This window comes from Microcaecilia unicolor, chromosome 11 (assembly GCF_901765095.1).
Source record: "Microcaecilia unicolor chromosome 11, aMicUni1.1, whole genome shotgun sequence".
NCBI lineage: Eukaryota > Metazoa > Chordata > Amphibia > Gymnophiona > Siphonopidae > Microcaecilia > Microcaecilia unicolor.
The window spans coordinates 174,969,235-175,030,182 of record NC_044041.1 but is presented as its reverse complement, the minus strand read 5'-3'; the positions used below and the strand labels follow the sequence as shown (position 1 = coordinate 175,030,182).

The 60,948-nt window shown below is 46.7% G+C and overlaps 1 protein-coding gene and 1 long non-coding RNA gene across 2 annotated transcripts; one reads left to right on the top strand and one right to left on the bottom strand.

Annotated features, from left to right (window-relative positions):
• Positions 1–7,339: 7,339 nt before the first annotated feature.
• On the bottom strand, positions 7,340–57,235 carry LOC115480450. Its single transcript, XM_030219132.1, has 4 exons — positions 57,155–57,235; positions 16,250–17,138; positions 12,117–12,257; positions 7,340–8,448 (listed from the first exon to the last, which is right to left on the bottom strand). The coding sequence occupies exons 2-4, from the start codon at positions 16,663–16,665 to the stop codon at positions 8,379–8,381; spliced, it is 627 nt and encodes a 208-aa protein (XP_030074992.1). The 5' UTR covers positions 16,666–17,138; positions 57,155–57,235; the 3' UTR covers positions 7,340–8,378.
• On the top strand, positions 25,728–44,206 carry LOC115480451. The gene is made up of 3 exons (XR_003943825.1): positions 25,728–25,837; positions 37,478–37,480; positions 44,194–44,206. It is a non-coding gene; the product is annotated as an uncharacterized LOC115480451 (long non-coding RNA).
• Positions 57,236–60,948: the final 3,713 nt, after the last annotated feature.

Below are 60,948 nucleotides of genomic sequence, written 5' to 3'. Positions count from 1 at the left end.
CTAGTGATTTTTGGCAATTGCTAGCTGCCACCTCTCCAGGCTGCCCCCGAACGTCTACGGAACTGCTGAACACTGAACCAAAGGCAAGTTGGTGTAAAAAAAACAAACAAACATAAGGGCAAAACTGCAAATAAATTATTAATGCTACTGGAAGGAGCATAGCTGCGGGTACCGGTCATGAGCTGCAGCCTACAAGGGGGTGGCGGTGCTGTTGAGGCCAGCTAGAAGCAGTACATAGTACAGAACTGAGGGTGGAGGGTGGAGGGTGGGACCTGGCAGCCTGAACATGCTTCCTAAAAAACTGAAGTGCCTCCAACAATACCCCACCCTAGACTTCAGAAAACCCCAGTGTTTCTAATAAGAGCCTGGATGATTAGACAATATGGTATATTTGTGCTGCTCTGGTAGTATTCTGTAGAGCGGGTTGTCCAACCTCAGTCCTCGAAGGCTGCAATCTGGTGGATTTTCAGGATTTCCACAGCGAATATGCATGAGATCTATTTGCATGCAAACGGATCTCATGCATATTTATTGGGGAAATCCTGAAAACCCAACCTGGTGAGGGCCGTGGTTGGACACCTTTACTGTAGAGGAATGTTAGCGCCTACATCCCTTTATAGAACAGGACTTCAAATAGGTGCCTCTTTGAGTTGCCCTGTTGGATGCATCATTTGGCCACCCCATACAAATTGTCATGCCAATAAAGTTTCTGAATCTGGACCCACTGCTGGAGTCACTAAAGGATTGCATTTATTTATTGGGTGTTTGTATATTTGAACTGATATGCTGCCAAAAAATAGGGCTGTACCGAATGTTTGTATTTGAGTCGGCCCCGAATAAGTTATTTAAATTCGAGTATGAATAATCTGAGGCTCTACAGTGCTAAATCCTACTGCAATAAATACTTGATCTCTGATTTCACATTTTCTTTTATTATAATATTTTTCATTATTCGTATTTAGCTGTTATAGTAAAATATGTTATTTGGTACAGCTCTATTAAAAAAAGGTACCTCTAAGAATAAATAAGAAAATAAAAGCTTGGTACAATATGGCAAAATAAAAGATATGAAAACAAAATAATAACAACATAGCATCGACATAATGAGTTCACAACTCAATGCCCCTAAAATCAATAGTTAAACCATTACCTTCTTCCTACAATCTTAACAGTAACCAGAGAAAGTCAGATCCTGCTTGTGGAGTTTCATCAAATTCAACTCTAGTTTAAGGTCCAGCAGAAACTTATTCCAAAGGGTAGGGCAGTGGTTCCCAAACCTGGTCCTGGAGGCACCCCAGCCAGTCAGGTTTTCAAGATATCCACAATAAATGCAGTGGAGGAGTGGCCTAGTGGTTAGGGTGGTGGACTTTGGTCCTGAGGAACTGAGTTTGATTCCCACTTCAGGCACAGGCAGCTCCTTGTGTCTCTGGGCAAGTCACTTAACCCTCCATTGCCTGCTGCATTGAGTCTGCCATGAGTGGGAAAGCGCGGGGTACAAATGTAACAAAAATAAAATAAAAAATATTCATGAGATAAATTTGCATACACTGGTGGTAATGCATGCAAATCTTTCTCATGAATATTCATTGTGGGTATCCTGAAAAACTCTGGCCGGGGTTTGGAATCCACTGGGGCAGGCAACACACAACTGAAAGCAGTTCTAGGCAAGTTAAATGCACATGCACTATCTCCATTCTTTCATTCATATTCATTGCGGGTATTCTGAAAATCCGACTGGCTAAATGTGTCCCAGGTCGAGAAACCCTGTGGTAAACATATGTCTTCCGGACCCAGCTGCTGACAGCTATAATAGATATCCTATGAAGAGTGTAATCTGCACCCAGGAACATAATTCCACCTCTGAAAAGTGGAGGATTAGCCTAATGCAGTGGTTCCCAAACCTGCTCCTGGAGGCACCCCAGCCAGTCAGATTTTCAGGATACCCACAATGAATATGCATGAGGTGGAGGCAGTGCATGCAAATCTCGCTCATTAGTACATAAGTATTGCTTACTGGGAAAGACCAAAGGTCCATCAAGCCCAGCATCCTGTTTCCAACAGTGGCCAATCCAGGTCACAAATACCCGGCAAGATCCCAAAAAAGTACAAAACATTTTATACTGCTTATCCCAGAAATAGTGGATTTTCCCCAAGTCCATTTAATAACGGTCTATGGTCTTTTCCTTTAGGAAGCCGTCCAAGCCTTTTTTAAACTCCACTAAGCTAATCTTCATTATGGATAGCCTGAAACCCTGACTGACTGGGGTGCCTCCTGGAGCAGGTATAGACCCACTGGCCTAATGTTTAGTATAGTGTGTGGAGAACCTAGGAACCTGGGTTCAGTTCCCACTGTGGCTCCTTGTGCTCCTGGGCAAATCACCTAATTCTCCATTGCCCCAGGTACAAAACTTAGATTGTGAGCCCACTAGGGGACACAGAAAGCACCTGAATAAAATATGTGAAATGTTCCTGATTGTACTACAGAAAGGCAGTATACAAAGAATCAAAGAAGTGAAACATTCTCTCACCCATCTTGTTTAAAATAGCACTGCTATGCCTAGTCTTTTCACATGTAACTCTTCAGGTCAGTGGTTCCCAAACCTGGTCCTGGAGGCACCCCAGCCAGTCAGGTTTTCAGGATATCCACAATGAATATTCACGAGAGAGATTGCATGCACTGCCTCCACTCCATGCAAATCTCTCTCATGAATATTCATTGTTGTACATCTCCTTGAGTGAATTTTCTTTCAAAAAGGCGGTAAATAAATCCTAATAAATAAATTGTGGATATCCTGAAAACCTGACTGGCTGGGGTGCCTCCAGGACCAGGTTTGGGAACCATTGCTCCAGGTGTTTGATCAGCATCAATCCATTTTGCTGTTTTTCAATGCTAAAATGGGATACAGAAATGAATCCATTTCACTATGCTTGATCTGTATGTTTTATCACTTCCCTTCCTCCCCTGGGTTTTGTATTGTGTACATGATCCAGTATATTGCAGCAGCTCCTCATCTTTTCAGTTAATTGTGGTGCTTGTAATTTTCTGCCTCTGTAGGTAGGTGAGCTGAGCTGAGCTGAGCTCTCTGTGGCAGCCTTTCTTAGCTCATTAGCTGCTCCTGGGTCATGGAAGAGGTGGAGGGTGAGGGAGAGGAGTGGGTGCTGCCTTTCTCTCATTAACTGGCTGACTGAAAACTTGCCCAGTCGACTGCATTGGGATGGAGGCTTAGATTTAGGGCTGGGTCTACCCTTCTTGATGTACACCATTAGATATATATATGTACATCGAGAAGGGTAGACCCAGCCCTAAATCTAAGCATATAATATGATACTTTTTATAGACAATCACATGTGGGGTGTACATAGACCATACTTAATGTGCATGCATACCTCAGGCACACTCCACATACACTTCCTAAATACAACTGCATAGTCACTGTAAATATATCCATACCTCACCCACAAATACACAAGCTCTGTGTTCGTTTCCACTCCTACACTACAGCCACATACACTTCAGGTGTGTAACACAGCAAAAAGGGGGCCACAGCTGTGCCCACTACACGATGTGGGTCCGGCCGAGTCACCCATGCTTAAACACTGGTTGTCAAGTCTCCACCATGCCAACCACACCTAGGCAGCCAAACAGGATGGAGTCTGAGAGTATTTAACTTACCAGTCAAGATGTCTTCCTCTCCCTTACTCACAACACGTGACAGTAAAGTGATCTAAAGTTGCCAAGCTTCATCTGTCTTTTGCCATTGGCGGGACACAGTACAAACCAGCCTACACCCTGTATCTGCAGCCATACACCTGAGCCTGCAACATAACATAAGGTAAGCTATACTGGATCAGACCGAGGTCCACTGAGTCCAGCATCCTGTCTCTGACAGTGGCCAGTCCAGGTCCCAAGTACCCAAATGATCCCAAAAAGTAGATCCGTTTCTCATGAGCAATGGCCTGGTAAATATTTGTTATGGACTTTTCCTCCAGGACCTTGTACAAGCCTCTTTTAAATCCTATTATGCTAGTTGCTTTGACCACATCCTCTGGCAAAAGAATCTACAAATTAATTAACATACTGCAAAGAAAATACTTTATACAATTTATTTTCAATCTGTTGCTCATTGGCTTAATGGAGTGGGTGAGTGTTTTTGTGTAATTTGAAAGGTTTAACAGCTGTTCTTATTTAACTGTCCCATCTGTAAATGTTTATAGCAGTGGTTCTCAAACCTGTCCGGAGGTAGAGGGTGACTGAAACCAAATCTGTGACTGAAATATGCCACTTGGTTTTGGTTGAAGCTGAAGTTGAAACTGGCAGCTAGGTGCCGGCATGGCCTACCCTGCTACTCCCTCCCCTTTCCTGGATACACATGTAGGCCCCCAGCTATCATTCATCCCCTGGTTGTCTAGTGGGTAGTTGAGACAGGGGTGATTCCTGGTCACTCCTCCCATGGCCTCTCTGCTCTCAAAATGGCTGCTGCCATGTCTAGCAGCAGTCTCCCAAGGGGATGGACAATAGGCTGAAGGTGGGGGGGGGGAGAGGTTGCCAGGTGGAAAATTTTTTTCCCACCCAAACGAGCCCAAATCCAGCCCAAAACCCGCCCAAACTCAAACCCCACCCCTGACACCCCCACCGTCATCGGCCCCGCCTCCTCCGTCATTGGCCCCGCCCAGAACGTCACTAACCCCGCCCAAAACGTCACTAACCCCGCCCCCCGCGGGCCGAAAAAAACACTTGAAAAACCGCCCAAAAGACACAAAACAAGCCCAAAAAAACCGCAACCCGCCGTGGGCAAAAATTTCCCGTGGCGGGTCGCGGAAAACCGCCCACCTGGCAACACTGGAGAGCACTAAGGGAGACTGGGCATCCAAGCAGCAGATGACATTTAATAGAGGCAAGTGCAAAGTGATACATGTGAGAAAGAGGATCCTGAACTATAGTTACATGAGGCAGGGTTCCACATTAGGAATCGCTGACCAGGAAAGGGATCTAGGTGGCATCACTGATGATATTGAAACCCTCTGCTCAGTGTGTGGCGGCGGTGGCTAAGAAAGTGAGCAGAATATTAGGTATTAGCACAGGAATAGAAAACAAAAATAAGGATGTTATAATGCCTTTGTATCGCTTCCCCGCCTCTCAAAAAAGATAAAGTGGAATTGGAAAAGGTACAGAGAAGGCGACGAAAATGATAAAGGGGATAGGACGACTTCCCTATGAGGAAAGGCTAAAGCGGCTAGGGCTCTTCAGCTTGGAGAAAAGGCGGCTGAGGGGAGATATGCTAGAGGTCTATAAAATAATGAGTGGACTGGAACTTGTAGATGTGAATCGCTTGTTTACTCTTTCCAAAAATACTAGGACTAGGGGGCATGCAATGAAACTACAAAGTAGTAAATTTAAGACAAATCAGAGAAAATATTTCTTCACTCAACATGTAATTAAACTCTGGAATTTGTTGCCAGAGAATATGGTAAAAGCAGTTAGCTTAGTGGAGTTTACAAAAGGTTTGGATAACTTCCTAAAAGAAAAGTCCATAAGCCATTATTAAAGTGGACTTGAGGAAAAGCCACTGCTTATTTCTAAGATAAGCAGCATAAAATGTATTGTACTGTTTGGGATCTTGTGTCCTGGATTGGCCACTGTTGGAAACATGATTCTGGGCTTGATGGACCTTCGGTCTGTGCCAGTATGGCAACACTTATGGTTTAAGCTGAAAATGCACCTGCATTTTTAGCCAAATTGAAACAAGGCCAAACATGAATTTTGAGCTGGTTTAGGTGCCAAAGCTGAAACTGAAATGGTCAGCCTCTGTTCTGAGGAACCACCATCTGATGCCATCTTTGATCCTGGCATCTCTGCCTTCTAGCAATGCTGGAAGCAGAGGTGCCATCTTGGCTAGCAGCACAGGAAGACTGCTGTGGCCCGGGACCATTGGGGATACCCTGATCCACATCAGAAGTATGTGGGTTGGGGGTGGCATGCTTTTTGTGGGGAAGGGGCTGGGTTTGGTATTCAGGAATCAGGATTCCATTGGAGAGCATGAGAAGGATCAGAACCAAGGAGGGGGGGCAGGTAGAATCAGACCTCAGGAGGGGACTGGAACATTGGGGGGAATGAGAGGGGGCTAAGAATATGCTGGAGGGTGGAATGGGACTGCCAGCCAGAAGGGGGGAACATGAGTTTTTGAGGTCCCTGGGTGCACCACATTACTATGGATGGCAATGGGGGCTGAGAATGCATTGTGTAGCACTTGCAGGGCAGATGCTTGGCATACTCCTGGCATATACTACATAGGTTTTGCACTTATTCTGTGTTCTGTTTGCACTTGCCCTGTGTTATCTGTAAAACAGATCTTGACCCTTCCAACAAGGGTCTCCTGGACATTCCAGATGGCAGGTGTAATTCCAGATGTCCATCTTTCTAGACATGGATGTTCCTTCCCTTCTGCAATGGGGGATAAATGCCCATGTTTTAAGCTCACCCATGTCCCGCCTCAAACATGCCCAGACAAGGCCCCCTTACCATATGGACGTACAATCATTTTCAGACATCCATATCCTGGCTTCTAAAATTGGCATTTGGATGTCCATGAAATATGGACGTTATAAATGCTGATTTTTCAGATGTCCAAGACATGAATACAGCTGCCACAGTAAGGACCACTATCAACCAGCTCACCATTCTCCACCTTGTTTGTTTACACCTTCAAAAACATTTTGTGGCCCTTTTACTAAGCTGCACTAAAAAGTAGCCAGCGCTGTTCCCAACATGGGTCTTTTTCCTGCGCTGAGGTCATTAGCGCAGCAGTAAAATGGCTGATTTTCCATAACTCTCATTAGTGGCCATGGGCTAATTTTCATGTGGCCATCATTGTGTGATCACTTACCAACATCTCTTTTCTAGGTGGTAAGGGCAAATGTGTTAACCACGCACTAATCAGTTAGTGCACAGTGATGTAGCTGCGCTAACCAATTAATGCAGTGCACACCTACTCTCTGCCTCCAGACATGTCCCCAGCACTAAAGAATAAAGTCTATTTTTTAGCATGTCTTGCACCAATCCCGAAATTACTGCAGGACACCCAAGCGCACCCTGCGGTAGTGGTTTTAACCTGCGGTAAGCATGCGTTAGTGCTTACCGCAGCTTGGTAAAAGGGCCATTTAATAAATCGGTGAGGCAAGACTTGTCTTTGCTCCATCCATACTGACTCATTCTCATTAAGCCTTGTCAATTTTGTTACGTTCTGGAATTTTTTTTTTTTTTTTTTTTTTTTGGTTATAACAACTTTTTGCTAGGCTGTGGGCACATTTGAAAATTTATTACAAGATCAGTTCTTTCCACATAACAGCAGGATCTTCTGCACATTGTGCCAGGCATAGAGAAAGTTTGGTGAAAGACAGTGAGCAGAGTATCAAGAACGAACACAGCCTGAACTTCCCCAGCCATTCACGCTCAGAAGTAGCTGAGATGGAATGCAACAACGTGGTTTCCACGGGATGTTCACGCTGTAGGGTACTCTACTGTTTCACGGGTTTAGTCTCTGATGGGATTTGTTTCATAAGCAGAAGGACCTTCTGAATCTGGTCTATATCATTAAACAAACATGCCCTAGAACTAATGGAAGTGGTTTGACATTTTTTTCTATTAAATAAAGAAGACTTCCATGTGTTGAGCATGCTTTGAGTGCTGATGTCAGTGATCTGGACCTGCAGGGAAATCTTTGGGCCCATGGGACTGCCACGTCTTCAAATCCAAATACCCCATCTGAGAGAGAGAATAGTCATCCTCTGGAAAAATCGAGCTGCCTCACACACTTTCATTTTCTTTTTGAACAAAGGGCAAGTATACCTTGTCCTGATTAAAGAGCACAATGCTGCCTATTGAAAAGTTGACCCTTCCCAAGAAGCAGAGTGAGCTGTGCCAAATCTTATTTTGAAAGCGCAAAGGAAGCAAAAAAACCCATAATGTCCCATTCAATCTGCCAAGCGAGGTATTTAGATTTCCCACCGCCACTTCTTGCAGGCTGCCCTCATGCTTTCTGTTTAGGGTTCTACCTGCTGCTCGATGCAGGTACAAACCCCCCCTCCATTGACCTTTTGGAAACCCATTACGATCATTTCACTACAAATTTGGGCTACACCACTGTTCTGTACAGGTTACCCCTGCGCATTGTTTCCATCCTCTTGTCATTAAGGGATCCTCCCGTCTAATCAGTTGAAGAAAGGTAAAAGGACAGCATTCAGCCTTCCAGCACTGTTATGATACGGGCGGCAGTGGTGAGAGAAGGTGCAGCTCTCAGGAGCCTAGGTGGAGAGGTAAGTGATGAGGACTGCAATGGCTCCAACATAAGTACAGATGCCCAGGATGATGGAGAGTACGGCTAGGAAGAAGGTGTGACGGGAGGCTGAACCGGCTCCCTGGTAATCTCCTTTGGCCAATGCCTTGTTTGTCTGGAAAAAAACCCCAAAACAAAATTAAAGGAATTATAAATCTATTTCAATAATTTATAGACTGCCTAGAACAAGTCCCCCAAAATGAAAGTATGCCACAACGTTTGTCTCCTCAGGGTGTCTCTACAATTCTAGGCAGTTAATAAAAAAAATGTACAATACTGACAAGACGGCACTGATAAACTTAAATGAGAGGAATGAAGAGATCTAGAAGGGCGGTATGGTCTTTGCAATGACGCACTTGGCAGAGGAGCATCATCAATTAAAGCCTGATGTATAAGGGTCAAGATTTTGGATTGTCTGCACCAGTATATTGGGAGTGGGTGTAAATTAAACAGTATCAGCAAAATTAAAGTAATGGAACTCAGCTAAAAATAAAAAATGATCAGGCCAAGGAGGAGGAGAAGGGGCAAACAGAGGTTCCGATTAGGAAGGAGTAAAGTTAAGGCAAGTAGCCTCTGAAACACTCTCTCTCTCTCACTGCAGTGAAATCAATCAGTTCAACCACCCTGTTAACAACAGTGACATGCACAGGCCTCTTACAAACCCAGGGTACTTAAAAATCATGCAAATACATGGAGTGGAGGAACAGCCTAAAGGTTAGTGCAGTGAGCTGGGGAACTGGATTAAATTCCCACTGCAGCTCCCCTGTGTGCTTGGGCAACTCACTTAACCTTCCATTGCCCCAGGTACAAAGCCTGTGACTAGGGACAGAGAAAATGTCGGAATATACAATGTGAAACCACTTTGGTTGTACCACAGAAATCCAGTATATCAAACTCATTGCCCTCTCTACCTTCAATGTTCCACTTTTGTCTTAGCATACAGTGGGGGGTAATACATGCAAATTTATCTCATGCATATTCATTATGGGTAGCCTGAAAATCTGACTGGCTAGGTGTGTCCCAAGGACTGGGTGTGAGACTACTGCATTACAGGTATCCTGAACCCCAACCTGTCTGTAGTCCTTGAAGTTTACCAGTGAATCCACTAGACTGGGAAAGCCTGGAATACAGCAAGGCTCATCTTGGGACACTGTGTAGGCTGGCCCTATCATTGAGCATCTCTGCTTTTCATACATGGCCTTGCTTTTCAGTCTGTACTGCAGCCATTGCCAACCCAGTTCTTGGGGCACACCTAGTCCCATTGGGTTTTTCAGGATATCCACAGTGAATATTCATGAGTTACATTTGCACGCAATTGCGCAGTGCCTGCAATCTCTCTCATGCATATTCAGTGTGGATATCCTGAAAACCTGAAGGGACTGGGTGGGAATGGCTGTCCTACTAACTTATGTAACTGAGGCCCTGCACTCAGGCTGTGCACATTACCTTGCGTCCATTTGCATTCCCCTGTTCTCCCATGTGGGTACCACTTATGCACCTGTCCCTGGAGGGCTCACAGTCTAAGTTTGTAGCTGAGGCAATGGAGGGTTAAGTTACTTGCCCGAATAGTGTTGGAATTTGAACCAGGTACCTCCAGGGCCGTCGAGAGACTGGGCCGGGCCCCGCCCCCACCACTGCCCCCCCCCAAAGGTTGTCGTCATTGTCGCCGCCCCCCCTCCGTCCACCACCGGGCCGGGGCCCCCTGAATTCAAATCATAGCGCCTCACCTCGACCTCGCTCCGTGTGAAAGAAGCGCAGCAGCGGCAGTCTGCAGATCGTCTCCCTTCGGGCCTTCCCTCCCTGTGTCCCGCCCTTGCACAAGTTATGTCAGACGAGGGCGGGACACAGGGAGGGAAGGCCCGAAGGGAGGCGATCTGCAGACTGCCACTGCTGCGCTTCTTTCACACGGAGCGAGGTCAAGGTGAGGCGCTATGATTTGAATTCAGGGGGGCCCGGCCCGGTGATGGACGGAGGGGGGTGGGTGGAGGGGACTGCAGCGCCGGGCCCCCCCTTGGAGGCCCAGGCCTGGGGAATTTTGTCCTCCCTGCCCCCCACCCCTCTTGGCGGCCCTGGGTACCTCTGGATATCAAGACCAGGGCTCTAACCACTAGGCCAATCCTCTACTCATGTATGAAGATACATTGTAGGTAAATCAATTTACCCACATTCAATCTGAAAACCTGACTGACATAGTGTGCCTCCAAGAGAGGGTTGAGGGGCACTGACATACAGCATCTCACCACAGCACCCTGCCACAGTAAAGTCAGGGGCAGACTGAATCGATGCCATTTACCCCTATTGCATGGTCTATGCTGCAGACGCACCTGCCAGGGTACAGTCTGCTGCCATCTAGTCCAGAAAGGCCAGAAAAGGACCCCAACAAACTCTGCCCACTAGGATCGCCAAGTGGCTTCAAATTTGCCCGATAGGGTTAATCCAGTACTGGATTTACCCCATTGCATGTAGGGACTCGTAGTTCTGATTTCACTATGCATTCCCTAAGAAAAGCAAGACTACGAGACTCTGCATGCAATGGGATAAACCCAAGACTCAATGTACCCTGTTGGGCAAATCTAGAGTCAGTTGGCAACTTTGCTTCCCACCCACATAGCACAATGTGAGCCCAGTGATTAGGGAAGAGTTAGCTCAGCGCTGCCATCCTTCTCCTGTTGTTTTTTCACTATTTTCAGAATACAGCCAGAGTGGGCTGAGCAGCCATAGTAAACAATGGAGGTGGGGAACAGTGGAGGCAGAGAGCAGTGACATTTAGATAGGTTTTTGTGCATCCAGAGAAGAAACACAAAGGTCCCTTCCCTTCGGGAGAGCACAGAGCATCTTCTTTCATGGGGGCAAGGGGGGGGGGGGACTTTCTCACTACTGGAAATCATCTCGCCAAGGTCAATGCACAGAGGCTGCTCAGTGTTGGTTTTATTCTCATTGTATGCGTGGAGCTGTAGTTCTCAGCAAACGCAATGCCATAGGCTGATGCCAAGTAACACATGCAAGACTCCTTCTCGCACACTCAGCTGATGCATGTTCTTTACACATACCTCAGCTCTCATGGCACACTGCTTTGTAAAACCACAATCTTTTGGAGGTGCCAGGATCTCACCTCTGCACAGCTGGCTGGAGCTCTGAAAATTCAGTTCTACACATCAAGTTACTGCCTGAGGAATCTGATGACTGACAGTCCCCCTCACCACTGTTTCTACAGTTATGAGAGCAGGAAGAACACAGCTGCATACAGTTCTACCCTGCAGTGCTAACTGTAGAAAAAGGAAGTTGCATCAGTGGTGTTCCTACCCTTGATGACACCCGGGGCGGATCGCCGATGTGCCCCCCTCCTGGGTGCAGCGCCCCCCCATGCAAAATGACACCCCCCGGGTGCACGCTGCTGGGGGGGGGGGGGGGTGCCGTGGTGTGCGCCTGTGGGCTCCGAGTTCGCTATGCTAACTTCGCTGGTTCACTGCAGCTCCCTCTGCCCCGGAACAGGAAGTAAACCTGTTCCGGGGCAGAGGGAGGGAGCTGCAGCAAACCAGTGAAGTTAGCGTAGCGAACTCGGGGCCCACAGGCGTGCGCCGCCCCCACCGCCCCCCCCCCTCGGTACGCCACTGAGTTGCATTTACACTGCTTGAGGCAGAAGGCAAGAGGATTCTCAGTCTAGATTCACAGAAGCAGAAAGAGGGAGAAGGGGATGTTACATTTGTGTGGCAGCTCCATGAATGGTCTGTGTTGCAGTATTCAGTACAAACCACTACTCCCTCCCAGCCTCCTCTCCCTTACCTTCTGAGACATGTAAAAGGCAGCAATGCCCACAGGCCAAAAGCAGCAGAGCATGGCGAAGACAGATAGTCCAAGGTAATCCTGGGGGAGGACCAGGGAAAATGCACCCTCCTCACTGTCACTGTCACTGGAGGAATCCTTCTGAAAGGCAGGAAAACCTGGGTAACTAAAGGGACAAACCAAAAACCAATCCTGGCTCTACCCTGTTGCATGCAGGGAAATGTAGTTCTGATTTTGGCGCATTCGCACTGGTGCGTGGAGTTAACATGGGAGCATGTAGTGCCTCCTAAATAGAAGGTGATAAATACTCGCACATTCATATTTTTGTCAGTCTGGTGCATTAATGGAAATATTAGGGATCTGCAAAAAACAAATTGGAAAAATCCTTATTATGCTGCCATAGTAAATCTGGGCTTAGCACCAGGGGCGTATCTGCGTGGGGCCACAGGGGCCAGGGCCCCCGCAGATTTTGCCCTGGACCCCCCCTACCGCCGTTAACCCTCCCCCGCCTACCGCCAACCCTTTCCCGCCTACCGCCGACCTACCCCGAGGTCCGCTCCTGCCGTTTTTTAAAATATTACTTCAGCTGGCGGGGGACCCATACCCCGCCAGCCCAGCCGAGGTCTTTAACTTCTTCATCCTCGTGCTGTTAAAGCTGAAATGCATCCTTCCAGTTGGACGGAGTTTGACGTCGCAGCACGTTGTACGTGCAGGACATCAACGTGCTGCGACGTCAAACTCCGTCCAACTGGAAGGATGCATTTCAGCTTTAACAGCACGAGGATGAAGAAGTTAAAGACCTCGGCTGGGCTGGCGGGGGTTGGGGTCCCCCGCCAGCTGAAGTAATATTTTTAAAAACCGGCAGGAGCGGACCTCGGGGGTAGGTGACCGCTGTAGGCGGGGAAAGGGTTGGCGGTAGGCGGGGGAGGGTTAACAGCGGTGGGGGTGGGGACGGCAGTAGGGGGGACGGCGGTCGGGGGGTTATAATGTGCCCCCTCACTCTAGCCCCTGCCCCCCTACCGCCGAACCTCAGATACGCCCCTGCTTAGCACATGGGAAAGTCCTGCTTTAGCACACACTAAGCAGTATTGCCAGACAGCAAAACTTTTTCCAGCCAAATTTGGGGACAAAAGTTGGCCAAACAATAGCCAAATATTAATATTAATAAGGTCGCTATGAATATTAATAAGGTCGATATGAATATTGATAATGACAATATGAATATTAATATGGTAATTGTAATCAGAATCAGCAGCATAATCATAATTAGTACAAATTCATAATCCACCCATCCACAAATGAAAGAGCAAGTTCACCCACAGACCATCTCTCTCTTTTGGTCTAGTCACAGGAAAAAAAGATTTTACATGTTCCCAGTTTCAGCCTAAATCATGTTTAATGTGGGATATAAATGTTATAAATAAGTAAATAAATAATAGAAAATCTGAATGATGAGCATTGCTCTTATCTCCTGGGGTGCTGGGAGCAGCCGCGCAGCTGTCGGCTCCTGCGTCCTCTGCTGTTGCTTCCTGACAGCTGTGCGGTGCTCCCAGCACCCAGGAGGTAAGAACAATGTACCCCGGGGGGGGGGGGGGGGGGGAGGGTTGGAGGTGATACGCCGGGGAGGGCGGAAGACACTGCACCGGGGGGGTGCGGGGAACCACACTGCACCCGGGGGTCTTGTGCTGCACCCGAGAGGGGGAACGACGCTGCACCTGGGGGGGGGGGGGGTGCACAGCGGCGATCCACCCCTGGTGGCAGCCAACAAGGAACACCACTGATCTCACCCCTGAATCTGGATAACTTGGCAGCTCTGGGGCATAGTGTTACACTCTGAGCGGCATTCCCTGATTCTGAAGATAGATCTGTGAGGACAGATGGTTGCAACTTCAGTGCATTTAGCAAATTCACTAGGGCAGTGGTTTTCAACCCAGTCTCTCCTCATGGCGTCCAAAGCTAGGTGTCGGGGTGATCTGCACTAAGCTGGTATGCTTTAAAGGGCACTCTGCTTGGAACATTGTTTACATAATACTAGCTTAGCATGCTTTCACGCCTAACCCTGGATGCAAGTATTTACGCCTGCCAAAGGCCTGCTCAGCGTCTCTCACATGTTGAAAGGAAGAAAGCGATGTGACCGACACAGGTGGAGATATGTATTGGTGCCTTGAAACAGCTGGCATGCGAAACATGGTCCAGAACATTTTTTTACAGCTAAGTTAATTGAGCTCGGAGAAAAAGATGGCTGAGGGGAGATATGATAGAGGTCTATAAAATAATGAGTGGAGTGGAACAGGTAGATGTGAATCGCTTGTTTACGCTTTCCAAAGTACTAGAACTAGGATGCATGCAATAAAGCTACAAAGTAGTACATTTAAAATGAATTGGAGAAACTTTTTCTTCACTCAACATGTAATTAAACTCTGGAATTTGTTGCCAGAGAATGTAGTAAAAGCAGTTAGCTTAGCGGGGTTTAAAAAAGGTTTGGATGGTTTCCTAAAGGAAACATCCATGAACGCCTTTACGGTACTATGCAAGCCACATTGAGCCTGCAAATAGGTGGGAAAATGTGGGGTACAAATGTAACAATAAATAAATACATTATTAAAATGGGACTTGGGGAAAACCCACTGTTTTTTTCTAGGATAAGCAGCATAAAATGTATTGTACTTTTTTGGGATCTTGCCAGGTACATGTGACCTGGATTGGCCACTGTTAGAAACAGGATGCTGGGCTTGATGGACCTTCAGTTTGTCCTAGTATGGCAATACTTATGTACTTATGCAAGTTTGAAACTTTATATACCATTTGAAAAATTTGGACACTAGCATTAAAAATGAAAAAAGTGTGCAATAATTAGACAACTGAGGGCTGAAAAAAAAAGAAAAGACCCTTTGTAGGGCGGTGTTAGTCTCTCAAGCTTTTAGAAATATAATTAAATATAATATTTAGAAACGTAATTAAGACACAACGTGAAGTCCGTTTATCCTGGAGGAGTTTTGATGTTTTGATGTGACTGTTTCCTCTAGGGGAGGAAGTGTTATTGTCCTCTCATATAATTTTGCGGCACCTAACTGATGGCGGTTACATAGTAACATAGTAAGTAACGGCAGGATAAAGACCTGAACGGTCCATCCAGTTTGTCCAACAGTCACAGTCATTATCAATTCATGAATAAATCAACAATGAATGTGATATTATATACTTTATCACGAGTCTTTCATTGGTGTTTCTGGGATATAGACTATGTAAGTCCAGGCAAAGAAATCACAGTATTCTATCACATCGGCCTAAATTCTAGGAACGCCTCCTGCCCCGCCCCTGCCCCTCCCATGGCCATGCCCCCTTTGACGTTGCACACTATGAAGTATGTGCGCTTGTTATAGAATAGGATGTAGGACAAATCCGCACATAACTCCTAATTACTGCCAATTAAGTGCTTGTTAACTCCAATTATTGTTAGTAACTAATTGACTAATAGTTTATGCACGGAATCCACGGTTAATGTGGGCGGGACTCTTGATGAAGCCACCCATATGTCTGAATTTGGACTCTATTTTCATAAGGGGCTTGGTTTGGAAATGAAAATGATCAGGCAATCCCGATATTTTACAGAAACTAAACTCTTCTGCTCAATTCATACTTCTGTATATAATATGTAAACAGTGGCGTTCCTTGGTCAGGTGCCACCTGGGGCGGATCACCGCTGCGCACCCCCTCCCTCAGGTGCAGTGTTGTCTGTCTCCCCCGGGTGCAGCATGCCCCCCTCCGGATGCAGTCTCCCCCCCAGCACATCACCTCCAAGCCCCTCCCCCCTGGATGCATTCTTCTTACCTGCTGGGGTGCTGGGAGCAGCCGCTCGGCTGTCGGCTCCGCTGGTTCCCTGCTCCCTCTGTCCCGGAACAGGAAGTAACAGCGGAGGGAGCAGGGAACCGGTGGCACCGACAGCTTGCGCTGCTGCTCCCTGCACCCCTCTGCAGCGTGCACCCAGGGCGGATCGCCCTGCCCTCAGTATGCCACTGTATGTATGTACCACAGAAAAGCAGTATATCAAATACATGACCCCTACCCAGAACTCAAGTGTCCTTTGACTATTGTAACCTGCATCCCTTAAATGCTGACAGAAGAATTCCTACCTCGAGTTCTGGCATGCCACTTCTCCCACATCATAAGACACGGTGTGGATATCTTTCTCTGCCATCAGCTTCTTGCCAGCGTCCCCCCTATCGCTACCTTCCATCAGTTCACTGTCTGCATCCATGAAAGCTGTCTCGGTGCAGTCCCTCCTCTTCCAGGTTGGGGCTCCCCAGATCTCCACAGCGCTAGGGTCTTGGTACAAGGCCGGCTCCAGGGTGCAGTAGGGTTGCACAGTCCTCTGCAGGGTGCCCACGTTCAGTAATTGCTGAGTCAGCTCAGGCTGGGGAAAGGGGCTCTGGGAAAAAGACTTCCAGGAGAAGAAGCCGGCTTTCTCCTGTCCCCCATCCCAGACCCCCGGAGCATCTCCCCATTCCTTCCGCAGCAGTGGTTGTCGGAGTTCCTGCAAGCTCTCCATCGTGACTAAAACAGAACAGATGGGGAATGGAAACCCCTCAAGAAGGTATGTCCAGTGAAGCCTCGTTAAAACATCCCCAGCTTATGAAGTCCCATGGATGAACAGTCACATTATCCAGTGTCACCTTGCTATTAAGTCACTGTAAGTATAAAATATTTCTTAGCGCCCTGCTTTGACCCATGACTACTAATAACTGTAGTTACAATATCAAGGTTTCCCATCTCACTTGATACTGCGGGCTATTTTCCATATTCTTAGTCTTTAATTTTGCATTTGATGAGGTTTATCCATGTTTAACACTGAAGGTGTCTAGGGCTGAGGGGCCCAGCTGTATAGCCACATTCATAAGCAAGTCTGGAGCAGTGGGAGGAGGGGTGACCCAGATGTGGCCACCTGTGGAGAGCCTGAGTTCCCTTCTCTTCTGTGCCATTCTGTCCTCTCCATCCAGCCCAGGTTAGTCTTTTCTTCCTTATCTTCAGAAATTGAAAAGAATAAAAACATATTAGTCATCTCCTTTGTGACGCCTGTATCTATGCCATCCCCCAAAACACAATGGAAGGCGAGGTATTGGTTAGGAAATACATCTTTTGTACAGCCCTGTCTCAGCCCATTTTACATGTAAATAACGTAATCACATTTGTATTACAAGAAAAATGGACATACTTACTGTTCCAGCGTGATTGCTAAAGGGGAGTCAAAGCATAAAGGAGAAATGACAGCCACGTCCACACTCGGGCACTATACTATCATATGTCTGGCATGATGGATCACCTAGCCAAGTTCTTTGGCTCACGGATCTGACAGCAAACCCCTAGCTACATGGAGGCACATTCACTTAATCTGCCATTCTTCAATCAATCTAAATAACAAATCGGAGCTCTTGGAATATCACAAAATATCAGTCTAGGATAAACTAAAAGATATCCAAACAATAGTGATGTGCTATACTTTATGTTAAAAGGAGGAAAAGCCTCAAATGCCAAGGGAATACTCCGTTGTTGATTTATCTTTCTTTCAACCTTAGGGAGACCCCTTCATTCATCATGGGCATAAAAACCTCCTTGATGTTAAATGTTTATTCCTAGAACCCAACTATTATTCTTAAAGGTTCTAAGATTCACTTACCTCTCCAGCTTGGAGTCGCGTTTCACCATCCACGGCCCGACTTCGGCCGTCGGACCCTGAGAAATACAACAGTCGTCGGACACCACGGACCTGAGGCAGATATCGGGCCGAAGTCGGGCCGTGGATGGTGAAACGCGACTCCAAGCTGGAGAGGTAAGTGAATCTTAGAACCTTTAAGAATAATAGTTGGGTTCTAGGAATAAACATTTAACATCAAGGAGGTTTTATGCCCATGATGAGTGAAGGGGTCTCCCTAAAGTTGAAAGAAAGGAAATCAACAACGGAGTATTCCCTTGGCATTTGAGGCTTTTCCTCCTTTTAACATAAAGTATAGCACATCACTATTGTTTGGATCTTTTAGTTTATTCTTCAATCAATGCCAACCCCAGGAGAAGAAAATCCCGGAGAAGTGGAATTAAACTAACTAAATAAATAAGAAGAGGCTGAAGGTGATATACAGAGCTGACCACAGAGGGGTGCAGGGTGCCAGGACACTGCTGAGTGGAAGAGTAGCTTAATGGTTAGTGCAGTGGGCTGAGTTCAGCTCCTTGTAACCCTGGGCAAGTCACTTAACCGTCCTTTGCCCTGGGTACAAAACGTAGATCATGAGCCTACTAGGGACAGAGGAAGTACCTGCATATAATATATGTATAAAACACTTTGTTGTACCACAGAAAAGCAGAATATCAGATCTATGACTATTTACTATTGAATGTGGTTCTGAAACTGACAAGAACTTATAATGTTGAGAAAAACATTCCGCAATCTGGTACAATCCACTGTACTCACCCACGCTGACTACTGCAACAGCATCTTCATTGGATGTAAAGCCCAAATCCTGAAAAAGCTCCAAACCGCCCAAAACACAGCAGCCAGACTCATTTTGTTAAATCACGATTTGAAAGCGCAACACCACTCTGTGAAAAACTCCACTGGCTCCCCATCAAAGAACGAATAAACTTCAAAGTTCACACACTGATCCACAAGATCGTCCACGGAGAATCTCCAAGCTACATGACCAATCTGATCAACCTTCCAGCCAGGAACGGGTCCAAATCTTCTCGATCATATCTCAACCTTCATCTTCCCACGTGCAAAGGTCTCAAATACAAAACCTACTACACATCCAACTTCTCCGTTATAGGTAGCCAACTCTGGAATGCCATACCAAGATTCATCCGAACAACCAACGAACATCTACCCTTCCGAAAGCTGCTGAAAACATGCCTCTTCAAACAAGCCTATCCAAACGACCCGACTTAATTTACAAACCTAATCCACACCACTAACAGCACCTATACCTCTATCCCCCCTCCATATCTCTTCCTCTTGTCCTACACTATAAAACCACACCATAACCCTTCTATCCTTCAAATGTCTTATTTCTGTGATATTCTGTAACCCATAATTTGTAAGCCGCACTGAACTGGCTATCGAACGGGAAAGAGCGGGGTATAAATGCAAAATAAATAATAATAATAAAATAACATAGGGCCGAAATGGTCACCTCTATTTGCCCTTCTTCTCTCACCAAGGATGTCCCTGGAGGTATAATTGGGAGTACTGGGGAGGATTTTTATTATATTGAACAGTTACATCATTAGTCACCTTTGAGATGCTACTGTACCACTGGCCAAAATTAACTCCTGAAAGCAGGAAACCTCCAACCAGTGTCACTGAACATCCCGATACATATGGGGTACAGAAAATTAGGAACAGAGAGGGGGACATGCCATTGCATGCATTACTGTATTACTGTGTTCGATGTATGCATGTATTTTTATTTAAAATAATTTACATATTCTTCATCTGTAAATTCTAAGTGGATTACAGCCCCAAAACAAACAAAATGCAAAATAGGGAAAGGAGATGGGATTTGATATACTGCCTTTCTGTGGTTACAATCAAAGCAGTTTACATACTATATACAGGCACTTATTTTGTACCTGGGGCAATTGAGGGTTAAGTGACTTGGACTCCAGAGTCACAAGGAGCTGCAGTGGAAATTGAACCCAGTTCCCCAGGATCAAAGTCCACTGCACTAACCACTAGGCTACAATAGCAACATCCTATATAGAATCTCAAATAATAGCAACATTCCACATGGAGGGGCATAAATGAACGGGGGACGACCATCTCTAAGGGCGCCCATCTCTAAGGACGTCCCGGCGAAGGGGAGAGGAAACCCATATTATCGAAACAAGATGGGCGTCCATCTTTCGTTTCGATAATACGGTCGGGGACACCCAAATCTCAACATTTAGGTCGACCTTAGAGATAGTCGACCTAAATGTTGAGATGGTTGACCTTACAGATGGTCGTCCCCGGTTTTCGGCCATAATGGAAACCAAGGATGCCCATCTCAAAACGACCAAATCCAAGGCATTTGCTCATGGGAGGAACTAGCATTCATAGTGCACTGGTCCCCTCACCAGTGGCGTAGCCAGTATGGGGCCACGGGGGCCTGGGCCCCCGTAGATTTGCCCCTGGACCCCTGCCGACCACCCTCTCGACCCTCCTCCCCCCGCCAACCCGCCATCGCCTACCTTTGCTGGGGGGACCCAACCCCCGCCAGCCGAGCCAAGGTCCTCTTCTTCCCAATCCTGCGCAAGGCTTCGTTGTAGTCTGACGTCCTGGGAAGAAGAGGAAAGACCTCAGCTCGGCTGGCAGGGGTTGGGGTCCCCCGCCAGCAAAGGTAGGCAATGGGGGGTTGGCGACGGGAGGGGGGGTCGAGAGGGTCATCGGCAGGGGGGGTCAAAGTTGGTGAGGGGGGGTTCAGCAATGGCGGGGGAAGTGGCAGCGCTTGGGGGGCTAAAATGTGCCCCTCACCTCGGGCTCTGGACCCCCTCCCACTGAAATCTGGCTACGCCCCTGCCCCTCACATGCCAGGACACAACCGGGCACCCTAGGGGGCACTGCAGTAGACGTCACAAATTGCTCCCAGGTGCATAGGTCCCTTACCTTCGGTGCTGAGCCCCCCAACCCCCCCAAAAAAACCCCACTCCCCACAACTGTACACCACTACCATAGCCCTAAGGGTGAAGGGGGGCACCTACATGTGGGTACAGTGGGTTTCAGGTGGGTTTTGAAGGGCTCACATTTACCAGCACAAGTGTAACAGGTGGGGGGGGGGGGGGTGGGCCTGGGTCCGCCTGCCTGAAGTGCACTGCAGTACCCACTAAAACTGCTCCAGGGACCTGCATACTGCTGTCATGGAGCTGGGTATGACATTTGAGGCTGGCAAAACATTAAAAAAAATTTTTTTTAGGGTGGGAGGGGGTTGGTGATCACTGGGGGAGTAAGGGGAGGTCATCCTCGATTCCCTTCAGTGGTCATCTGATCAGTTTGGGCACCTTTTTGAGGCTTGGTCATGAAAAAAAATGGACCAAGTAAAGTCGACCAAATGCTCGTCAGGGACGCCCTTCTTTTTTCCATTATCGGCCGAGGATGCCCATGTGTTAAGCACGCCCCAGTCCCGCCCTCGCTACGCCTCCGTGAACTTTGGTCGTCCCCGCACCGGACTGCAGTTGAGGGCCCAAAATTGGCTTTCGATTATGCTGATTTGGGCGACCCTGAGAGAAGGACACTCATCTCCCGATTTGTGTCGGAAGATGGGCACCCTTCTCTTTAGAAAATGCCCCTGATAGTATCTCAAATAGTAACAACATTCCATGTAAAATCTCAAATAGGGAAAGGGAAATGATATACTGCCTTTCTGTAACTACATTCAAAGTGTTTTACATAGTATATACAGGTACTTATTTTGTACCTGGGGCAATGGAGGGTTAAGTGACTTGCCCAGAGTCACAAGGAGCTGCAGTAGGAACTGAACCTGGTTCTCCTGTATCTTACTTTTTCTGTAATTCATCTTGTGCCTTCCCTTATGATAGGGATTCCCAAACCTGTCCTGGGTGTATAAGTGGTCGGTGGCTCAGCTGTTTGGGGAGGCTAAGGTGGGTGGGGCTAAAGAGTAGGCGGGGTTAGGGTGGGGTGGAATGGAATGGAATGGAGTGTGATAGGGCAAGTTAAAATCCTTTGTGGTAAGGAGGTAACACCTACTTTTTAAAATGAGCGTGCACTATTACTGTCTCTCTTTGTTAAATTGTACAGCGCTGCGTAACCCTAGTAGCGTTCTAGAAATGTTAAGTAGTAGTAGTAGTAGTGGTTTTCAGCTTGGTTTGGTTCGTTAACGATGTGCAATGATGTGGGATATGTCATTGACATTTTGTTCCAACAGAAATCAGGTACCGCATTCAATTCAAGCTTCTGCTACTAACCTACAAATGTACTCGATCTGCAGCCCCTCCTTACCTCTCAACCCTCATCTCCCCTTACGTTCCTACCCATAACCTCCGCTCTCAAGACAAATCCCTCTTTTCAGTACCCTTCTCCACCACCGCCAACTCCAGGCTCTGCCCTTTCTGCCTCGCCTCACCCCACGCGTGGAACAAACTCCCCGAGCCCATACGCCAGGCCCCCTCCCTGCCAATCTTCAAATCTCTGCTTAAAGCCCACCTCTTCAATGTCGCCTTCGACACCTAACCTCTACACCTCTACCCAGGAAATCTAGACTGCCCCAACTTGACATTTCGTTCTTTAGATTGTAAGCTCCTTTGAGCAGGGACTGTCCTTCCTTGTTTATTTTGTACAGCGCTGCGTAACCCTAGTAGCGCTCTAGAAATGTTAAGTAGTAGTAGTAAATCCACAGAAGCAGAGAACTCTATGGTCTCACGAGGATACCCAAGTGAATAGGGAAAAGGCGGGTGATGGACCATGGGTTCCAAAGATGAGAGGCACAATGTTATGTTTAAAGATTTATTGATCAAAAGACTCTGAAAAGAGCATAAACAAATTAAAAACTAGGTAATGTTATATAAGGAAGCTTCTTAAAACCCCTAATAGATTAATAATGAATAATGGTGGGTAACTCTTATCGGAAGCATGCAATTGCTAATGCACTATGTAAATTGGTATGTAAATATACATTACGTGAAATCTAGAAACCTAAAGTCTCGGATGCATAGTGAATACCACAGCTATTGAACATAGGTATGGAGAAGACCTTCATTTCATAATGATATGTGATAAACTGAAGCACGTGGAAAGGCGTGGTGTTTAAGACTGCCCAAAAACAGCAGCCAGATTGATATATGGTAAAACACGATTCGAAAGTGCTAAACCCCTACGAGAAAAGTTGCACTGGCTCCCAATCAAAGAACGGATCAACTTCAAAATCTGCACTTTGGTCCACAAAATTATCTACGGGGTAGTCCCAGGATACATGACAGACCTCATAGATCTGCCAACCAGAAACAGAATCAGATCATCACGATCATACCTAAACCTACATTATCCAAACTGTAAAGGGCTGAGATACAAAACAACTTACGCATCCAGCTTCTCCTACATAAGCGCACAACTATGGAACGGACTCCCAAATGCTGTGAGAACAATCCGTGACCACTTAAACTTCAGGAAATCACTCAAAACTCACCTCTTCAAAAAGGCCTATCCCACCGATCCAACATAAATCCCCGCACCCAGCAACACAGCGTAACTAATGATCGTACTGGACAATTTATAATCTTCACTTCCTTCGACCCCATGACGCCTGATCCACACCTACCTCATCTGACCACAATATAACTTTGTATCTGCTACCAACCGAATTGGCGAACGCCTCTACGGTACTATGTAAGCCACATTGAGCCTGCAAATAGGTGGGAAAATGTGGGGTACAAATGTAACAGATAAATAAATAAAACTAATCTTATCCTGCGATACTGAGAATAAGTGCTGCAATGCTGGGTCAAAACATAAAATAAAACCCTCAAACTGCAAGATCTTGAAAGCCAAACAACTAGGATAAGATTACTTATATAAGCGCGGGGTACAAATGTAACAAATAAATAAATATCATTTTAAATACTACATCTTTTCACGTGCTTCAGTTTATCACATATCATTATGAAATGAAGGTCTTCTCCATAACGTATGTTCAATAGCTGCAGTATTCACTATGCATCTGAGACTTTAGGTTTCTAGGATTTCACGTAATGTATATTTACATACCAATTTACATAGTGCATTAGCAATTGCATTCTTTCAACAGAGTTACCCACTGTTACTCTCGCTTAGACTATTGCAACTTGCTTCTCACAGGTCTCCCACTTAGCCATCTCTCTCCTCTTCAATCTGTTCAAAATTCTGCTGCACGACTAATATTCCGCCAGGGTCGTTATGCTCATATTAGGACTCTCTCAAGTCACTTCACTGGCTTCCTATCCGTTTCCGCATACAGTTCAAACTCCTCTTATTGACCTATAAGTGCATTCACTCTGCAGCTCCTCAGTACCTCTCCGCTCTCATCTCTCCCTACATTCCTCCCCGGGAACTCCGTTCACTGGTTAAATCTCTCTTATCCGCACCCTTCCTCCACCGCTAACTCCAGATCCGTTCCTTTTAACTTGCTGCACCATATGCCTGGAATAGATTTCCTGAGCCATTACGTTAAGCTCCATCCCTGGCCGCCTTCAAATCCGGGCTAATGGCCTACCTGTTTGATGCTGCTTTTAATTCCTAACGACCTGCTCGTAACCTTTATCTTGTCTTCTTCTCTTCAATAGTCCCCTTTCCTTATGTGTCCTATCTGTCTGTCCTACCCTTATCTTTATTTGTCCTGTCTATCCATCCTGATTTAGATGTAAGCTCTTTGAGCAGGGACTGTCTTTTCTTCATGTTCAATTGTGAAGCGCTGCGTACGACTGGTAGCGCTGTAGAAATGATTTGTAGTAGTAGTTACTCATTCATCTATTAGGGGTCTTAAGAAGCTTCCTTATATAACATTACCTCGTTTTTATATTTTTTTAATGCTATTTCAGAGTCGTTTCATCAATAAATCCTTTAAACATGATTGTCCCTCTCGTCTTTGGAACCAGTGGTCCGCCTTTTCCCTATTGACATTTCGTTGGCATGTCATGACAGTCCATTCCTATCATGCATCTCTTGAGCAGCAAGTGGGATAGCACACCTGACGTTTTTGATCAGTGAATGATCTAGGGCCAGTGTATGAGGAAACACAAAATCCAGCCCAGAACAGCTGCCATTAGAAGAGAGAACAGGCAGAAACGGCTGTGTCTCAGAATGAGAAGAAAGGGAGCAGATAATGGTGGACTGCCCAGAGGGAAATCACAGATAACATCTGATACAAATGTGTCGTCAACAGGCAGCTCTGCAGACTGCAGATAAAAGGGTTTTTGAATGCACAACAGCTTCTAGATTATAATAACTGAGTGCTCATTACTATGGCTTTGAGGCCCGATGCACAAAACCTAACGAGCCCACAACTTGCGTTTAAACTGGTTCCAGCCAGTTTAAAACGCAAGTAGTTCACCCGGGCATGCACTAAGGGCATTTCCCTGCCAAGGTAGCAGGCAACGAAAACGGAATGCAATGATTGAAAAGCTATTATAATGAGCTGCAGTACCGTTTTTCCGATTCCCTACCATAGGAACCCTAACGAGATGTCTGACTCTTGTTAGGGCTCCTGTGAGGGAATTGGAAAGGAAAAGGGCCCCCAAAAAAGGTAAAAAAAGAAAAAAAAAAGCAGGAGCGCAGGTGAGGGGCATCTTTAAGGAGTACTCTCCTGCGCTTGTGAGAGACGTTTTTTTTCACAGTTTTTTGCTCTGCCGGCGCTCGTGGTTTTTTTCTCCCTTCTATTTAGTCTTCGCCGCGAATTACCCCTCCACAGCGAAATTTTTCTATTTCTGGTTGCCGAGCATGGGACGTCCCTTTAGATTGGTCCTCTTCCTGGTCTTCAGCCAATCAGAGCGCGTTTCGCTGACAACAGCAGCTAAGCCCGCTTTGATTGGCTGAAGAGACCAGGAAGAGGAGCCTAATCTAAAGGGACGTTCGATTCTCCGACTCAGGTACCGAAGGACTAGAGAATGCAAGTGAGCTAAACGAGTAGCTCATTTGCATTCCTATCGTTGATGCATTCCGTTCCCTACGATTCACTATGGAATCAGTAGGGAACGGGAATTACCATGTCTTTAATGTCTGGGCCTGAATATTGGGTGTCTGTTGAGGGGGTGGGAGTGGGGGGGCTTAGTAACAGGCCCTAAAAACTCTGGAATCGTTGCGGAGAATGTGGAAAGGCGGTTAAACTTAGCGGAGTTTTAAAAAGGTTTGGATGGCTTCCTAAAGGAAAAGTCCATAGACCATTATTAACTGGACTGGGGAAATCACTATTCTGGGATAAGCAGTATAAAATGTTTTATATTTTTTGGGGATCTTGCCAGGTATTGTGACCTGGATTGGCCACTGTTGGAAAGGATGCTGGGCTTAATGGACCTTTGGTCTTTCCCCAGTATGACAATACTTATGTACTTTATTGTCACAATGATGAAGCATCTTCTCCGCTCCTTTAAGTGGCACTAAACAGAGCAAAGATGTGGTTAGGACTGAATGGTCCCCAGATGAAAAAACGAGATGGGTCCCTTATAACACCATCGCTCCCAAGGTAGTAAGGACCAGAGTGGGGGGACATGAAGATGCACATTTCCTAAAGCTGACATATTACAGTTATTAAATCCTTTATTCCTCCTTTGTTGCTAGGCATTTCTTTGGTCTGGTCTCTCTTCACTTTTCTCTGTTTTTTTCTTACTCTCCAGTGCCTCCTGTCCTCTTTCTTTCTCGGTGTCCCACAATCACCTTTCTGTGTGTCCTATGGCCTGTCCAGCATTGCCCTCTCTGTCCCTATCCCTATCCCCCCCACATGTTCAGCATCTCTCCTCTGTGTCCTCTCCCCACTTTGTTCCACTTTGCCCCTCTGTGTTCCGTCCCAGTTCCCTCCATGCCACTATCTATTCTGTATCCCTGTCCCTCCATGTCCAGCTTCTATCTTCCCTTTCTCCTGTACCCCCACCCCTGCCTTCCCTCCATGGCCCTATCTCTCTGTATCCTGTCCCTCCCATGTCCAGCTTCTCTCTCTTCCCTTCTCCTGTACCTACCCCTCATTCCCTCAATGGCCACTATCTCTTCTGATCCCTGTCCCCCCATGTCCAGCTTCTCTCTTCCTTTCTCCTGTACCCTACCCCTCTTCCCTCCAAGGCCAATCTCTTCTGTATCCCTGTCCCTCCCATGTCCAGTTCTCTTCCCTTCTCCTGTACCCACCCCTCCTTCCCTCCAAGGCCACCTCTCTTCTGTATCCCTGTCCCTCCCAGTCCAGCTTCTCTCTTCCCTTCTCTGACCCCACCCCTCCTTCCCTCCACGGCCACCATCTCTTCTGTATCCCTGTCCCTCCCATGTCCAGCTTCTCTCTTCCCTTTCTCCTGTACCCACCCCTCCTTCCCTCCACGGCCATTCTTCTGTATCCCTGTCCCTCCCCATGTCCAGCTTCTCTCTTCCCTTTCTCCTGTACCCACCCCTCCTTCCCTCCACGGCCACCATCTCTTCTGTATCCCTGTCCTCCCCATGTCCAGCTTCTCTCTTCCCTTTCTCCTGTACCCTACCCTCCTTCCCTACACGGCCACCATCTCTTCTGTATCCCTGTCCCTCCCATGTCCAGCTTCTCTCTTCCCTTTCTCCTGTACCCACCACCTCCTTCCCTCCACGGCCACCATCTCTTCTGTATCCCTGTCCCTCCCCATGTCCAGCTCTCTTCCCTTTTCCTGTACCCTACCCTCCTTCCCTCCACGGCCACCATCTTCTGTATCCCTGTCCCTCCCCATGTCCAGCTTCTCTCTTCCCTTTCTCCAGCACCCCACCCCTGACCCCTCCCACCCTCTATCGATCCATCATCTGCCACCCTATCTCCTCTGGTCGTCTCTCTTCTCTCTGTCTCCCACCCCCTCAATCCAACATCTGCCCCCTCTTTTCCTTCTTCTTTCACTCCAGATCTCTCTCTCTCTTCCTCTGTTTCCCTCAAGTCTAGCACTGCCTTCTCATCTGCCTCCTTTCCAGCCACTTCGGCATCTCTCTCTTCCCCCACCCCCACCCCCCCCAAACCTCCACACACTGCAACATGGACTGCGACAGAGACAGCCTGAAAGCTGCCACATTGGCCAGCAGGGCCTTTCCTCTACCACGTCCCATCTCTCTGATGCAACTTCCTGTGGGTGGGATGCAACAGCGGAAAGGCCCCGCCAGCCAATGCGGCAGCTTTATTTATTTATTTTCGTCAATTTATAACTGTATCTTATTGCAACTGCAAGACAGAACGGTTTACAATTTGTAAAGTAGAAAAAGAACAATACAACATTATATGTACAGTTTAGACAAACAATGGAACTCCAATCATTACAGGAAAGCACAGCAAAAACCAAAATTAGCTACATAAGATAAAAACAGTGTAGATCATGATTTAGTGTACAGGAAAACACCGCAAATACAGAGTTGAGTACATAGTATAAACTACACAAACATAAACAGTACAAATTATGTATCTGCCGCAATCCCTTTGCTGGGCTCGTTCAATGGTAGCTACGCCTCTGAAGCAGAGAGGTAAATCCATTTATCAATACCTATCCTGAGTTTGTGTGCCTAATAGCATCTTCGACCAGGTCTAGTCATGGTATGACAGTCCATGGGGTGAACTGTGATAAGGGTCGGATTTAAGATTCTGGCATCTGTAGGCGAGACCAGATAGCAGATGCAGGGGGGAGGGGATATCAGAGGAAGGTCACAGTTGTGCCCCTCTGAAGCATGCACACAGCCCTAAAGTAAGCGAGAACAGGCTCCTCTTGGCTTGGGTATTTGATGCTTTCAAAATTTGGCACTTTAGGCAGTTGCCTAAGTTGCCTGAGCCTAAATCCAGCCCTGACTGTCATTGTAGTTGCCAACTATAACAAGGAGTGGTTGATCATGATAATTGTAGGGGGTCCTTTACTAAGTTGGGATAAAAATAGGTCTTAGTTCTCACTTACCCGGGTCCTTCCCATGCACTAAGGCCATTTTTACCAGATTTTCTATTTTTGAATTCATGGCCAAGCACTAATATTAAAATCCCGATGAAGAAAACGATCACTTACTTGTAGTTTCCACTCGAAGAATAGTGATCAAAGCCCACTTACTAGTATGTTCAGGAGATTTGAATCAACATATCTCTGGGGAGGAGGAAAAAGAGCCTCATTGCCAAAACCAAGATAATATTCACAAGACCAATGTAGTTCCAACTTACTTAGCTCGGCTATGCTCAATCATCGGCTCACACAAAAAACCTCCAAATCCACGAGGCACTTGATATTCTTTTATAATGTCTTTTTTATTTTTGTTTTTAATTTTTAATCTTAAAAGTCTCTTCTCTGAACTCCTGAACAAATCTAGCAGGGCGGTCAACATCTCCATCTGTATTTATAGCCAGCATTCAGCTTATTTCACAAAACGAACATTTGAGGGACTGAGGGAGACTTATCTTATTTTGGACTGTATAAAAAAGCGGGCTTAGATCACTACTATTGCTATTTGTGTTTGAATGCTCATTGCGAATATTATCCAGAGAAGCCTGCCAGTTGGAACAGCACCTCCAAGACCAGAGCTGAAAGCCTCGTTCTCCCTTCGCCTTGTATTGATTTTATTTCAACCCAAAAGTCTTTCAGACAATCAAGTCACATCCTTGCCAGCTGGAGATTTTTTCAAACCCACTTTTTGCTAAAACCTTTTCAATAAACTGGAAAGTGGCATCTTTCTATGAAGCGAAATCCCTTCATGTGTACTGATAATGAGTGGTGAGCCTGGATGCCAGATTCACACTGCAACATGGGAGCTGTCTGTGAGAGGAGCGACTGGAACCAGGGACCCCACATACTGGGGGTTTCTGCCTTTAACACAGAGACCTACACTTACACAATTGTACTTTTGAATGTGTTTTACTGAAGGACATAAAAGCTTCAGTCACCAAGGTGATGCTCTCAGGTCATCCTTGCCTGAAAGGCTTTCAAAGTTAACAATGCCTGAAAAGTAATGGTAAAAACCTAGCACTAATGAAATGGGTTCATTCCTTTCCTGCCCAGCGGCAGCCTTCCATTAGCAAACAAAGACTGCTACCGGAACTGTGTTGAACACAATCCCTTTTCTCTCTGCCCCTCATATACATCCCAACCCCGTCCCATCGATCAAAAATGAAATGGCTTTCACAAAATGAAGCATAACCTTTGGAACACTGGACAGTTTTGCTCTGGCAATTCTGTCTCACCAGGGTGACAGTAATAAGGACATGAGTCAGCTGTTCTAAATGTTACTCTCTCCACTTGGGAACAATCCAGAGGAGAACGGGCGGGCGTGGGCTTCAGTAAAAGCAGTGGCCAACCAGAAACCAGCCTGGCAGGTGACTCTGAGAAAGCTGCAGCAGATTCTGTCAGACACGTAATCTGGACAGCATAGGGAGAGGGTTAAGGGAGGCATCAGAATGAATATTGAAACTATGTATAATCTCTCTCTGACAAAAAGCAGGACATTAATGATTAGAGAAAGGGAAGGGATTTGAATACTGCCTTTCTGTGGTTACAGTCAAGCGGTTTACATATTATATGGGCATAACCAGCAGAAGAAAGGAAGTGTTGATGCCCCTCTACAAGTCGTTGGTGAGGCCCCACTTGGAGTATTAACATCATAACGTAGAGGGGCATAATCGAACGTGGGCGCCCATCTCTAAGGGCGCCCATCTCTAAGGGCGCCCGTCTTGGGGCCGGCCTCGGGAAGGGTGGAGCCAACCGTATTATCGAACAAGATGGGCGTCCATCTTTCCGTTTCGATTCATACAGTCGGGGCCGGCCCAAATCTCACATTAGGTCAACCTAGAGATAGTCGACCAAATGTTGAGATCGCCAGACTTAGAGATGGCCGGCCTCGGTTTTCGCCCATAATGGAAACCGAGGCCGGCCATCTCAAAACGGGCCAAATCCAAGCCATTTGGTTGTGGGATGGAGCCAGCATTTGTAGTGCACTGGTCCCCCTCATATGCCAGGACACCAACCGGGCCTCCTAGGGGGCATGCAGTGGACTTCATTAATTGCACCCAGGTCATAGCTCCCTTCCCTTGGGTGCTGAGCCCCCAAATTCGTCACCCAAAAACCCACTCCTCACAACTGTACCCACTACCATCTGTCTGTGGGTTCTTGTATATAGATGTTTGTATATAGCCATCGCTGATTTGAGACCGTGGTGTCCAAAAATTGACTTTTTCTGGGGAGTAGTCAATTTTGATATGATTGTAAGATGGTATGTATTGAAGGAATAGTAAAAATTGTTTCAGCGTTCTTCCTCCTCAGTCCAAATCATAAAAATGTCATCGATGTACCCAATATGCCAACCTTTTTATGGCTGAGCTGGAAGAGACATTTCTGAATACATACCAGACCAAACCCCCTAAAATACTACCGGTACATCGATGACATTTTTATGATTTGGACCTGAGGGGGAAGAAACTCTGAAACAATTTTACTATTCCTTCAATACATACTATCCTACAATCAGATTCAAAATTGACTATCCCAGAAAAAGTCAATTCTTTTGGACACCACGGTCTCAATCAGCGATGGCTATATACAAACCATCTATATACAAGAAACCCACAGACAGATGCAGCTACCTCCACACTCCAGCTTCCACCCTTCACAATACAAAAAGATCCATTATTTACAGCAAGCCACAAGATACCACCGTATCTGCTCTGACCCAAGGGGGCAGAGCAGACACCTTGAAATCCTGACTGCATCCTTCGAATGGAAAGGCTACAACCCCAAAATAATCTCCAAGAACATGTGCCTCCTCCTTCAAAACACTCAGGGAAAATCTGCTACAGTACAAAGACAAAAAAGCCACAGACAGAATCCCCCTTATAGTGACATACAACCCAGAGCTGGAAAAATTAAGAAAAATCATAAAAGATCTTCAGCCTCTACTCCAGGAGGATGAATTACGTGAAAGAGATATCCCATCTCCACCAGTGCTTGCTTTCCAACAGCCACCCAACTTAATAACACAAGCTAATCAAAAGTAAACTCCCAACACACAGACTCAAAAGAAGAGGAACGGCACACTCCTTGCATATTATCCAGCTACAAGCTATGCCAAAACATTTCACAGGACCCCCCAGTCATTCACAAAGGAAAAATTCATTCAACACAAAGGAATCGTTTACATGCTCATCTTCCAATGTGGTATACATCATCAGTGTAAAAAATGTGACGAAGATGCTATAATGGAGAAACAGCCCAGATGCTAAAGAGAAGATAGACATCACATGAAAAATGCCAGTATACCAGCCAGGATTCCACCCCTGGGGGGCAGCACTTTACAAAACCAGAACACTGTACCCAGTGATTTCTAGTAAGAATCCTGAAAGGTAACTTTAAAACAATACAGGAATGTAAGACCTTTGAAGTCAAAATGATTGATATTTTGACACCCACCAGACAGGACTTAACAAAGATTGGGCTTTCTAGCCCATTATAAACATAAAGTTGTATTGCTCTGTTTGTCACCCTCCTCTCACCTATCCACCCCCATCCTGTTAGACTATGACTGAAAGCTTTGATGTTCTCATGCATATCTCTGGTCTCTCACTATCCACACCCCACCCTGTTAGACTGTGACTGAAATGCTTTGATGTTTCACTTTTATATACTGTCATCTACCAACACTTGCTTATTTTCGATCTGATGAAGAAGGGCAACTTTCGAAAGCTAATTCAGAAATGTATTAAGTTATGTCCAATAAAAAAAGGTATATCTTATTTTCTTTCATGTTTTATTTCTATTGATTACCAGTACAAGGAAAGAAAGCCGCAGACAGAATCCCCCTTGTAGTGACATACAACCCAGAGCTAGAAAATAGAGAAAAATCATAAAAGATCTACAGCCACTACTCCAGGAGGATGAACTACTGAACGAGATATTCCCTTCTTTACCAGTGCTGGCCTTCCGACAGCCACCCAACTTAAAACAGTGAAAAGCAAACTCCCAATAGAAACTCAAAAAGAAGAAAGTGGCACACATCCTTGCAATATATCCAGCTGCAAACTGTGCCATCACATTTCACAGGAGCCCCCAGTCATTCACAAAGGAAAAATATTCAGCATAAAGGAATCCTTCACATGCTCATCTTCCAATGTGGTATATAGCATCCAATGTAAAAAGTGTGAAGAAGGGTGCTATATTGGAGAAACAAGCCAGATGCTAAAGACAAGATTTAATTTACATAGACATCTTATGAAAAATACCAGTGCCAACCAGGATGTCACCTCCGTGGGACAGTACTGTACAAAACCAGAACATTGTGTCAATGATTTTATGGTAAGAATATTAAAGGAAACTTTAAGACAATCCAGGAATGCAAGACCTTTGAAGTCAGAATGATTAAATATTTTGACACCATCAGGCAGGACTAACATAGATCTGGGTCTTCTAAGCTCATATAACCATAAAATTCTAACTGCTTTGTCACCCTCTATCCACATGCATCTCTCCCTGTCTTTCATCCACCCAGCTCCTGTGTTCACACCTTTCCCACCCCTCCCTCCTTTCTGTGAGACTGTCATTAAAATTGCTTTGATGTTTCACTTATATATACTGTTATTATCAACACTTGCTTATTTCTGATTTGAAGAAGGGTTACCTTCGAAAGCTAATTAAAAAATGCATTGTTAGTCCAATTAAAGAGGCATATGAATGCAGATGTTATGCCAGAACACTGCAACATATCTTTGGCATTTAAAGATGTGGTCCAGTTATTCCCAGGCCTTGTGGTATTTTTGTACACTGCGTCATTGCACAGGGAAAACAGGCAGACACCGGGATGAGCAGTTTCTTGTCCTTGAAGCTGTTCAGAGAATTAGAGGACATCCTCAAGCAACATCTGTCTCACCTGTCTGGTGCTTCAGCTGTAGAAAGAACGCATGCTGAGCTTTGGTGTTCTATTTGTTCACTGCAGGGCCAAAAGTGTAAAGCAGAAAGAAAGATATTTCAACCAATAAACTCTTGCAAGATATCAAGCTTATTGACTTTTATCCTAGAGAAACATACCAGGTCTCCTGTTCTGTGGTATCAGCCTTGACTGAAAACTTTAACCCAGATGTCTTAAATGGCCAAGTCACTTTACCCGCATTGAGCCTACTATGAGTGGGTAAAGCCGGGTACAAATAAAAAAAATGTGAATTCATTTTGCAAATGTGGCATATGTACAAAAATGTACATATGTACGGAGACAGGAAGGTGGTAGATACTTAGAGGACTGAATTGAGGTTGAAGGGGGGCAGACTCATGAATAACGTCAGGAAGTTATTTTTTCACGGAAAGGGTGGTAGATACATGGAATGCCCTCCTGCGGAAAGTGGTGGAGTGAAAACAGTAATGGAATCCAAACATATGTGGGATAAACACAAAGGAATCCTGTTTAGAAGGAATGGACGTACGGAATCTTAGCGGACATTGGTTGGCAACGCCAAGTAATTGGGAAGCAAAACCAGTGCTGAGCAGACTTCTACAGTCCTACACCCTGATCACAACTGAATAGATATGGATGGGCTGGAGTGTAAATTTTAAGGGCATCAAAGCTTCAGAACTTTTAGTACAAGAGCAGTGCCGGGCAGACTTCTACGGTCTGTGCCATGAGAATGGCAATGACAAATGAAACCCCGGTATACACATAAAGTATCGCATACCATGTAAAATGAGTTTGTCTTGGTGGGCAGACGGATGGACCGTTCAAGTCTTTATCTGGCGTCATTGACTATGTTAAAACACCCCAAAGCATGCAAAAATATCCACATTCAGAGTGTTTTTTTTTTGTACTGAAATCCCATTTGCAAAAAAACAATTAAAAAATTTTGCCTATTTCATGCATAGTCCACTAACATGGAAGTTTATGTTTATGGCTATTTGTTATTTGATATACCGTCTTCAGAACGAAAGGTTAAATCAGTGTACAAAATTAAATTAAAGTATTAAGAAAAGGAACTATAAATTCAAAAAAAAAGAGGTCAATCATGCAAAAGCTGGACACATACTTGACAAAATAATCAAAACCATTGAACTGAGCAATGTGTCAGTACCAGGATCTCGCTGCCAGAGCAGTTTAAAGGCAAGTCTGAAAAAAACGGGCAATGAGAAGGGATTTAAACTGTGGAAAGGATAGAACAGACCTACGTTCAGGGGAGGGGGGGGGGGGCATTCAGAGTTTAGGTGCAAGGAAGGCTAAAGCATGGGTGGACTCAATATCCACTAATAATCGATGTATGTAATTATATTAGAGGAAAAGCCTCAAAATCTAGAGGAACACTCTATCGTTGATAATATCAACATAAGGAGGTCCTCTAAATCATAGGCAAAAACCTCTTCTAAATATGGCTAATATGCTCAAAATACTTTTCCAAAAATATACCGTGTGAAAATTCACTAATCGGTTACTTATCTTTTTGTATAACAGTCAACAGACACTATCCACGGCCCAACCCCGGCCAAAGTTTCGAAATACTGCTCAGGGTCCGTGGTGTTGACTGAAAAAGATAAGGCACAGTCTCGTGCCTTATCTTTTTCAGTCAAACACCACGGACCCTGAGGCAGTATTTCGAAACTTTGGCCGGGGTTGGGCCGTGGATAGTGTCTGTTGACTGTTATACAAAAAGATAAGTAACCGATTAGTGAATTTTCACACGGTATATTTTTGGAAAAGTATTTTGAGCATATTAGCCATATTTAGAAGAGGTTTTTGCCTATGATGATTTAGAGGACCTCCTTATGTTGATATTATCAACGATAGAGTGTTCCTCTAGATTTTGAGGCTTTTCCTCTAATTATAATTACATACATCGATTATTAGTGGATATTGAGTATAGCTGATTTTTCTATTTCATATATTTTTAGCATATCCTTGCTTGCTCTTTATGATGTTTTAGATAAAGCATGGGTGGACTCAGTGGGCAAACCTTGGGGAGGGAAGAACCAACTATCAAGTGACCTAAGTGAACAAGAAGGTGTGTAGGGGATAACAAATGCGGAAAGATAGGAAGGAACACCAGAGTGTAGGACCTTATGGGTAATGACTAGAACTTTAAACCATGACCTGAGAGCAATAGGTAGCCAGTGCAACTCAAGAAAAACTGGAGTAATGCGATCATAGGCGCCGACTCCGTGGGTGCTCGAGCACCCCCAATATTTCACCCACCACCGGAAGTTCCCTTCGCCAGCCCAGAATTTTAAATCCCTCCCTCCCTTTGAGTTCCAGGGTCCTCCTCGTCCCCTCCCTCCCTCCAAGTTCCAGGGTCCTCCTCCCTCCCTCCCTCCAAGTTCCAGGGTCCTCCCCCCCCCTCGAGCTCCAGGGTCCTCCCCCCCTCCCTCCGAGTTCCAGGGTCCTCCCCCTCCCTCTGAGTTCCTGGGTCCCCCCTCCCTCTGAATTTTAAAAGTAATCTTACCTCGTCGGGGCTACGCTGGCAGCAGCAGTGAAAAGCGTGCAGGCTCGGCACTTCAGCCCTTCCCTTCTCTCAGCTCTGGTCCCACCCTCATTTCCTGTTTCCGTAAGGGCGGAACCAGAGCTGAGAGAAGGGAAGGGCTGAAGCACTGAGCCTGCACGCTTTTCATTGCTGCTGCCGGCGTAACCCCGACGAGGAAAGATGACTTTTAAAATTCGGAGGGAGGGGGAGGACCCTGGAACTCGGGGGAGGAACCCCTGGAACTCGGAGGGAGGGGGAGGACCCTGGAACTCAGAGGGGGGGGAGGACCCTGGAACTCGGAGGGATATCTAGATTGTAAGCTCTTTGAGCAGGGACTGTCTTTTTTGTGTATGGTATACAGCACTGCGTATGCCTTGTAGCGCTATAGAAATGATAAGTAGTAGTAGTAGGGGGGAGGGACCCTGGAACTCGGAGGGAGGGAGGGAGAGGGGAGGGATGGAGAGGGGGCCTGGAACTCAAAGGGAGGGGGACCTGGAACTCAAAGGAGGGAGGGGGGCCTGGAACTCAAATGGAGGGAGGGAGGGAGGGGGCCTGGAACTCAGAGGGGAGGGGGAGAGGGAGGGGGGGAATGCATCACCTGTAAAAAAAATTTTTTTTCAGCACCCCCAATCATTTTGAATGTGATCGAAATTCTTGGCGCCAGGGGCGTAGCCAGACAACAGATTTTGGGTGGGCCTAGGCAAGAAATGGGTGGGCACCAAGTGTTCTCCCCCCCCCCCCCCCCGGCACCACCACCCAAAAAAAATATCTCAGCTGGCAAGAAAACGTTTCTTTTCACCTTGACAGTCTGCAGCAGGCATGCGCTGAAGACTGAGCATGCGCGGGTGAAGGAGAGTAGCGTTTTCATTACCATCAGGGGGAGGTCTTCAGCTGGTGGAGTTGGGGATCCCCACCAGCTACCACTAAATGTGTGCTACTGGTGGGTGGGCCTGAACCCACTTGGCGCAGAAGAGAAGGCGAACAGCTGAATTTTTTCTGCAGTCGACAAATTTGGGTTTGGGCACTACCAGCATAGACAGTGTTACAGTAGATATGTGAGCTAATGAAGGTGTGTATAAGGGTGTTAACCTTCTGGAGGGGGTTTTAAATCTCAGTGAATTTGTTGATAGACCGGAAACGATAAAACCTTTAGAAATCCATTTTCACCACTTGAGACACATTGAGGGGCATAATCGAATGGGGCGCCCAAGTTTTCCTGAGGACATCCTCGCAGGACGTCCCCGCGAAGGGGCTGGGAAGCCCGTATTATCAAAACAAGATGGGCGGCCATCTTTTGTTTCGATAATACGGTCGGGGACGCCCAAATCTCAACATTTAGGTCGACCTTAGAGATTGCCGTCCCTAGAGATGGTCGTCCCCAATTTTCAGCGATAATGGAAACCGAGGACGCCCATCTCAGAAACGACCAAATCCAAGCCATTTGGTCATGAGAGGAGCCAGCATTCATAGTGCACTGGTCCCCCTGACATGCCAGGACACCAACCGGGCACCCTAAGGGGCACTGCAGTGGACTTCAGAAAAAGCTCCCAGGTGCATAGCTCCCTTACCTTGTGTGCTGAGCCCCCCCAAAAAACCCCAAAACCCACTTCCCACAACTGTACACCACTACCATAGCCCTTAAAGGGTAATGGGGGGCACCTAGATGTGGGTACAGTGGGTTTGTGGTGGGTTTTGGAGGGCTCACATTTATCACCACAAGTGTAACAGGTGGGGGAGGGGTGGGCCTGGGTTCGCCTGGCTGAAGTGCACTGCAGTACCCACTAAAACTGCTCCAGGGACCTGCATACTGCTGTCATGGAGCTGGGTATGATATCTGAGGCTGGCATAGAGGCTGGAAAAAATACTTATTATTTTTTTTTTTTTAGGGTGGGAAAGGGTTAGTGACCAATGGGGGAGTAAGGGGAGGTCATCCCCGATTCCCTCCAGTGGTCATCTGGTCATTTAGAGCACATTTTTGTGCTTGGTCGTAAAAAAAAAAGGACCAAGTAAAGTCGGCCAAGTGTTCGTCAGGGACGTCCTTCTTTTTTCCATTATTGGCCGAGGACGCCCATGTATTAAGCACGCCCCAGTCTCACCTTCGCTATGCTTCCGACACGCCCCCATGAACTTTGGTCGTCCCCGCGACGGAAAGCAGTTGAGGACGCCCAAAATTGGCTTTCGATTATGCCGATTTAGGCAACCCTGGAGAAGGACGCCCATCTCCCGATTTGTGTCGAAAGATGGGCGACCTTCTTTTTGAAAATAAGTCTGATGGTGTTCAAAAGACAGAGTCATAATACGCCTAAACACCATAAGGAAGAAATTAGCTTCAGTTGAGAATTGAAGAGCAACAGAGGAACGGAGGGGGTAGGGTGAGTGCCAGTAACCCAGCAGGCCGAGGTCTTCGATATATTAAGAACCAGTTATGCAAAGCAGCTCATTAATTTTGTGAAACCACCATTCCGAAATGTGTGTTCACAAACAGATTTTGGCCAGATGGATAACTACGCCACAATGAGATGTAGTCATCTTTATTTTCTGGATTCCGAAACAAATTTTCATACAAATGTTTGCTACTGATCTCATTTCAATTAGTAGTAAAGTTCTGCATGAACGAGCATATGCTGTCTTGATTTCAGACACTCTCCTTGTTGCCACCATTCCCAGCCCACATTAACCTGCCTTCCATCTATCCAGCTACACCCGGATCGAACCCTGCTGCATATCCTGATTTACCCCAGGTGTAGAGTTATCCCACCACCACCCATGTACCTTTTAAACAGCAGTTCTTTGTTGGCAGCGAGCTGGGACTGATAAATAGATTGTAAGCTCTTTGAGCAGGGACTGTCTCTCTTTGTTAAATTGTACAGCGCTGCGTAACCCTAGTAGCGCTCTAGAAATGTTAAGTAGTAGTAGTAGTACTGCTCGTGTCCACCCCACAGCCTTCCCATTGAAGTATTCAGAATTGTGTTGGTTCCAGTCTCTTTTCCAGTTTCCTTGTGTCAGTTTCTCCTATATTATTTTCTAGATTTCTCTTTCCATCTCTTCTCTTCTTCTTTTCCTTCTCTACATTTCTCTGCCACTAATCTTTCTTTTTAAGCTTTTTTTCTCCATTTTTTCCTTTCTGCATTTATATCTGCCCGTTTGATTTTACCCTAATTCTCCCTTTATCTCTCCCTCTTCTTAGTCTCCTCCTTTTCACCTCTCATGGACCTACCAGCTTTTCCCATCTGTCTCTCATCCCCTCCCAGTACTCTCATTGCCCCCTCTTTCTCTCTCCTTCCCTATTCTCTTATTCCCCTCCATTTTTCATCCACTCCCTAGTTCTTCATTTCCATCCTCTGTATTCACCCTCTCATCCCTTCACCAGCTCCAGCTCCATCCCTGTCTCACCTTCCTTCCCTTGATTCTAGACCATTCTTTTATCTCTTACTCTCTACCCCATCTCTTATTGCCTCTCCTTTACTATTTTAACCCCATTTCTACCCTCACTCAACCCCTTCCTCTTGTACCCTTCCCCAGTACCCCTATCCCTTTCAATGCATTTCATCCTCCCTCCAGTCTTCCAGATCATTCACATTACATTTCAGCCTCTCTCCATGTGTCATTCCCTTTTTTCTTACTCCCATTTCACACCCTCATTCATTCTCCCAACCCATCCACACCCCTCCCCCACTCACACCTACCAATTCCCTCAAAATTTTCTCTTCATCTCTCTCATCAATAATTCCCTGGTTTGTGCCCCCCCTCCAACATCCTCCCACTCAGTCACCAAATCCCAGTCATTTTCTGCTCTGTTCCTCTAACCTCATTCTTCTGCTCTGATCTCCCAACCCCTGAGTCCCATGTATCTTCTGCTCTGCTCTCCCACCCCTGAGTCCCATGTATCTTCTGCTCTGTTCCCCCACCCCTGAGTCCCATGTATCTTCTGCTCTGTTCCCCCACCCCTGAGTTCCATGTATCTTCTGCTCTGCTCTCCCACCCCTGAGTCCCATGTATCTTCTGCTCTGTTCCCCCACCCCTGAGTTCCATGTATCTTCTGCTCTGATCTCCCAACCCCTGAGTCCCATGTATCTTCTGCTCTGTTCCCCCACCCCTGAGTTCCATGTATCTTCTGCTCTGCTCTCCCACCCCTGAGTCCCATGTATCTTCTGCTCTGTTCCCCCACCCCTGAGTTCCATGTATCTTCTGCTCTGATCTCCCAACCCCTGAGTCCCATGTATCTTCTGCTCTGATCTCCCAACCCCTGAGTCCCATGTATCTTCTGCTCTGTTCCCCCACCCCTGAGTTCCATGTATCTTCTGCTCTGTTCCCCCACCCCTGAGTTCCATGTATCTTCTGCTCTGCTCTCCCACCCCTGAGTCCCATGTATCTTCTGCTCTGATCTCCCAACCCCTGAGTTCCATGTATCTTCTGCTCTGCTCTCCCACCCCTGAGTCCCATGTATCTTCTGCTCTGATCTCCCAACCCCTGAGTCCCATGTATCTTCTGCTCTGCTCTCCCCCCCTGAGTCCCATGTATCTTCTGCTCTGCTCTCCCACCCCTGAGTCCCATGTATCTTCTGCTCTGTTCCCCACCCCTGAGTCCCATGTATCTTCTGCTCTGTTCCCCACCCCTGAGTTCCATGTATCTTCTGCTCTGTTCTCCCATCCCTGAGCCCCATCCATCTTCTGCTCTTTCCACGGTTTCTACTCCATTTGACATTTCTTGTCTGTCCATGTCCACCATCATTCCTATTCCTCTGTGTCCATGTCCCTGTCCCTAGCCCTCCTCCATGTTCATCTGCTTCTTTGTTCCCATCACCCCTGTGTGTCCCTGTTCCTTCTCTTAGCCCCCTCTTCCCTTTCTCTCCTGCATCAAGGTCTGCATCACTTCCTCTCTCCCCTGCCTCCCCACAGTCCAGCATATCTCTCTTTGTCTCTTTCTCCATCTTTCTCTTCTTCCCCCTTCCTAGCATCTCTCTCAAGGCTCTAGTGTCTGTCTCTCCCCCTCTTGTCCCATTCCCTCTCATCCGATCTCTCTTTTCTCTCCACTCCACCCTCCCATCCGATCTCCTGCCAGCTGCCACCCTTGTATTCACAAATCTGTTTCCTTCCTTCCTCCCCCCCTCCCCCCATGGGAGCAGCATCTTTCCGTATTTTCTCTATTCCCTCCCTCCTCCCCCCTTGTGTAAAAAAATAGTCACCCAGCATTAGGGCTAGCCCTGGATCCCTTACCTCTGGAGATGGGAGGGGTGAAGTCATCGACATTCCCATAGGGACCAGCAGGGGATGCCATTAACATTCCCACACAGATCTCCACCCTAGGGAAGCTGTTCCATGTATTCACCACCCTTCTGTAAAGAAATATTTCCTTAAATACTCCCAAGTCTATCCCAGTTCACCCTTAAGTTATGACCCTTCCTTCCAGAGTTTCCTTTCAGTTAAAAGACACCTGCCTCTTGTGTATTTCTACCCTGGAGGTATTTAAATGTCTCTATCAGATAATCTCTGGTATACATGTTTAGATCTCTAAGTCTGTCCTCAAATGCCTTAGTTGAAGACTGTTGACTATTTTAGTAGCTGCCATCTGAAGGTCTCTATCCAATTAAGTCCTTTTTGAAAGTTCAGTCTCCAGAACTACCAAATGAGCTCCCAGCTAATACTTAGTAGGCATTACCGGGACAGGCTTGAACCTCAACATGTATATGCTGGAAGAGAGGAGAGAGAGGAATATGATAGTAACATAGTAGATGACGGCAGAAAAAGACCTGCACGGTCCATCTAGTCTGCCCAACAAGATAAACTCATATGTGCTACTTCTTGTGTATACCTTACCTTGATTTGTATCTGCCATTTTCAGGACACAGACCGTAGAAGTCTTGGCCAGAACTAGCCCCATTTTCAGGACACAGACGTTTAAATATCTCGGGGGCCTTAATGTACAGGAAGTGAGCCTTTTTCAAATGAAGGAAAAATCTGGAATGAGGGGGCATGCATTGAAGTTAAGAGGAAATAGGCTTAGGAGGAATCTAAGAAAGTATTGGTTCACATAAAGAGTGTGGAAGCGTGGAATGACCTCTCGGTGGAGGTCGTGGAGATGAGGACTGTATCAGAATTTAAGAAAGCATGGGACAAGCACATGGGATCCCTTAGGAAAAGGAAGAATTAGTGGTTACTGAGGATGAGCAGACTGGATGGGCCAGTTGGCCTTTACTGCCATCATGTTCCTATTTTTTTTCTATTCTATTATCACCTCATTTTTCCTGCTGCCTTTTTTGTTGTTCTTTTATCTCTATGCACTGAGCATCTTTCTGACTTTTGCCATCTCCTTATTTGCCGTTTAATCATCTTAAGATTAGATATGTTCTCGCCCAGATCTTATTCATGTTTTGTGCACAGAATACCCCACACCCTATACCACTCCCTTCAGTTTATGCATCCCAAATGCAAGACACTGCATTTTCTAACTTCAAGTCTTAGTCAATGGTGCATGCCAATTTGGATAGGCCTGAGCTGGTGGGATCCCCAAGCCTTCCCCCTTCCCGTGACCCCAAATTCAATAAATACCTGAGGTGGTGGGATTCCCGAAGCCTCGCCAGCTGGAAGGGGTCCTGCTTTGGTGCTCAGAACGCTCCTGTACTCACTGCAGTTGGCGGCACTCTCTATAGGCCATCACTATGCCAGTCCTCCTCTCTCATATGCATGTGCAAAAACTGAGCATGCACGAGAGGGGGCTGAATTGGCGCGGTAGGAGCCCATAGAGAGTGCCACTGCTGGCTGCAGCGAGTGTGGGAGCAGTCTGGGCCACAGGAGCAGCACCTCTTCAGCTGGCGGGACTTGGGGATCTCCACCAACTTTAACAAGGGTGCAACAAATTTGGGTGGGCCTGATGCAAAGTGGGAGAATCCAGGCCCACCTATGGATATGCCACTGGTCTTAGCTACTAAAGTCTAGACCAAGGTTGGACTCACGGTCCTTGAAAGCCTTTTCTGTCCTGAACCACAGCATTTCCAGTGCCTATGCCTCCTCCTTCTCCTGGCTTCTCAGTACCTGTCTCTTCCTCTGCCAGTCCACTCTCAGCTCTTCTTTCAAGCAGCTGGTTTTTAATTGCTGATGGCAACAACAGCTGATCAGTGGGCTGGCAGAGGAACAGAAATGTGATACCTGGAACTGCCATTGGCTGGGACTTGGGGAGGAGGTTGTAAAGAATAAAATATGGTGGATAGAAAGCATTTAAAAATGCACTAACAAGTAGTAAAGGGTGGAAAGAGAACTTTAAGATCATCAGGACATGTTGTTTGATATTCCATCTATAAATGAAGTTACGAGTGCGAGGTTCAGATCAAAAACGTTCTCGTGTGATGGCACCAGGGCTGGTCTTCATAGGCAGGGCGACAGGGGTGGTCACACATGGCCTCGCGCTCCTAGAGGCTCCGCATCTCTGGCACATCTGTCCTCCTGTCTCAAACACCTCCCTGCTCGTACCTTAATGTGCATCCATATTTCAGTAGAGCGCATCAGGCAGCAGCAGCAGCGATTTTCAGAACCTGTCAGCTGCTGAGCACAAAGCTCCTAGCTGCTGCGTCCCACCCCCTTTTGGTGTCACTTCCGCTTCTGCTAGGGCGGGATGCAGTAGCGAGGAGGCCCTGGGCTCGGCAGCTGACAGGATATGAAAATTGCTGCCACTGTCTGCTGCTGTCTACTGAAACATGGTGGATGCATATCAAGGTATGGGGTGAGGTGGAGTTCCGAGAGCTCTAAACCTTCTTTTAAACTGATAAATTATGGCTTATGGTGGTAGGCGCTGGTGGGTGTGGGTGAGGGTGGGTGGGTGTGGGCATGGGTGGGGGGCCACTGAACTGGTCTGCCCAGGGCCCTGCAATTGCTAAGACCGGCCCTGGATGGCGCCTACATGGTGGAACTTCCTTCCCAAGGAATTCAGGGCTGGAGAATGTTACACATTTTAGGAAGTTGTTGAAGACATGATTTTTATAGCTTGATGCACCTGAAAATGTTAACCTTCTGGAAGGGGTTTTAAATCTCAGGTTCTTAGTGAATTTGTTAGATTTGCTTACATTTCTATACGTGTTTTATGAAGGTGATTTTTGTAAATCTCTTAGAACAGGTATTTTTGTTTGTTAAGCAGTAAATACGAATTTTAATAAAGTGAAATAAATTGAGACAAATGTAAGAAAACCAACTGAGGGGAAGCAGATAAATCTGTAATTTATTTATTTATTTATACATTTGTACCCCGCGCTTTCCCACTAAAGCAGGTTCAAGTTCTTGCCTGCAGCTAGGGGGGTGGTAGCAGAAGTGTAGCCAGGTGGAGGTGGGGGGCATGGGGGGGAGCGGAAGCAGACTACTGACGGTGCTGGCGTGTAAACGTGACAGAGCATGTTAAAATAGGCACCGGTGCGGTCGACGTCTGTTTGGGGGAGCGGCCGCTCCCCTGGTGACCCACCTAGCTATGCCTCTGGGTGGTAGCTTACCGTATTTGTGGAGACAAAAAAAAAGATGATAGAAAAAATAAAAATCGTTGCAACTTTTGCTAAAGAAATACTTAAATCGAACCAAATCTGTAAATGGCTTTTAGCTAATGCAACGTGCATCAGTACAATAGTAGAGAATAATCTACTTTTCAAACAGTTCCATATTGAATTTGACTGAGTCTGAACCCAAGTGAACTTATCAGAAGAGCGGATCAGTGGCGTAGCCAGGGTGGGCTTGGGTGGGCCCAGGCCCACCCACTTTGGGTTCAGGCCCACCTAGTAGCAGCATACCTACAGTATGATGTGGCTGGCAGGGATCCCCAAGCCCCACCAGCCGAAAACTCCCAACAAGTGTCCCTCCTGCACACCTTCGCCTGCAGTGAGCAGTGACATACATACTGCTCGCACCGGCCCCACAGCCTTCCTTCTCATGTATTTCTGCCTAGGCGGAAACAGGAAGCTGCATCAGAGGGAAGGGTGTGGGCCAATATGAGCAGTGTGTATTAGTTGCCGCTCGCTGCTGGTGAAAATCTGCTATTTAAAAGGTATACGGGAGAGGGGGGATGTTGAGAGACCATATGGCATGCAGGCGAGAGAAGGAGAGACCAAATCACCTGTGGGATGGGGCGAGGTTCTTCTGCCCACCCATCATGGGCCCAGGCCCCCCAAAATTGGGTGTCTGGCTACGCCCCTGGAGCGGATATCTCTCAACAACTCTGGCTGGCTTCTGAGATACATGTGAAGTCTTTGCATGACATATGCTTAAAGTTGTGCTACATCAACAAAATTCCTTGACATATTCGACCAGCAGAGAACAGGAGAGGAGATCAGCAATGACCTTCTCTCTCTCTAGCACCCCCAAGTGTCCAGGCTGACTAACAGGCCAGAGATGGTTTTCTCTCATTATGTGGGTAGGTGTGTTGGTCATAGGCACATAAAAGAAAAAGAGGATATTTTCCTAAAAATAAAAAAATAAAAACTGGAGGACATATCTGAAGAAGTCCAAAAGTAGGACATGTCCTCTTAGAAGAGGACTATGGTAGCCCTAGAGGGGAGTGGAGTTCCTCTGGTCTCTGATGTGGATTGTAGCTGGATGTGCCTTCCTGTGAGGTACATGAAGAACATTCTGGGTCCCTGCTCCAGAGTGGCACCAGTCAACTATGAGGGGTGGTCTAGTCTAGGAAAATCCGTGCACTGAGGGCTAGATTCAATAAATGCTGCTCAAAAATCAGCACCAAAAAGAACTGGCGCTCAATGCTATTCCATAAGGGGGCAGTCAAAGATGAGCGTCCATTATCGAATAGCATTGAGTGTTGATTTTGGTGCCCAGGACTTACACCTGCTGAAACCAGGCGTAATTCTCGGTGCCTAATTTGGATGCACATTCTCAGTATTCTATAACACTGTGCATAAATTTTAGAATCACCCATAACCCACCCATGCTCCTCCCATGACCATGCCCCTTTAGGGTTGTGTGCTATATGATTTGAGCATACATTTTTATAGATTGGTGCATAACAAGATGTATGCGCAAATCCAATTAGCGTGCAATTATCGGCGTTAATTGGCTCGTTAGCCAATTTAGTTGGGTGCTTATCTTGGATCAGCACCATATATAGAATCCGGGGGTAAATGTGCCTGAGAATTTGGAGGGAAGGATAAAACTGGGTGTAGGGAGGTGCCCAGTGTCTTCCTTATTTCCTTTCCATGGGCAAGTCCAGAACTATGTAGTGGGAAGAGTGGTGAGATCTCCCAACTTGGGGAACACCAAACATCTTGGTCTTCTAACTTGGAGACCAGAGTGACGAGAGGGCCAGGAGAGGGGCTTGTTCCTAAAAAGCAGAAGTATGGAGGAGGAAAGGGATTAAGCCTGAGCTACTACTAAATCTTGGGTGACATGGTGCCCTTAATAAGGTGAAGTAAGGGATTACCAAGGAGATACCATCTTCAGGAGAAGAGAGGTGAGTGATGTTGCTGCTTGCTCTACAATCCAACACAGAGAAAGGTAACCTGCACTGCATGTCAGATACAACCAAACATCACAAGCATGGGGAAAGTAACCTGCATTGCATGACAGATCCAACCCTCAGCCCCACCAAATCAGGAAATCCGTTACACGGGCAAGAGTCATTAATATATCTTTGTGCATAAAATGTTTGCAGGCCCCCCACTCTAGTCTATACTATTTCTGAGCTTTGCTAGATCCCTCTTCATGAGTTCCACAAATTCCTGGGTGCTATCCTCAGCTGATTTGGTATCAACTTCAAAAAGCAAACTTTTCTGATAGGCCTTCCACAATATCACTAATGAAAAAATTGAAAAGAAAGGCATACCACTGATACATCCTTATCCTCAGAGTGAACTCCATTACTACTACTCTTTATCACTTCCACTCAACAAGTCAGTCACTGTAAGGCAGGGCCGCCGAGAGACTAAGCTGGGCCCGGGGCAAGGCCACCGCCCCCCCCCCCCCCCGCCCCTGCAGTTCCTGGTCTCACCTGCCTGCCCTTGGCTCCGTCCGCCACCGGGCCCCCTGCATTAAAATCAGCAGCGCCTCAGCTCCGTTTGGAAAGGCAGATCGCCTCCCTTTGGGCCTTCCCTCACTGTGTCCCGTCCTCGTCTGATGTAACTTCCAGTTTCCACGAGGGCGGAACACAGGGAGGGCCCGAAGGAAGGCGATTTGCCTTTCCAAACGGAGCTGAGGCGCTGCCGATCTTAATGCAGGGGGCCCGGTGGCGGACAGAGCTGAGGGCAGGCAAGTGAGATTGGGGACTGCAGTGCCAGCGGCCTGACCCCCGGTGCCGGGCCCCCCTTGGAGGCCCGGGGAATTTTGTCCCCCCTGCCCCCTCTCTCGGCGGCCCTGCAGGTCTATTCCAAGGGCACTCAGCTTGTTTATCAGTCATCTATGTGGTACTTTGCTGAAGTCTAAGTATACCACATCTAGCATTCTCCCCTAATCCAACTCTCTAGTCACCCAGTCAAAGAAATCAGATTCATCTGAGGAGATCTACTTCTGGCAAAATCAAGCTACCTCAAATCCCGTAATCCATTGGATTCCAGAAACTATATGATCCTCTGTTTTAGCAGTGGTTCCGTTAATTCACTCATCACCTAAGTCAGACTAACTGGCCTGTAGTTCCTAACTTCCTCCTTATTTTCGCTTTTGCAAAGAGGCACCAGCACATCTGCCTGTCTCCAGTCCTTCAGATCTACTCCCAGTTCTATGGAAGTGTTGAAAAGGTCAGACAGTGGAGCAGGCCACAACATCCCTAAGTTCCTTTAATACTCGGTGGTGCAGGGCTGGAACTAGGGCAGGGTAACCAGGACCTATCTGGTCCCATGTATTTACTTGCCTACTTCTAGTTCAGCTAGCTCCTCACAAACACAGTCCTTCTGAAAATTGTTCAAGGTTTATTTCACTTCTAATTCTATTTGTCTGTTTTCTGTGGTCCTGATTCTGGCCTTTCCTCTGTGAACACTGAAGTATTGTTAAGCAATTCCACTTTTTCCTCATCAGCCTCTACATATTTCTATCCTTCACCTTTGAGTCTCACAATGTCACTTTTACATATCTTCCCATAGTTATTATTATTATTATCATTATATTAACATTTGTATAGCGCTACCAGATGCACGCAGCGCTGAACACCTGGCATAGAGAGACAGTCCCTGCTCAATAGAGCTTACAATCTAAAAATAATACAGACAGATTAAGGGTGAGGGAAGTACAGGGTGAGAAGGAACAAGGGGAGGTAATTGAGTAGTAGTTAAAAGAGGTTTCCTTCCTTTTCTTTTTTTTCTCTGTTTGCTTCCATTTGCACCCTTGCTGTCCTGACTGCTTTCCTAACGTCTCATCACTTTTCCAGATATTGTTGTTGTCTTCCTCTTTCTGTGATCTCTTTAGTTAATGAATGCTAACCTCTTTTTCTTTACAGGGTCAATATTTCAATGCTGGCTGCAGCTTTTAAAATATACTGAAATATTCAGCAGCAGCTGTCTGGATACTGGCACTAAATATCTGGGTATAGCAATGGCCACTGGCATTATTTGGACACTCGTGATACTCAGTACTGGTGTCTAGACAGATATCTGGGCTAATTTGGGGGTCAATGCAGAAAGCTACTGCGGGCCTAACCACACCACTTCAGCAGGTTATACATGCCAAGCAAGGCAGAGGGGGTTGAGCACGGATGTTAACTCGCACGGAATACATGGCTGCACACTGCATTAAAATGAATGCTAATGAGGCATTTAAGTATTCTGTGGCAATGCAGAGAGGTAAATGGGCTTTTGAAGCGTGGTTTCAGTGAGAATTTTTTTCACCAGCTCCAGGGCAGCATACACGGGTTTAGAGACCAACCGAATTTTGATTTCGGTTTCAGATTCAGCACCTAAACCGGCGTAAAATCTGAGTTGGGTTGTTGGCTGTCAGTGCATTTTCGGCTGAAACTGAAACTCTCCCAATGATCTCTCTCTGCTCCCCCTCCCCCCATTCTACCTGACCACCTGTAGGCAGTGGCGTTCCGTGCTTGGCTGACACCCGGGGCGGATCGCCGCTGCGGGCACCCCCTCCGGGTACAGTGCAACACAGCGCCCCCCCCTGGCATGGAACAGCACCCCCCCTAGCGTCGGCACCCCCCCTGGCGTGGACCCTAACCCCCGCCCCCCCCCCGGCGCAGCGCCTCTCACTCCCCCCGACAGTCCCCACCTGCCTACCAGCTGAGCTCCGGCCGGCACTTCCATCTGCAGCGCTGCTGACTTTAAATGAAGAAAACCATCTCGTCGTTGGCCCTTCACTACTGAGTCCCGCCCTCTGATATAACTTCCTATTTCCTCGAGGGCGGGACTCAGTAGTGAAGGGCCAACGACGAGATGGCGTTTTCTTCATTTAAAGTCAGCAGCGCTGCAGATTGGAGGTGCCGGCTGGAGCTCAGCTGGTAGGCAGGTGGGGACTGTCGGGGGGAGTGAGAGGCGCTGCGCCGGGGGGGGGGGTGTGTGGACGGAGCACCCCCCACCCGTTGACACCCGGAGCGGACCGCCCCCACCGCCCCGCCCTTGCTACGCCACTGCCTGTAGGCCTTCTCTGGGCCTACCTGAAGAAGCCCTGGTAGTCTAGTGGCCTCTCTGGGGGCAGGAACAAACCCCACTCATCCTGCCCAGTGCCAGTGCTCCCGCATTCTAGTTAGCACATGCTAAAGTGAATGTGCTAGCTGGATAACTCTTCCACACCCATTCCCCGCTGATGACATGCCTCCTCCTGAAAAACTACAAAACAAAACAAGTGTGCAATTAGTGTTTGCTGACAAATTACCTCAAAACACTTGAGCTTTTTTTGTGATGAGCCTTTTCTTGCATGCTAAGCTGCATTAGGGCTCAGTGAGTCATCATAAAATGGCCCCTTAGCTTTTCTGAAGATTATGACACTCACCTTTAAATGGCCATCTCCATCTGTCCCTTAATAGTGAGTGGAGGAGTTGCCCAATGGTAAGAGCAGTGAAGCCAGGGTTCAAATCCCACTGCTGCTCTTTGTGATCTTGAGTTCCATTCCCTCAAGTGCAAACGCAGGGGTATGTTTACTAAGGTGCATTAGCGTTTTTAACGCGCCTTTAAAGTTAAAGCGTGTTAAACGCTAACGCGCCTATACGTTTCTATGGATGCAACACTTGTAAAACAAACATAAACATGGCGCAGATTGGCCGGAAGAGGGTTATAAAGGTTATGGGGTTCACTGGTGGATTGGAAGGAGGTCTGAATCTGTAGGCACATGCTGGGGTGATCAGAGGGGGGTCTAAAGGTTATGGGGGTTCATCTTCACATCCCCCTCCCATCTGCACCAAGAGTTTATGCTATTGTTTAAACTGGAGACCAATAATTTTGGAGCACAATAAAATTAAATAGTACGCTTGAATCGCATTAGATTATATAAGGTGGAGAGCAAGGCCAGTGCTGGACAGACTTCTACAGCCTGTGCCCTGATCATGGCTGAACAGATTTGGATGGGGCTGGAATGGGCTTTTTAAGGGCTTCAGTGACAACCTTGGAAGTTTTAGAACAAGGACAGTGTCGGGCAGACCTCTACTGTCTTTTCTACTGCCTTCAAATCCGGGCTAAAGGCCTACCTGTTTGATGCTGCTTTCGACTCCTGACTTGTAACTTTATCTTATCCCTATGTGTCCTTCTGTCATGTCCTTCCCTTCTCCTTTTCGGTCCTGTCTGTTTGTCCTGATTTTAGATTGTAAGCTCTTTTGAGCAGGGACTGTCTTCTTCATGTTCAATTGTAAAAGCGCTGCGTACGACTGGTAGCGCTATAGGAAGTGATTTATAGTAGAAGTAGTACTGAAAATGGCAATGACAAATGAAGATCAGGTGTACATATGAAGTATCACATCATATCTTATGCTATGGGTTTCTCTTTTTGGGCAGACTGGATGGACCAACAGGTCTTTATGTGCCGTCATCTACTATGTTCTTAGTGTTTAACGTGCATTAACCATTAATGCGTGTTAACCATGCTAACGCGCTTACAGTGCACCTTAGTAAACAAAGGCATTAGATTATAAGCCCTCCTAAGACAGGAAAATAACTACAGTAACCTGAGTGTAACTTGCCTTGAACTCCAACTGAAAAAAAAGTGTGAGTCAAAGACACAGAATGCAGAGATCACTGGATCCAAAACACTTTAACCCATGGTTCCCAAACCCGGTTGTGGAGTCACCCCAGCCAGGCAGGTTTTTCAGGATATCCACAACGAATATTCATGAGAGATATGCATGCACTGCCTCCACTGCATGCAAATCTCTCTCATGAATATTCATTGTGGATATCCTGAAAACATGACTGGCTGGGTGACTCCAGGACCAGGTTTGGGAACCACAGCTTTAACTCATTTGCAAGCACCAGGCCCAGAATCAGCCTCCCTGATGTGGGTTCTATTACCAGACAGGGCAACACTACAGAGAATCCAGGAGCTTCCTACCTCTAGATGTAATCAATAGAAATCAAACAAATAAACATGGAAAAGAAAATAAGCTGATACCTTTTTTATTGGACATAACTTCATACATTTCTTGATTAGCTTTCGAAGGTTGCCCTTCTTCGTCAGATGGGAAATAAGCAAATGTGGTAGATGACAGTATATATAAGTGAAACATCAAAGCATTTCAGTTACAGTCTAACAGGGTGGGGGTGGATAGGTAACTTTAAAACAATACAGGAACGTAAGACCTTTGAAGTCAGAATGATTGAATATTTTGACACCCGACAGGATTTAACAAGGATCTGGGTATTCTAGCCCATTATAAACCATAAAGTTATATTGCTCTGTTTGTCACCCTCCTCTCACCTATCCACCCCCCTGTTAGACTGTCACTGAAATGCTTTGATGTTTCACTTATATATACTGTCTTCTACCACATTTGCTTATTTCTGATCTGATGAAGAAGGGCAACCTTTGAAAGCTAATCAAGAATGTATTAAGTTATGTCCAATAAAAAGGTATCATCTTATTTTCTTTTCCATGTTTTATTTCTATTGATTACCTTTAAAAGTGGACTAACACGGCTACCACACCTCTCTGCCTCTAGATGACACTGCAGCCAGGATGTCCTAATTAACAGCTGGCAGCCTGAAATCACTTAGCAATAGCACTTTTGTGAATATCTCCAATGAAATCCCTATTTCTTCTGCCTGCGAGGGAGGTCTGTGTATCACACCAGTATAAATAGATGTTCCATTCCTTCTTTCTAGATTAGCCCACAGTACCTCCTCCTGATATTATAAGCCCTACAGTTTGTTGCTTTAATATTATGCTTTAGATATAAATGCCACTTCTCCTCCCTTTCTTCCTGCTCCATATGTCATGAATAGAACACGTCTCAATCATCCTTCTCCATGTACCACTTCTCCATGACCATCAGCGAATCCAATTTGGCCTCTTTCCTGACCTCCTCTAGTCTAGGACCCCAGGGCTGAAAGTGAAAATGCCTGCAGAGAGTGGCAAAAGTTTATATTATGTTGCCCCAGGCAGCAAATTTGTACTTTTACTCACACATGGGGGCGGTTTTTCAAATAGCCATTGATACAACTAAATGACTTTTGAAAATTGGTCTCCAGTGCAAGAAACATCCACTGAGAAACAGCCATTAGTCACTGGTCATCGTGTAAAAAGAGTAAGAGGGAGGAGGAAAGAGAGAGAGAGACACACACACAAACATTTACTTGAAATAATTATCCATCACTCATGGGGTTCACTCACCACAGCCTAGCCAAACTACAGAAAATCATTAGGGGTGGGAGATGAATAAGGGAAGGGAGAGAGCGCATTCTTGGAGAACTACTATAGCCCCTACCCAGGGACGTAGCTACCATTAAGCAAGCCTGGCAAAAAGCTCAGGGCCATCCAATGGTGGGGGGGGGGGGGGGGGGGCACCTGCTGTCAAACCACTGCTGTCAACCACTGCTCTCCATCCCTGCTGTCTGGCTTTTCTTTCTCTCCTCTTTCCGTTCCTCTTCCTTCTTCCTTCATAAGTATGGCATCTCTCTCTGTCCCTTCTCCCCCACAGTCTTCCAGACTCCTGATGGCAGCAACAGCGATGAAAGCAGGTACTCTTTGGCTGGTTCCACCAGGGCCTTTCTTCTGCTGCATCTCTCCTCCTCCTCTGATGTAACTTCCTGTAGCAGAGAAAAGGCTATCCTCTTTCCTGCTGCTGCAGGGAGGGAGGAACAGAAAGAAACACCAGACCAAGGAAAGGGAGAGGAAGGGAGAGATGCCAGACCCGTGGGGGGGGGGGGGGGGGGGGGGGGAGGGAGATGGAGAGATGCTGGGCCTGTGGGGAAAGAGAGACTAGATCTGAGATGGGGGGAGAGATGCTGGTCCTCAGAAGAAGTGAAGGGAAGAGAGAGGGGCGAGAGAGAGAAAGACCTGAACCAAAAGAGGGGAAGAGAAGGGGAGAGATGCTGGATATGGGGGAGGTGGTGGAGAGAAGAGAGACAGAGAGATTACAAGGGGAAAAGATGCTGGACCATGGAGGGAGGGAAACAGAGATACTGGACCAAGGGGGGGAGGGAGTGTCAAGGTAAGAAAGGTAGAGATGCTGGCCCTAGGGTGGGGGCAGGTGGAAGGAAAGAGAGAGGGGAGAAGCTGGACATGAGGAGAGACAAGGACACAGAGAAGAGATGCTGAATAGAGTAAGATAGGGATAAAGAGGAGAGAAGCTGAATATGGTGGGAAGATAGGGACACTGAGAGGGCAGATGCTGAACATGGGGGGAAGACAGGGACCAGGACATGGTGGGGGGGGGGGGGGGGGAGATGCTGGACAGGACAGATAAGAGACACAGAGAAAAGATGGAAAGTGGACATAGAGAGAAAATAAATGTCAAAAGGCCAGGATACCCTGAGAAGAGAGTTAAGAAAAAATAGAGAAAAGCAGAAAAGAGACACCAGGACCAAAGTAATGTTCAGAAAGCAAAGGTAGAAATTTTTTTTCTGAATTTATTAATTGTAATATGTTGGCTTGGGACAATGTGCCTCTCTGATATATTACATTCTGTTTCTGTTACTTTGCCAGATTTTCTATAAGTCTGGAATGTATTTGCTTTTTGCAGAGTTTGTTTATTGGAGCTCTGAATGGGCTCCCCCTCCCTCACCCTAAAGGTCCCCATTACCATCATAATTTTTCTGCCTGGGGTCCATTCAGTCCTAGCTATGCCTCTGCCCTCACCTCAAACATCTGCCCCCAAAAGATCAGAAAACCAGAAAGAAACTCTAAGGATTAAGGGAATGGTGGACCCTGCTAAAAGGCTCTTGGGGAAGGAGAGCAGAAAATGACTTACAATCTTCTAAACAAGACCAGACAGGTGTACTCCAGAGATTTCCAAAAATTACTAAAGAAGAAACCTAAAGGTTAATGCAGTGGCCTGAGAACCAGGGGAATTGGGTTCAATTCCCACTGCAGCTCCTTATGACTCTGAGCAAAGTCACTTAACCCTCCATTGCCCCAGGTACAAAATAAGTACCTCTATCTGATATGTAAACTGCTTTAATTGTAACCACAGAAAGGCAGTATATCAAGTCTCATCCCCTTTCCTTTCCGTCTTATCAACCAACCTAGTTTACAAGTTCCAGCTTTGATTCTTATTGTGCGTAATTCTCAAATGTCAAATTTCAGGCAACCCCCCCCCCCCCCTCATTGACCTCTCCACTGCACAGATGAGCAGTGGACATGATATCCCCCCATGAGCTAAAAATGTAAATCAATCAGCAAGGTGATCACTACAGATATTTTGTTTTTCTCACCAGGTTCATCTGAATGAAGAAAGGCCATGTCATCTCTATCCTGCTCTGTACAGGTCTGGAATGAAACTCACCCTCTGGCTGCCACTTGACACACTGGTGTCCAGGACAGAATCTAGTGCTAGCCGCCCAGAAGTTCTACATCACTGAAATCACTCAAGTTACAACTAGGGGGGGCCACTTATGGTGCTGAAATTCCAAGCAATTGTCCCCGCCTCAGACCTGTTCTCCCCCAGATAAGAAAATAATATGGATATTTGTGCTAAAACCTCTCTCAGCATAGACTTAGGTCATGATGTTTCAGACACTCTTAGGCTGATAAGACTATCTCACCAGTGAGAAACACTCTTGAGAAGGGGCTGAGTGCTCTTAAAATCAAAGCACAAGGGAGTGACAGTCCTGCTAATGCTCTGAGAGTGCTGGGGACACCTTGAACAATTTATTTTACCTTGGAGGAAAGAAGCTGAAAATCACAGAATTTCGCTTAGAGCGCTGAAGGAATTATTGCCTTACAAATAAGATGTATAGGCAATCTCTGTGTCAGTGAATTGTGCTTTACAAGAAATAAGAGCACTTCCTGCATAACACTGACATAAAAACAGAGAAATCTCCTGCCCTTCTCTCTCTGCCCCCCCCCCCTCCAAGATCTGTAGAAAAAAATGATTTTCTCTGGCCAAAGGGAGAAAATAGGGTAATCCAGGCCAGGAAATAAGGCAGTGGCAGACCAAGAAACTTAGTTTAAATGCCTCTTATCAGCTGCAAGATTTATTTTCTTTCCCTGGTTATCTGGATAACATTTCCCTTGGTCTTTCCCATAGTGGTCTCACCTGTACCTGCTACAAGAAGTCTCCCATTGGCTTTCCTTTCTACTCCCCACCCTATCCCACTGCAACCCTACACCTACGAATAGTGCACATAGAGATTACTAGACTCTGAGTCTTGGGATATCCCCCTCCTCAGATATAAATGAGACCCCTGCTCATATTTAACTCAGGAAAAAAAAATGCGAGAGATACAAGGGAAGAGAATAAAGCACACATGAAGCAAGGGGAGGGGGAGGGGAGAAATACAGAAAAAAAAAGGTCTCCAGTGAGAGATGACAAATGACAGAGAAAGAGAGAGAACAGCAGAGGAAAGATGGAATATGAGGGGCAAAGGATGCTAGGAAGAGAGAGGAAAAGAAAGGGGAGTGAGGAGAGTGAAAGGAGGAGGGAGAGAGAGGGAGGGAGAGAGAGAGAAAGAGAGAGAGAGAGAGAGAGAGAGAGAGAGAGAGAGAGAGGTGGGGATAAGATTTGTTTCCCTATTCAAATGTAATCTGACATGAAGAGATTACTCTCTGGGATAGGCACCAAAATTTCAAAATGACTGCGGATGCCAAACCCCTCTCTGCACACAATGAAGGAGCTTGCTCAATATTGGGGTGCTCAGCACCACTGGTACCCACAGAGCCGGTTCCTGTGTGGTTTTTTTTAAGTAACTCTGCCTCCAAGAACTGCAGCTCTAAGAAGATACCAATCTCATAGCCCCAGCATCCAAAAACTGGTGTCACCTATAGCCACATCAGTGCCAACCAACCCTCCCAGTTTAATCTCCTATGCTTTGTGTTCAAAACACACCATTTATTGAGGAATCTCTCCTCCACTTTCCGGCTAACCGGAGGAGGATCATCAGCTCCCCGGGGAAGGGACCTCTCTCACCTAGAGGTGAGGCTGGACTGTTTGGTGTATGCTCCCCTAGGTTCTAAACATACAGGGAAATTCATATCTGGAACTGAATAGCCACAGCTTGGACCTTCTCCTTTCCTTCTGCCTTTTATGGGCTCTCTAATCTCCCACCCTGCAGCCAACCTTTCTCGATGTGCCCTCTCCCTGCCTGCATACGCCTGTCCTGTTTTCTCGTAGCCCTCAGGACCTCTCACCTCCTGGATCCTGACTAGGGGCGAGCGAGAGGAGGGCAGAGAAATGACTGAAATGAAATGCAAGACGGGAAAGGTAGAGAAGGAAAAGCCAGGACAAGTGGCAGTCAGGAAGGACTGGAACCAAGAGGAGGGACACGGAATGGGGGGGGGGGGGGGAATCAGGCTGGTTGGGGGTAGGACAGGAGGCACAAACGCATTTGCCTGTTTCATTCCCCCCACCCCACACACACACTTAGTTAAAGAGTCCGCTCACCTCTTGTCCTCTGTCCCTCCCAGGAGACCTTGGAAACCCTGTAGCACCACGATCCTCAAGCCACGGTCACCTCGATCAGCGACCGTATTAGGGGGGGGGGGGGGGGGGGGACAAGCTTTGTGCAGAAAGTTTGGCTTTGGAGGGTGAAACGCAGTCCCTCCTAACTCGGACCGAGATAAAGGAGTGGGGCTGGTCCTGCTCTCCCCAACAGCAGTGCTGGCCAAACTTTCCTCGCCCGGGACTAGCAGGTGCCCGGGATCCCAGCTGAGGAGCTATGCCAGCCTTCTGCCCGCAGCCTCCCTCTTGCGCTCCGGTGCCCAGAGTGATGCGCTGACTCCGGAGTGACACGAAATGTGTGCGTTTGTAGGCATCGGGGAGGCGGAGAGAGAAAGTGGGTGTGTAACAAGAGAGAATGAATGTGACTTAGCCTTTGTGTGACTAGAAGAGAAACTGTTATTATTACAGATTGTGATATACACAGAGACCCTTTCTTTAAGGGTCGCTGAGACAGAGCGTGTGAGATGGGCGGGGGGGGGGGGGGTGGTGAGAGAGTGGAAGGGAAGTTGTATGAGCAGTGTGTGTGTGTGTGTGAAGAGGGGTAAGAGGAGGAGGGGAGAGAAGTGGCATGTATAGAAGGTGTGTGACGAAGAGAGAAGGAGGGAGAGAGAAAGAGGGAGAACGAGGGGGAGAGGGAGAGAAGAGGTGTAGGAGGTGTGTGACAGAGAGAGAGAGCGAGAGTGATAAGAAGAGGAGTGGGGAGAGAAACCTGTATAGGAGGTGTGTGATGATGAAGAGAGGGATAAGAAGAGGAGGGGAGAGATGCGGTGCATAGATGTGTGACGAAGAGAGAGAAAGAGAGACAAGAGGAGGAGGGGGAGAAGAGGTGTGTAACAGAGAGGGACAAGAAGAGGAGTGGGGATAGAAGGTGTATAGGAGGATGTAACAAAGAGAGAGAGGGAGAAGAGAAGGAGGAGGGGAGAGACCCAGTGTATAGAAGGTGTGTGTGTGTGTGTGAGAGAGAGAGAGAGAGGGGGGGGGGGACAAGAGGAGAGGGAGAGGAGCAATACAGGAGGTGTGTGTGAGAAGGAGGAGGAGGAGGAGAAGAAGCAGTGTATAGATGTGTTTGTGAAAGAGGGGGAGAAGCTGTACATAGGAGAGGTGTGTATGAGGAGGAGGAGAGAAGCTGTGTATAGGTGTGTACCTGAACGAGGGACAAGAGGAAGAGAAGGTGTATAAGAGGGGTGTGTTTGTGAGAGAGAAGTTGTGTATAAGACGGGTGACAGAGAGAGAGAGAGAGAGAGAGAGTGAGTGTGACTGTGACAGACAGAAGTTGTGTATAAGTGGGATGTGTGTGTGTGAGTGAGAAACAGACGTTGTGTATAAAGGGGAAGGGGTGAGAGAGAGGGTTGGGGAGGGGAAGTTGTGTCTATGAGGTATGTGAGAAAGAAAGGAGAAGAGGATGGAAGCTTTGTGTATGTATTAGAGAGAGAGAGAGAGAGAGAGAGAGAGAGAGAGAGAGAGAGAAAAGCAAAATGCCCCTGTGTTTGGAGATTAGGACACAGTATAAAACATGACACTCTGTCACATTCCTGCCAGTCTGTTCTCAACCTGGGTCTGCCTGTCTGTCAGGGTGAAGTAGTGTGTACCAAGGGAGTTCACTTTAACAAGCAGACAACTTGTCAGGTAACAGTTCAGAGGATGTCACCAAACATCATTAAAAACACTACAGTATGTATACAAATCCTAATACAGCCTGGTGTGACCTGACAGTGGCAGTAGCCAGAGATACCCTCCCTTGTTAAAAGGTTTTATGTGGCTGTTGCAGAGGTGACAAATGGGACAGGCTTATACTGAATATAAAGGGGGGGGGGGGGGGGGGGGGGGGGAGGGAAAGCTACAAGAAATCAAGGTGCAGGAAGGGATCTTCCAGGGATGGCGAAGCAAAGCCGAAGTAAAAAAACAGCCTAGGGGACTCATTCAGGGGAGCCATAGAGAAGCATCGGTTATTATGACAAATGAAGATGGACAACAGTTATGGAAGACTGGGGGAGCAGATCTTCACATCACTAGGTTTCCTAGTATAGTGCTCAGTTCTCCCCTAGGGCTAGGAGGATATGATACCAGAACTGCCAATCCAGTCCTGGATTTTTGACAGCCCCATTCAGATGCATTCTGGGATCTGTAGCATTAGTCTCAATGGGTAGAATCAGGGACTGCAAAAACCACAGCATTTTTGGGATATCAGGTTAAAAACTGGGACTGGTCAAAAAGGCTCCCTCCTGAAACTGGGTAACTTGGCAGTTCCGTGATAGAAGGGACAGAAGTAGCCAAATCTAGGGGCATTGTTTCTGTGGGGTAGGGCTGTGGTTTAGAAACTGAGCGGGTCACTACCTGACTTTCTGCTAGTCCTGGATGTTAAACTCACATCTTAGGCAGAGTGGCAATTTAAATTATATTTTCCATTCAAAATTGGCACTACAATACCAGAATGTATCACGTAGGGAGGAGGAGCACGCCTAAACTTCTGCGCGCAATTTATGGTGACTGTTATAGAATCAGGGCAATAATACATGCGCATGGCCAATTTAAAACATACATGCAAATACTATCAGTGGAGTGAAGGAGTAGACTAGTAGTTAGCCTAGTGGACTTTGATCCTGGGGAACTGAGTTCAATTCCCACTGCAGCTCCTTGTGACTCTGGGCAAGTCACTTAACCCTCTATTGCCCCAGGTACAAATAAGTACCTGTATATACTATGCAAACTGCTTTGAATATAGTTGCAAAAACCACAGAAAGGCAGTATATTGATATTTGAGATTCTGCATGGAATGTTGCTACTATTGGTGATTCTACGTGGAATGTTGCTACTATTGGAGATTGTATGTGGAATGTTGCTAGTGTAGCCTAGTGGTTAGTGCAGCGGACTCTAGATCCTGGGGAACTGGGTTTAATTCCCACTGCAGTTCCTTGTGACCCTGGGCAAGTCACTTAACCCTCCATTGCCCCAGGTACAAATAAGGACCTGTATATACTAGGTAAACTGCTTTGAATGTAGTTGCAAAAACCACTGAAAGGTGATATATCAAGTCCCATCTCTCTCCCTTCTCTATCAAAAAATGCAAGTAGACTGCTTCACTGAGAAGTTGCAGTCACACAACAAGAGCTCCAGACCTGCAGGAACATTTGTATAATATTATCAGTAGCTGCCCTTTGTGCATTAGACACTGAATAACATGTGCAGTAGACTGGCTACAAGCAATCTAAATCAAACATTGCAAGCAGGGTAAGTAGAGAACAACACAGGGGTGGGGTTGGGGACAGAGCCCAGAGGGATGGGGCAGGGACAGGGACAGATCCTACAAGGAGGGGACAGGGACAAATTTTGGCCCCATGTTATTTTCTACTTTGAAGCCTGTTAATGAAGTGGACTGTTATTTATGTTTGATGCAGATGACGATGTTTTGATTTTGTTGAAAAACAAACAAGCATTCTGGCCATAGCTAGCAAAATTTGCATGGGGAATCCTGTACATTCTGCTACCAGCACATCTTCTAGAAAGACATCTTCTATTGCAAGAGGGATTGTGGAAGACAGGAGAGCTAGACTGAATCCACAAATTAAAAAGTAATAACAGTGCATCATAGGGCATATTTCTACTCTCTAGGGCATACAGAACGGGTTGTATTTTGTACCCCCGGACATTTGAACAGGGTGGATTAGGGTTCCTTGGGGTAGTAGAAGTCAGCTATTGTTGGAGTTGGAAGGGTAGAGGGTGGTGGTGGTGGGAGGGTT

Excerpts from the sequence above, each read along its gene's own strand:
- LOC115480450 (XM_030219132.1), bottom strand. The coding sequence starts at position 16,665 with ATGGAGAGCTTGCAGGAACTCCGACAACCACTGCTGCGGAAGGAATGG. Across the intron at positions 12,258-16,249 it reads GTGGCATGCCAGAACTCGAG|AAGGATTCCTCCAGTGACAG; the intron begins GTAGGAATTCTT and ends CCTGCCTTTCAG. Across the intron at positions 8,449-12,116 it reads CCTTTTACATGTCTCAGAAG|ACAAACAAGGCATTGGCCAA; the intron begins GTAAGGGAGAGG and ends GTTTTTTTCCAG.